General features: G+C 52.4%; 2 protein-coding genes across 2 annotated transcripts; both read left to right on the top strand.

The window, feature by feature from the left end:
- Positions 1–44,266: 44,266 nt before the first annotated feature.
- Positions 44,267–45,724, top strand: LOC146764002 (uncharacterized). The gene is made up of 2 exons (XM_085565662.1): positions 44,267–44,699; positions 44,886–45,724. The coding sequence occupies exons 1-2, from the start codon at positions 44,648–44,650 to the stop codon at positions 45,722–45,724; spliced, it is 891 nt and encodes a 296-aa protein (XP_085421788.1). The 5' UTR covers positions 44,267–44,647.
- Positions 45,725–55,433: 9,709 nt separating this feature from the next.
- LOC146764003 (olfactory receptor 14A16-like) lies at positions 55,434–56,927 on the top strand. The gene has a single exon (XM_085565595.1). The coding sequence runs from the start codon at positions 55,434–55,436 to the stop codon at positions 56,364–56,366; it is 933 nt and encodes a 310-aa protein (XP_085421721.1). The 3' UTR covers positions 56,367–56,927.
- Positions 56,928–70,574: the final 13,647 nt, after the last annotated feature.

A 70,574-nucleotide genomic window follows, 5' to 3' on the forward strand; every position in this document is an offset into this window, starting at 1 on the left:
TCCCACAGCCGTGCTCAGGATGGCCACCATGTGGGACGTGTCCCGAGGAGGCCGTGCCAGCTTCTGTGGAGGCCCCGTGCCCTTCCCGCCGCGGCTGCGTCGGCAGCTGCGGGGGCTCCTGCTGCTCTGAGCCCGCAGAGCAGGGCAGCGTTTGCTGATGGGCTGAGCCCTTCCTAAAGATCCTGTTGGGCTGTCTGACACACCTGGGGCAAGGCATTCCTTCCACCCTGGGCCACTCTGGGGGGCTGGGGGTGGCCCCAGGGCAGGTGGCAGTGCGTGCAAGGGCCCTTGGTGACATGGTGCAGCATGGTCACCAGGGAATGGAACGGGACAGGGGATCCAAGGGCCCTTGGTGACACAGTGCAGCATGGTCACCATGGAATGGAACGGGACAGGGATTCCAAGGGCCCTTGGTGACACGGTGCAGCATGGTCACCATGGAATGGAACGGGACAGGGATTCCAAGGGCCCTTGGTGACACGGTGCAGCATGGTCACCATGGAATGGAATGGGACAGGGATTCCAAGGGCCCTTTGTGACACGCAGTGGCATAGGTGTTGGTAGTGACAAGGCCACACCACAGTGCTCGGTGCACGCGACGGGACAGGACAGGACAGAGTGGTGCTGTGAGGAGCCCTCGCACAGCCACTCGTTCCTGGCTGACTCCGAGGCTTTCCCGAGGCGTTACTCCTGCAGGTGATGTCGTGGGCAGAGCAGAGCATTTGGTGACCCTTGGCCTTCCCAAGGCATCTCTTCTGCAGCTGCCCTCGAGGGCAGACTGTGGCATTTGCACCATCCTTGACAGGAGTCTCCTGTCCTTGTGGCTGGAGCCCCCAAGAGCAGAGTGCAGGACTTGCTGACTTGGACCTTTTCCGAGCCACCTTCTCCTACAAGTAGCCATGAATCCAGGTAGTGACGTAGAGCACAGACCTACAACTGTGCCCAGGGTGGCCTGGGGCAAGGAAAAGAAAGAAGGCCCTGGAGCTGCCCCAGCACAGCAGCCTGAAGAAGTGAAGCAGTTCCAGCCACGGCAGAAGGGTGAGTGGCAGAGCCAGGCCACTTGGACACAGACAGCTTGGCCCCATCCCATCCCATCCCATCCCATCCCATCCCATCCCATCCCATCCCATCCCATCCCATCCCATCCCATCCCATCCCATCCCATCCCGTGGGGACGTGCCCATAGACAGGACAGAAGAGGGCCTGGGCAGACACCCCGCAGTGCCCGTGCTACATGCCCTGGGGCATCCCGGGTCTGTCCCTGCCTGGGCAGCGCAGGGCTGGGCTGTGTTCTCCGGCCTCTCCCGCAGCCCCTCAGCTCGGGCTGCACTCGCTCTTTGCCAGGTGCAGCCGTGCAGCGAACACGAGAGCAGGAACGCACCCGTGGCCGCTTCCGCAGAACAGCGCAGGTACCTGCAGCCATCCCCACCTGGGCTGGGCCTGCTGGCACTGCTCAGCCCAGCAGCACGCCTGCAGCACTCCGTGGCTTCTTGCCCTTCTCCTACAGCTCGTTTGCAAATTCATCAAGAGAATTCGGCAGGAAGAGACCAGCGCCATGGGCCCTGGGCTCAGAGCCTACTCAGAGCTCCTCGGACATGAGACCAGTGCCACCCTGCTGGATTTGCTTGTGCAGAGGGGTGTTTCCAGAGCAGAGCAAGTAGGCAGCTGTGGCCAGGCTTCAATTCCCCCATGAGTCACACGGCTTCCCAAGCCAAAGTGCTGGCCCCTGTGAGCCTTTGAGGCCATCGCAGTGTGGTGGGAAGGGAAGCACTTCTCTGGGGACCCTGGGAACGCTGATCCCTCTGGCAGCTTTCCAAGTCTCCCTGTGCCTTCTCCAGGTGCCTGCCATGGTGAGGTACATCCACCAGTGGCTCATGGCCAGTGATTCTGCTGAGCACAGGCTGGACAACGCCCTGCTGTATCTCACAGAAGCGCAGCCAAATGACGCAGTAATGACACTCCTGCGTGTGGCCCCATCCTGTGACAGGTACGGGGCCCACCTGCCCAGAGGGCTCAGGGCTCACCCCAACCCATCAGCCTGCACAGCCTGTCCCAGGTGTCTGACCAACAGAGAGTCCCAGGGACCTCTGGCTGCTCCCTCTGCCAGCCCTGGCACGTCAGCCCTCGAGCCTGCTGCCATGCTCCCTCGCTGCCCCACAGGGGCCTGTCCCCACAGGGCTGGGCTGCCTGGCTGCTGCTGGAGAGGGGCAGAGGGCAAAGGCAGAGCCGTCCGTCAACCCAGGCCCCTAGAGATGCCCAGGCCACGGTGCTGTGTCTGAGATCCCCTGAGACAGATCTCTAACCCCACAGAGCTGCCATGGCCATGTGGAAGACCATCATGTGCACGCCCTGGACTGCAGAGCTGGCACAGCAGATACTCCTGGATGTGCTGGGGAGCTGGCCAGAGCACAGCATGTGCACCTCCGATGGGGACAAAATGGGTGTCTTTGTCCTGGCTGTGAGTTTCTGCCAGTGGCCTTTGCTGGCCCCAAGGTCACCTGTCCAGCAGCTCTCCATCCTCCTTCCCCCACTGCATCTCCCTGCCTCAGGCGCTGGGCTAAAACCTGGCCTCGGGGCAGCTCCAGGGCCACCAGGCCCGGTGCTCCCCCTGTGGCTCTCCGGGCCTCTCCCTCCCGTGCTCGGGCCCTGCCACACAAACACCTCGGCACTGAGCCCTGTCTCAGGGGGCTTTGTCCTTTGCAGGCAACTGTGGTGATATGCAAGATCCTCCAGGAGCGCTGTGTCCCAGATATAGTGATGGAGCATTTCCCACAGTTATTTGTGCATCTGCTCTTCCAAGTGTTCTTCAGAACCAAAGAGATGCCAGAGGAGGTCGATACCTTCTGGAAGGGATTCCAGGAAGAACACGGCCTTGCCACCAGCCCCAAATAGTGCTCCATCCCAGTCCTTCTGTCCCTGCCAAACGGCCAGGGCAGGAGCCAGTGTTCCCAGTGTGACCCGGGCTTTGCTCTGCACTCAGGTTTGCAGTGAGGACCCTGAAGTCCCTGCTGTGCCAAATGGACTATGAGGATGTGGTGTTGTCAATGGAACGCAAGCGTGGCTGGGACACGCTGCTCTGTGCTGACACCCACCATTATGCCGTGGGTCTGCTGGCCAGGTGAGACCCCCTTCTCCCCATTGCTCCCGGCATTTGTGCTCTGTGTCTGGGGTATCCCACTCAGTCCCCGTGGCTGTGGGCCAGAGGCACGAGGGATGGCCAAGCAGACTGGGAAAGGCTGGGAGAGGAGGGTGCCCAGTAGCAGCCACATCTCCAAGGGCCCAGGTCCCCCTGCAGGGTGGGGGGTAGAGACAAGAACTGTGTCAGTCTGTCCTGGGAGGGGCTTCCCCCCCGGCTCAGGGTCTTAGTGTCATAGGAGCGGGCCCCCAGCCGGGTAATCATTATCACTGACTCCATGTATTGCAGAAGTCTGATCAATAATTAACTTTATTAGGAAACCCATTGTTCTTATAGATAGTTATGATATAGGTAGATTTAATTGGTTTTCTAGTCTAAACACTATCACCATTAGTTAATTAAGAAAGAACCCTTTGGTAGACAAATCTCCATAATATATACCACATGTTCACAATACCAGGTGCAGCATGTTAAGATAAGAATGTTTTTTCTTTCTTTCCTCTGATCTTCTCAGACTTTCTCAGGCAATGCCTGGGAAAGTTGTCTGTTTCTCTCTGAGGCCAGAGAGCTGCTGCCACATCTTAGTGCCATTTTCCTCCTTGCAGAGAGATGCACAATGAATCCATCTGCTTGTGCAAAAGCATCTCATGATGTCTCCTTGAGTTGCTCAGCAAAGAGATGCCATACTGGAACTTCCCTGCCCTGGCATTCCTTGTGGAGGTGAGTCTGAAGGCCGGCACTGCCTCCCAGCTCTCTGCCCTCTCGTAGCCGCAGCTGCCTGGGATGGTGCCCACGCCCTGTGCTGCTGCCTGGTCCCCGCCCTGTGCGGTTCTGGGCTCCTGCCGGCCGGGTCCCCTGTCACTGCCCTGTGCCTTTCAGGTCCTGCATTGCCTGGACTTGAGAGCATGCAGTGACAGCATCATGGATCTCTTGTCGAGGCACTTGCTGAGTGAGTGCACAGAGATGCGCCGCCAGGTTCTGAGGGCCCTCCTCTTGCTCAGGGATAATCCCTCGCTGGTAAGGAGGGGCAGCAGCTGAAGCCGTGCAGGCAGCGTGGGGCTGGGGAACGCAGTCGCTGGAACTTGGCTGGGCTTCAGGCACTGGGGCAGCCGCTCCCAGCTCTCCTGCCTCCCACTTCAGCTGCCCGAGTGCTGCGGGACAGGCCTTTGGCCTCTGGGCCCTGTGGCAGCAGGGTGGCCTTTCACACACCTTTGCTCCGCACAGGCCAAAAGAATGTGGAGCCTGACCGAAAGCCTCGGGGAGCTCCTGCAGGAAAATGATAGTGATGTGGTCAGGATGGCCATTGTTCTAGTTAGTGATTTGTTCCTGGATAATGACGCCCCAATACCCAGCCCCATCGCCCTGCAGCTGGCTAAGGTGCTCCTGCCACTCTTTGACCACATAAGGCTCTGTGCCCTCAGCCACGGTCACTGGCTGCTGCCCAGACACTTGGTGCCCTGTGGAGATGCAGGCCTGCACCAACGTGGGCCAGAATCAGCTGATGCCAAGGTCTTGTTTCCTTCCTGTTCCACAGGATGACAGGCATGTGCAGTGGATCTCCATGTTTGTATTTCAAACCTTGCTGTCTGCTGTAGAAGAAGAAGAAGGAAAAAAGCCCCTGATGACACAAGTGTGTAAGAGCCTGCTGCCACTCTTCTTCCACTGCCATGAGGAGAATCAGTGTGTGGCAGAGGTGAGGACACCTGGGCTGCTGCTGTTCCCCTGGGAGGGGGCTCGGCTGCCTCCTGCCCTGGTGCCTGGTGGGCTGCATCCTCCTCCTGGCCCTGGCACAGGGATGCTGATCCTGGGCCCTGGGCTGCGGGGACATTTCCGTGTCTCTATTGCTCTCCAGTCTTCTCGGGAAACCCTGCTTTGTTTGGCCAAATTCCTGAATAGGAGAGACCTTGAAAAATCTGTAAAGAAGGAGAAATTGTGGAGGTTCATTAAGATCCTGGTAAGGAGGGCCGGGAAGCTGCAGCCCCAGCCTGGAGCAGCCCCTGAGCGCGGTGCTCGGTGTGCGGGCTGGCAGCTGTGCCCCTGCCCGCTGCTGCAGCCCGAGGCCGCGCGGGCTCTGCTCCAGGCTGTGCTGTCAGTGTCACATCACAGACATGTCAGTGTGACATCACAGAGATGACCGTGTGACATCACAGAGAGCTTCATGGTATCATTGAGATGTCAGTGTCACATCACAGAGAGCTGTGTGAAATCACAGAGATGTCTCTGTGACATCACAGGAGCTTGCATGACATCACAGAAATGTAAGTGTGACATCACAGACAGCTGTCTGTGTGACATCACAGACATATCATTGTGACGTCACAGAGATGTCAATGTGACATCACAGAGAGCTGTGTGACATCGCAGGGATGTCAGAGTGACATCACAGAGATGTCTAGGTGACATCAAGTGGAGCTTGTGTGACATCACAAAGATGACCTTGTGGCATGACAGAGAACAGTGTGACATGACAGAGAGTTGTGTGACATCAAAGAGATGTCCATGTGACATCACAAAAAATTGTGTGACATCACAGAAATGTCAGTGTGACATCACAGATGTGACCGCGTGACATGACAGAGAGCTGTGTGACATCAAAGGGATGCCAATGTGATATCACAGTATTTTGTGCGACATCACGGATATGCCAGTGTTACATCACAGAGATGTCCGTGTGACATCACAAAAAGTTGTGTGACACCACAGAGAGCTGTGTGACATTAAAGAGAGTTGTGTGACATCACAGAAATGTCAGTGTGACATCAAAGAGAGTTGTGTGACATCAGAGAGATGTCTGTGTGACATCACAAAATACTGTGTGACATCACAGAGATGACTGTGTGACATCACAGGAGGTTGTGTGACATCACTGAGATCTCAGTGTGACATCACAGAGATGACCGTGTGACATCACAGAGAGCTTTGTGACATCACAGTGAGTCAATGTGACATCACAGAGATGTCCATGTGACATCACAGATATCTGTGTGACATCACAAAGAGCTGTGTGACATCATAGAGATCTCCATGTGACATCACAGAAATGTCTCTGTGACATCACAGTAGGTTGTGTGACATCACAAAGGTGTCCATGTGACATCACAGAGAATGGTGTGACATCACAGAGATGTCATTATGACATCACAGAGTGTGAGAAATCACAGGGAAGTCAATGTGACATCACAGAGAACTGTGTGACATCACAGAGATGTCAGTGTGACATCACAGAGATGTCATCTTGACATCACAGAGATGTTCATGTGACATCACAGGAGGCTGTGTGACCACAGAGATGTCCATGTGACGTCACAGAGAGCTATGTGACATCACAGATATGTCAGTGTGACCTCACAGATATGTCTCTGTGACATCACAGGAAGTTGTGTGACATAACAGAGATGTCAGTGTGACCTCACAGAGAGCTTTGTGACATCACAGGGTTAGTGTGAAATCACAGAGAGCTGTGCCACGTCACAAAGGTTTCAGTGTGACATCATATAGATGTCAGTGTGACATCATAGGAGGTTGTATGACATCACTGAGATGACCGTGTGACATCACAAAAAGCTGTGTGACATCACAGAGAGCTATGTGACATTAAAGACAGTTGTGTGACATCACAGAAATGTCAGTGTGACATCAAAGAGAGTTGTGTGTCTGTGTGACCTCACAAAAAGATGTGTGACATCACAGAGTTGATTGTGTGACATCACAGGAGGTTGTGTGATATCACAGAGATCTCAGTGTGACGTCACAAAGAGCTGTGTGACGTCACAGACATATCAGTGTGACATCAAAGAGAGTTGTGTGACATCACAGAGATGTCCGTGTGACATCACAGAGAGCTGTCTGACATTAGAGAGATGTCAGTGTGACATCACAAAAATGTCTCTGTGACATCAGAGGAGGATGTGTGAGAGCACAGCGATGTCCATGTGACATCACATAGAGCTTTGTGGCGTCACAGAGTTGTCTGTGTACATCACAAGAGATATTGTGACATCAGAAAGATGAACCTGTGAAATCACAGAGAGCTGTGTGACATAACAGAGATGTCAGTGTGACATCACAGGAAGTTGTATGATATCACAGAAATGTTTGTGGGACATCACAGAGGGCTTTGTGACATCACATAGCTGTCACTGTGACATCACAAACAGCTATGTGACCTCACAGTTTCAGTGTGACATCACAGAGATGTCCATGTGATATCCCAGAGAGGCCGAAGGCCTTTCCCTAAGCACTGGGGCAGGTGAGGCAGGAGAGCTGGGAGCAGCTGCCTCAGCTCCTGAAGCCCTACCAGCCCAAGGGGCTGCTTTGCCCAGCACAGCTTCAGCCACTGCCCCATTCTTACCATCCAAGGATCCTTGGTGAGCACAGCGAGATCTCAGTCAGGCTCCACATTATTTTGGCCTGTTTGGAACAAAGGTGTGTGAAAGGCCACCCTGCTGCCACAGGGCCCAGAGGCCAAAGGCCTGTCCCGCGGCACTCGGGCAGCTGAAGTGGGAGGCAGGAGAGCTGGGAGCGGCTGCCCCAGTGCCTGAAGCCCAGCCAAGTTCCAGCGACTGCGTTCCCCAGCCCCACGCTGCCTGCACGGCTTCAGCTGCTGCCCCTCCTTACCAGCGAGGGATTATCCCTGAGCAAGAGGAGGGCCCTCAGAACCTGGCGGCGCATCTCTGTGCACTCACTCAGCAAGTGCCTCGACAAGAGATCCATGATGCTGTCACTGCATGCGCTCAAGTCCAGGCAATGCAGGACCTGAAAGGCACAGGGCAGTGACAGGGGACCCGGCCGGCAGGAGCCCAGAACCGCACAGGGCGGGGACCAGGCAGCAGCACAGGGCGTGGGCACCGTCCCAGGCAGCTGCGGCTACGAGAGGGCAGAGAGCTGGGAGGCAGCGCCGGCCTTCAGACTCACCTCCACAAGGAATGCCAGGGCAGGGAAGTTCCAGTATGGCATCTCTTTGCGGAGCAACTGAAGGAGACAGTCTGAGATGCTTTTACACAAATCGATGGATTCATTGTGCATCTCCCTGGAAGGCGGAAAATGGCACTAAGATGTGGCAGCAGCTCTCTGGCCTCAGAGAGAAACAGACAACTTTCCCAGGCATCGCCTGAAAAAGTCTGAGAAGATCAGAGGAAAGAATGAAAATCATTCTTATCTTAACATGCTGCACCTGGTTTTGTGAACATATGGAATATGTTACGGAGATTTGTCTACCAAAGGGTGCTTTCTTAATTAACTAATGGTGATAGTGTTTAGACTAGAAAAGCAATTAAATCTACCTATATCATAACTATCTATAAGAACAATGGGTTTCCTAATAAAGTTAATTATTAATCAGACTTCTGCAATACATGGAGTCAGTGATAATGATTACCCAGCTGGGGGCCTGCTCCTACGACACTAAGACCCTGAGCCAGGGTGGGGGGAAGCCCCTCCCAGGACAGACTGATGCAGTTCTTGTCTTTACCCCCCACCCTGCAGGGGGACTTGGGCCCTTTGAGATGTGGCTGCTACTGGGCACCCTCCTCTCCCAGCCTTTCCCAGTCTGCTTGGCCATCCCTCGTGCCTCTGGCCCACAGCCACAGGGACTGAGTGGGATACCCCAGACACAGAGCACAAATGCCGGGAGCAATGGGGAGAAGGGGGTCTCATCTAGCCTGCAGACCCACAGCATAATGGTGGGTGTCAGCACAGAGCAGCGTGTCCCAGCCACACTTGCGTTCCATGGCCACCACCACATCCTCATAGTCTATTCGGCACAGCAGGGACTTCAGGGTCCTCACTGCAAACCTGAGTGCAGAGCAAAGCCCGGGTCACACTGGGAGCACTGGCTCCTGCCCTGGCTGTGTGTCAGGGACAGAAGGACTGGGATGGAGCACTATCTGGGGCTGGTGGCAAGGCCGTGTCCTTCGTGGCATCCCTTCCAGAAGGTATCAACCGCCTCTGGCATCTCTTTGGTGCTGAAGAACACTTGGAAGAGCAGATGCAAAAATAACTGTGGGAAATGCTCCATTACTATATCTGGGACACAGGGCTCCTGGAGGATCTTCCATATCACCACAGTTGCCTGCAAAGGACAAAGCCCCCTGAGACAGCGCTCAGTGCCGAGGTGTTTGTGTGGCAGAGCCCGAGCATGGGACGGAGAGGCCCGGAGAGACGCAGGGGGAGCACCGGGCCTGGTGGCCCTGGAGCTGCCCCTAGGCCAGCTTTCAGCCCAGTGCCTGAGGCAGGGAGATGCTGTGGGGGAGGGAGGATGGAGAACTGCTGGAGAGGTGGCCTTGGGGCCAGCAAAGTCCACTGGCAGAAACTCACAGCCAGGACAATGACACCCGTTTTGTCCCCATCGGAGGTGCACGTGCTGTGCTCTGGCCAGCTCCCCAGCACATCCAGGAGTATCTGCTGTGCCAGCTCTGCAGTCCAGGGCGTGCACATGATGGTCTTCCACATGGCCATGGCAGCTCTGTGGGGTTAGAGCTCTGTCTCAGGGGATCTCAGACACACACCGTGGCCTGGGCATCTTTAGGGGCCTGGGTTGACCGACGGCTCTGTCTTTTCACACTGCCCCTCTCCAGCAGCATTCAGAGAGCCCAGCCTGTGGGGACAGGCCCCTGAGGGGCAGCGAGGGAGAATGGCAGCAGGCTCGGGGGCTGACGTGCCAGGGCTGGCAGAGGGAGCAGCCAGAGGGCCCTGGGACTCTCTGTGGGTCAGACACCTGGCACAGGCTGTACAGGGCGATGGGTTGGGGTGAGCCCTGAGCCCTGTGGGCAGGTGGGCCCCGTACCTGTCACAGGATGGGGCCACACGCAGGAGTGTCATTACTGCGTCATTTGGCTGCGCTTCTGTGAGGTACAGCAGGGCGTTGTCCAGCCTGTGCTCTGCAGAATCATTGGCCATGAGCCACTGGTGGATGTACCTCACCATGGCGGGCACCTGGAGAAGGCACAGGGAGACTTGGAAAGCTGCCAGAGGGAGCAGTGTTCCCAGTGTCCCCAGAGAAGTGTTTCCCTTCCCACCACACTGCGATGGCCTCAAAGGCTCACAGGGCCCAGCACTGTGGCTTGGGAAGCCGTGTGACTCATGGGGGAATTGAAGCCTGGCCACAGCTGCCTACTTGCTCTGCTCTGGAAACACCCCTCTGCACAAGCAAATCCAGCAGGGCGGCACTGGTCTCATGTCCGAGGAGCTCTGAGTATGCTCTGAGCCCAGGGCCCATGGCACTGGTCTCTTCCTGCCAAATTCTCTTGATGAATTTGCAAACGAGCTGTAGGAGAAGGGCAAGAAGCCACGGAGTGCTGCAGGTGTGTTGCTGGGCTGAGCAGTGCCAGCAGGCCCAGCCCAGGTGGGGATGGCTGCAGGTACCTGCGCTGTTCTGCGGAAGCGGCCACGGGTGCGTTCCTGCTCTCGTGTGCGCTGCACGGCTGCACCTGGCAAAGAGCGAGCGCAGCCCGAGCTGAGGGGCTGCGGGAGAGGCCGGAGAACACAGCCCAGCCCTGCGCTGCCCAGGCAGGGACAGCCCCAGGATGCCCCAGGGCATGGAGCACGGCCACTGCAGGGTGTCTGACCTGTAGTAGATAGGGACAGACGAACGGAAGATTTCGGGATGTGATGGAAAGAAAGACCCCTTCCCCCTCTCACCCTGCAACATGTTATCCATTACCCCAAAGAATGTAACCACACCTAACCCAGTAGTTTTCCACTCCTGACTAACCCTAGAGACCCTGCCAACCCCCCCTGACGTAGCAGAGTCCCCCAAGACTATTTAAACCCATGAGATAAGATAATAAACGCTTTTCGACCGTCCACCACATTGGTGTCCTGCGTGTGTCGTTAGCCCGAGTGGACCAGGGAAGACTGGCTGCCGTGCTGTTCCTTGCAACCAGGTCGCCGTTGCCTCCCATGAAGGCAACACTGCCCGGGCCGCTCTTCCGTCCTGTCCATGGACATGTCACCAGAGGATGGGATGTGACGGGATGGGATGGGATGGGATGGGATGGGATGGGATGGGATGGGATGGGATGGGATGGGATGGGATGGGATGGGATTGGGCCAAGCTGGCTGAAGGCACCGGCCTTGCAGCCTGGCTCTGCCACTCACCCTCCTGTGGTGGATGGAACAGCACCACCTCTTCAGTTTCCTGTGCTGGGGCAGCTGCAGGGTCGCCTTCTTCCTCCTCCATCCAGGTCAGCTTGGGCACTCTCAGGGCTCCCTGCCCCATGTCACTGACCGGATTTCTGGCTACCCTCAGGAGAGATGCCTTGGAAAACTCTGGGCTACCAAGTCCCACGCTCTGCCCTCAAGGGCACCTGCAGAATTGAAGTCTCGGAAGGCCGCAGGTTACTGAGTCCTGTGGTCTGGCCTCGAGGTCAGCTGCAGGAATAATGCCTCAGAAAAGCTCTGGGTAGGGCAGGAACGAGCGCGCTGTGCGGGGGCTCCTCACAGCACCGCTCTGTCCCGTCCTGTCCCTTCGCCTGCTCTGAGCACTGAGGCGTTCTCTTGCCACTTCCAGCTCCTATGCCAGCATGTGTCACAAAGGGCCCTTGGAAACCCAGCTCCATTCCATGCTGCACCGTGTCAGCAAGGGCCCTTGGACACCGGGCTCCATTCCATGCTGCATGTGTCACAAAGGGCCCTTGGAAATACTGCCCCTGCACTGGGGCTGCCCCCTGCCCACCCAAAGTGGTCCAGGTTGGAAGGAATCCCTGGCCTCAAGTGTCTGAGACAGCCCAGCAGGATCTTTAGGAAGGGCTCAGACCATCAGCAAACGCTGCCCTGCTCTGCGGGCTCAGGGCAGCAGAAGGAGCCCCCAGGGCTGCCGACGCAGCCGCGCTGGGAAGGGCACAGGGTCTTCCACAGAAGCTGCCATGGCCTCCTCGGGACACATCCCGGCTCGTGGCCATCCCAAACCCGCAAGTGTGACACGGACAAGGAACTGTGGGCCAGGGCAGGAATGCTGCTCTGAGCCCTGGGGCCCGGGGAGCGCTGGCACCAGCAGGTGAGGCAGTCCCTGCCCAAGCAGACCTGCCACCCCCGAAGCCCTGGCAGGGCTGGTGCCATCTCCTGCCCCAGAGACCTGTGCCCCCGGGGGCTTCTGTGCCAGAGGGAGCCAAAGCCCAGGGGCACTGGGGGCTGTGCTCCTGCCTGCAGGGGCTGTTGGCAGGAACACCTGGAGCAACTGCTGGCAACAATGAGTAGATGGCAAAATGGTTAACCCTGCCCCGGGATAGAGATCTAAGTGGCCATTAGAGTACAGCTCTCCCCTCTTGTTCCCTGCAGCAGAATCAGGACCATGAACAAAAGCAGTCACAGATATTCTTTCTGGGCCCTATAAGCAAAGCTGTGCCAAACCACAGATGCTGCCTTCAAATGGACCCAAATTCCAACCTAGACCTCTCACCTCCCAGACAACTCATTCTCCAACACACCTTCAACACCAACAGCCTGCAAACACCACACAGAAGCCCTCAACATCCCGCCAGGACCCCCAGCTGTCCCTGTCCCTGTCCCGGTCCCTGTCACTGTACCTGTCCCTGTCCCTGTCCCGGTCCCTGTCACTGTCCCTGTCCCTGTCCCTGTCCCTGTCCCTGTCCCTGTCCCTGTCCCTGTCCCTGTCCCTGTCTCTGTCCCTGTCCTTGTCCCTGTCCCACCCTCCCACAGATGCTCTGGTTCCCTGATATGCCATGGGATGGCACTCAGGAGGATCTGCTCCAAGGCCTTCCCCAGCAGCAAGCTCAGTCTGCCAGGCCTATGGATCCTGGATCATCCTTCCCACCGAGCCTTCCATTGGCACGGCTCTTCCATTGGCACATCTGCGCTCAGCTGGGACTACTCCGCTCACCCAGGGCTCCTGGTAAAGGATGGAGAGCAGCCTGGCAAGCTCTTTCTCCAGCTCCCTCTGTGCTCTTGGGGAAGGTAGAACCTTCCACAGGAAAGCAACTGCTGCCACAAGGAGTGGGTGGCATCAGGCACCTCTGGGGAAGCCCCTCAGGAATGCTGTATCCTGAGGGAACACTGTTGGCCTTGACCTGTTGGCACCTGCAAAAGCTTAAAATCAGCTGCCTCAGCTTCCAGGGCCTCTCTTGGCCAGCATCCTGACGTGGATGCAGGACGGCTGCCAGGCACTGCTGGGACCCAGAGGGACAGGACCGGCTGTCTCGTGTCCACGCAGCATCCCTGATACAGCCAGGGCCATCCCGAGAGCAGACAGACGCTCACGGGCCAGCAGAGAGGAGCAAGGAGCAAGGCTCCTCTCAGGGTACCTCAGCTGGGCTCGCTCCACAACACGCCCCCATTGGAAGGCCTGCTGATGCCCAGCTGCCAGAAATGCCTCCCTTGTGCTCTCCAAGATGCACAGGGAGAGCCAGTGAGCAGGACACCTTGGCAGGCAAACCTTCCAAGCCTTTTCTGAGGCCTGGCACACACCAAGATCAGCCAAGACTCTCCACCACACTGCCTGGCCCACCCAGCCCAGCTCTGTGCTGGCCCTGGGCCACAGCAGCTCCCAGCAAGCAGGAGGCAAATCTTGCCAAGAGTTGCAACACAGCAGACAGGGAAGATGTGAAAAGTGAGTGTGTAAAGGCCTTTTAATTCACAGGTCCCACAGAGAGCTTTGGGGCTCGTGGCTGGACAGAGATGGTTCTGCTCACCCCTCTGTCCAAAGCGGGGTAACACACGCTGCTGCAGGTGCTTGGGTTGGTCTCTGCAGGTCCAGGTGGATGCCAAACCTGCTCTTCACAGGCTTCTCCCTTGCCCTGCCCCTCTGCCAGGTTCTCTAAAAACCCTACAGCCCTGCCTTTGCCCTGTCTTTTGGGGGTAAGAAATGGATTCTGGAGCTTTGTGAAACCAAGCCCCATCTCGTTTGTTCCTGGCACCCGCAGCTGCACGCTCCCTGGACACCATGAACTCAACTTCTGGAGGATTTGTGGGTTCTGGGGGAATTTTGGGCAGTGTTCTCCATCTCTTTGCACTCCAAAAGCCAAGAGGGATGAATTTGTCACCACAAAACCACTCAATCCCACTAAAAACAACTGAATTTTTACCTATAAAGGCACAATCCCACCTCAAATTGCATGTTCTGACCTCAAAAAAACTCAATCCCACAGAAAGCTCACTTGATTCCACAGCTGCCAGGGTGAGATGGGGTTGGGAGGAGATTGGGAGAAGTGGGATCCCAGTTTGAAGTGGTGGGATGTATTTGATAGCAAAGAAAACTTTCAGAGTTACTGATTTATGTCCCCTTCATTTTCAGTCAGTTCTGTTTGTAGAGTGGCTCCTTCTCAGCTGATTAAATTCCTATAAAAATCATTTTTTTAAAATCAGCTGGCCCAAACAATCCAAAAACCAACATTCATATAAAACCACCCATCTGCAATTATATTTTTTAAAACTATTTAAATTTTTCTGGAGTGTTTAAGGGTGTTTTTAAAGTTTAATTGTTTGGTTAAATTGTATGAGACATTATAGTGGTGTTTGGTTTCGTGTTTAGTATATTTGTAGTATGAATTGTTTTACTCAGGTGTGTTCGATTGTATGTTTAGATTGGCCGGTGCTGCGAGACGCGCTGGGCTCTGCCTGGCAACTGATGAGTCAGAGCCGTCCCGGGCGCTGATTGGCTGAAAATCGCCAGGCGGGACCAGCGCCGAGTTCCTGCCTGGGAACTGAATCGTCATCAACGCCGCGCGCTCTGATTGGCCAGGATCTGCTTCGGGGCGGGGCCGGGAGGAACTGGGGACCCCCAGGAGCCCCCCGGGTTTGGGGGTTTCCATCCCCCCTCGGCCCCCGGGGCGGCCTTGGGGCCACCCCAACACCCCAAAATGGGGAGGGTCCCCGGAGCCGCTTGGAAGCCCCAAAAATGGGCTGGAAGCGGCAGGAGCCGCCCCAAGAAGGGATTGAAGGGTCCGGTCCGGGAATGGCTCCGATCCGGATTGGGGCGGGCTGGGATTGAGGGAGGGTCCGGTCAGCGGCTGCGGAGGGGCTGGGATTGGGGAGGGGTCCGGGATTGAGGGGATGGGTCCATTCCTGGACTGGGGCAGGATCGCTCCCTGCGGGTGGGCTCCATTATTGAGTCAGGGTCTCTCCCCTTCCCGATCCCAATCCCGTTCCCTGATCCTGTTCCCGATCCCAATCCCATTCCTATTTCTGTTCCCGTTCCCGGGCCAGTTCCCGATCTCATTCCCAACCCCATTACACTCCCATTCCCGATCCCGATCCCATTCCCGTTCCTGTTCTCGATCCCGATCCCACCGCTGTTTCCAGGGAATGGCTCCTATCCCAGCCCCGACCCCAAACCGGGGGGTCAAACACCCCAAATCCCAACACTGGGAGGGGAGAGGTCAAAAATCCCCAAACCCAAACTCTGGGATGTCAACCTCCCCCCTGCCCCAAACCCCAAATTTTAGGATCAAACCCCCCAAATCCCAGATCCTGGGGTGTCAAACCCTCCCCAATTCCCAAACGTTGGCATTAAACCCTCCTGACCTGAAATCCTGGGGTTCAAAACATTTGGGGTGTCCAACACCCCCAATTCCCAAAGTCTGGGGTCAAATACCCCCAAATCCCAAATCCTGATGTGTCAAACACCCCCAGCCCCCAAAGTTTGGGGTTAAAACCCTCAATCCCCGACTCCTGGGGATTGAAATATCTGGGTTGTTCAATCCTCCTCTTCTCCAAAGGTTGGGGTCAAACCCCTCAATTCCCAAACTTTGGGGTCAACCCCCCCCCAATCCCAAACCCTGGGGTGTCACATGCCCCTGATCTCCCCCACTTTGGGGTTAAATCCCCCCAAATCAGTTGGTCAATCCCCCCAGTTTCCAAATTTTTGGGTCTAACCCCCCAAACCCCAAATCCTGGAGGTTGAAACACCTGGGTTGTCCAACCACCCCGATCCCAACGTTTGGGAGTGAAACCCCCTGATCCCCAAATCTTGGGGAAAAAAACCAAAATCCCAAACCCTGGGGTGTCAAACTCCCCCAGTTCCCAAAGTTTGGGGTCAAAAACTCCCAAAGCCCGAGGTGTCAAACCCCCCTAAACCCCAAATTTTAGGATCAATCCTCCCAGTCCCCAAAGTTTGGGGTCATGACCCCCCCCCCCAAATCCACTTCAGCCCTGGGGGACACAGTGGGGTTTGTTTGGGGTTATTTGGGGTTTGTTTGGGGTTATTTGGGGTTTATTTGGGGTTATTTGGGGTTTGTTTGGGGTTATTTGGGGCAGCTCCAGGTGCAATGTCTGCAGAAAGACCCTGGGTACAACACTGGGAAAGAAAGGGGAATGGGTGGGAATTGGGGGATTCAGGATGGGGAAAGATCCTGGGTGGGAAAAGGGGATCTAGGGTGGACAGGGAAGGATTTGGGTTGGGAAAGGGGGATTTGGGATGGGGAAAGGGGAACAAGGCGGGGAACTGGGGTGGAAAAGGGAGATTTTGGCATTGGAAAAGGGATTTGGGGACAGACAAAGGATGTGGGGAGGAAAAAGGAGAATTTGTCATGGGAAAAGGAGGATTTAGGTTGGGAAAAGGAGGATTTAGGTTGGGAAAAGAAGGACTTGGGGTCAAAAAGACGTTAGGGATTAAAAGTGATTTTGAGGTTGAAAAAGGGAGGATTTGGGATAAAAAATGAGGATTTGGGCTGAGTTGAGCTGAGTTTACCTGGGAGAGTAGGGGCATGCAGGGTGTTTGGGGCAGGGTCAGGACCATTTTTGGGGCAGTTTTCTGGGATTTTGGAGTATTTTCTTGGGATTTGGTGGCAGGTCTATGAGATTTGGGTGCAATTTTATGGGATTTAGGGTGTTTAGGTGTGGTTTTGAGGGATTTTTGGGTGTTTCTATGGGATTTGGGAGCACTTTTATGGGATTTCAGGGGTTTCTATGGGATTTGGGGGTGCTTTGAGGGATTTCAGGGTATTTCTATGGGATTTTTAGGTGGTCTGGAGGGACTGCAGGGTGTTTCCATGGGATTTTGGGGCATCTTGAAGGCATTTGAGGTGTTTTGGGGCATGTTTAGGGTATTCTGGTGCAGCTTTGAAGAATTTCGGGGTGGTTTGGAGGGATTTCAGGGCATTCCTCTGAGATTACAGGGTGGTTTGGAGGGATTTGGGGTGTTTGGGGGCAGATTTTGATTATTTAGTGGCGGGTTTGAGGCAGTTTTTGAGGGGTATTTCAGGCCCATTTTTGGGGGGTTTGGGGTTATTTTGGTGGGGTTTGGGGTGTTCTGGGTCACTTTTTGGCGAAGGAGATCTCCATGGGTGGCTCTGGGTGATGCTGGAGCCCTGCAGGGCCTCGCGGGCGGCGCCCGCCTGCACCTCGGTGTCCAACTGCAGCGAGGCGATGTCGCGGCGCCCGGGCACCAGCGCAGCTCCTGGAACCCCGGGAACCTGGGATGGGAACGGGGCCAGGAGAGCCCGGAACACCCGGGAACCTTCCCCAGACACCCGGGAACTTTCCCCTGACACCCGGGAATGTTCCCCAGACACCCGGGAATGTTCCCCAGACACCCGGGGATGTTCCCCTGACACCCGGGAACCTTCCCCAGACACCCGGGAACCTCCCCCAGACACCCGGGAATATTCCCCCAGAAACCTGGGAATCTTAACCAAGAAACCCAGGAATGTTCCCCAAAAAACCTCTGAATGCTTCCCAAAAAACCTGGGAATGTTCTCCCCAAATTCAGAAATGCTCTGCAAAAAAAAAGTCCTGAAACATTCCCCCAGAATTTCAGAAATGTTCTCCAAAGAAATCCAGAAATGTTCCCCCCCCAAAAAAAATCCTGGAACATTCCCAAAAATAGGAATTTCTGTTCCCCAGAAAATCCAGAAATATTCCTCCCCAAAAAAATCCAAAACCAACACGATTCCTCATCCAGAAACATTCTCCAAAACTACAGAAGCGTTCCCAAAAATCCAGGAATTCCCCCCCCCACAAAATACAGAAACATTCCTTCAAAAATCCAGAAACATTCCCCCTCAAAAATATCCAGAAATCCCTCCCCAAAAAATCCATAAATACTCACCCAAAAAAACATAAATTTCCCCCTAAAAATCCAGACATTCACTACCAAAAATCCAGAAATTTCCTCCCTAACAATCCAGAATTTCCTCCCCCCCAATCCTGGTATTTTTCTCCAAAGATCCAGAAATTCCCCCTAAAATCCCAGACATTCACCCCCAAAATCCCGATATTTTTTTAAAAAATCCAGTCCCAAGCCCCCTCAGCCTCTCACCCCCCAAGCCCCAAAATCCCGCAGTGCCCCAAAGCCCGGCCGGAATGCCGGAATGCCGGGATTGCCCCAGATCTCCCTGGCTGAGGAGCAGGGGGAGCATCAGCTCCTGGGGCTGCTCAGGGAGCTGGGCAGGAGCAGGATGTGCTTCGGGGCTTTGCCACAGCTGGGGGAAATGGGAGACAAACCCCAAAAGCTGCCCCAGAGCTGCCCAAAGTCACTCTGGATACGCAACACAAAATCTGCCCAAAATCCCAAGAGAAAACACCAAAATCCCAACAAAATCCTGAAAAAAAAACCACAAAAAAATACCCCACCGAAATATTAATAATTAAAAAAACGTCACAAAAATCTCCCCAAAATCCCCCACAAAAATATCACCAAAATCCCATAAAATCCCCCAAAAAACTACCCAAAATCCAGCAAAAATCTCCCAAAAAATACCCCCAAAACCTCACCAAAATCCAATAAAAATCACTCAAAATCCTCACAAAAAATCCCACCAAAAATACCATTAAAATCACATAAAAATTCCACCATAGAATCCTCGAAAATGCCAGAAAATCCACACAAAATCCCAGGAAAATCTCCACAAAAATTCCACCCAAAAGCCCACAAAACTCACCCCAAAACTCCTCACAAAAATCACCCCAAGGCTCATAGAAATCCCTCAAAATCCCCATAAAAAATTGCCCTCAAAATCCTCAGAAATCCCACAGAAAAATCCCTCAAAAAGTCCCACTAAATTCCCACGAAAATCCCACAGAATCCACACAGAAAAAAACTGTACAAAAATGCCCCCAAAAATCCCACAATCACACAAAATCCACACAAAAAAAATTCCACCAAATCACCCAAAATATCCCACCAAAATTTCTCCAAAAAACCCCAAAATCCACACCAAATCCACTCAAAAAATTCGCACCAAAATCCCACCAAGCCCCTCTCAAATCCCCCAAAAAATGCCCCCAAGTCCTATCACATCCCACCCGAAGTGCGAGGAAATCCACCCAAAAAATCCCCACAGCAACTTCCCTCAAAATGCCAGCCAAACCTCCCAGGAGCAGCCCAGGAATCCCGCAGAGATCGCTGCGAGTGCCCGAATCGCCCGGGACAATCGCCGAGCCATCCCCGCCCGGCCCCGCGCTCCGGCCCCGCTCTCTGTGGGGCCGGGGCCTCTCCCCCCTTGGCTCTGCGCTGGTCCCGTTCGCGCTCCGCTCCCGCTCCCGCCCCACCAGCGCTCCCTGCCCTGGGCCGCGCTGGCCGAGCCCGGCCGGGCGCGCTGGATCCGCTGGGACGGCGCATCCCGGCCCCGGCCCCGGCCCCGCGGGGCTCCCGGGGCAGCTCCGGCCGGGATGCGGCACTGCCGCGGGGCTTTGGGCTTTCCCGGCGCTGCCCGGCGGCTCCCGGGGATCTGCGGCTTCCCGAGGGACTCGGGGAGCTTCCAGAGGGGACCTGGGCTGGCTCCGGGGGGATTTGGGATCAGTCCGGGGGGAGCTGGGGACGGCTCGGGGGGTTTGGGGTTGTTCCCGAGGATTTTGGGGGCATCTGGGAGAGGTTCCAGAGGGGATTTGGGGCTTTCTGAGGGGTCTGGGGGAATTCAGAGGGGATCTGGGGAGAATCTGGGGCTTTCTGAGGGATCTGGGGGAATTCTCAGGGATCTGGGAGAGTTCCAAGAGGGATTTTGGGGTTTTCCAAGGGATTTTCCGAGGTATTTGGGGAGGTTCCAGAAAGGATTTGGGGCAGTTCCAAAAGCAATTTGGGACGTTATTGAGGGATCTGGGGAAGTCCTAGAAGGAATTTGGGGAATTTCAGAGAAATTTTGGGGGAATTCAGAGGAATTGGGGAGGTTCCAACAGCGATTTGGAGTCCTTCCCAGGGGACTGGGGGTGGACTGGCTGGATTTATGTTTCTTCACAGGATTTTGGGTTTTTTCCCCAAAATGTCCTGTTTTCTCAAGGATCTGTGGACTTTTCCCTGGATTTGGGTATCACTATGGGGTAGAAGGGGAAGCTTTGGTAGATTCAGTGTGAATTCTGGGGGGTTCCTGGATGGATTTGGGTGTTTTCCATGGGATTTTGGGTGGGTTCTCAACTGCATTTTGGGATTTTTTTCCCCAGAATTTCAGGATTTTTCCCAGAATTTGGGTATTTTCCCCAGGATTCTGTTCTCATCATGGGTTTGTCCCAGAAGGGGAAGCTTTGGGTGGTTATAGTGTGGATTTTAGAGATAATTGAGGCTGGATTTGGGGTTCTTCCAAGAATTTTGGCTTTTTTTTCCCTGGAATTTCAGGATTGTTCCCAAAATTCCAGGACTCCTGCTCGGATTTCTCTCTCACGGTGGGTTTGTCATAGAAGGGGAAACTTTGGTGGATTTGGGTGAATTCAGGTGTTTCTGGTTTGATTTGGGGATACAGGTTCATTTGTGCAAGTGAAATATAATTATTATTACTAATAATAGCAGTTATATAAAAATATAACATGATCCTTTTTTTTGACATAATAAAAAATTGATAATGTGAAATAATGCTGACAATACTAATTTGTCAGCTTTGGCTGCCCACTGTGACACTGAATCCCCTACAGAAAAGGACTGGCCAAGACCCAAATGTCAGTGGTAAACTCTGCAAGACTGTGTACGACAAATACCAGAGGAATGCATGAAATTGGCTATTTTTATAGGGCTTGCTGATACTGTGGTGTGGAATGCTTTGTCTGTTACATGAGAAATACAGTGATTAAGAATGCTGGGTTTTTCATGTACCAGACAATCCACAAGCTGCAGGATTGGTTGAACTGGTGAAGGGTTTGTAAAAAGAGCAGTTAAAGAATGAGGAGCTGGGAACCTGTCCCCATGGAGAACCCATCTCCAGATGCGCTCCATGCCCTTAACAATGGCCCCTGGGGAAATGGAAACCCCCTGGCTGTGCACGGCTGCTCCCAATGTGCAAATACAGCCCTGGACAGTGAGACTGGGACTGCCTGGGAAATTGTTCTGGGTGTGATGGCCCTGGCAGGGCCAGCCCAGAGGCTGCAGGGCTGGACCTTCATCCACTGGAATTAGTCAGGATAAATCAGAAGCAAATGAGAGTTAGCAATACAGGAACAGGAATCCAGATTCCTCCAGGACACTTTGGTTTGGTAACTGCTCTCTGGAGCTTGGCCTTGCAAAGTGCTCATGCCATGGGAGGAGGAACTGATGCAGATTATCAAGGAGAAATTGAAGTAATTTGGTTAAAGAATAGTGAACAACATTGCATTATTCAAACCCATGTCAGGGTAGCACAATTATTGATATTGTCAGGGTTTAAAACAATTAGGAAAAAAGGAGATCCACCTCAAATCACTGCTGTTGGTGGAGATAAAGGGTTTGGATCCAGCAGTGCTAATAATGGAGCCAGAGTGTGGCTCCAGAGGCCAAAAGGCCTCCCGAGGCAGCTGAAGGAACAGCTCCTGGGAAGGACAGCAGTGTTTGAATCCTGAAACCTGGGCAGGAACGATGGGAATGTGTCCCTGCAGCCAAGTGCTCTGTGTGAGAACAGGTAGATATTACAGGGGATTGTTTTACACATCCTGCCAGACCAAATCCCCCTGTTTGCCCCAGTGAAAACTCGTGACCTGGACTCCATTCTAGGATGGAGCCAGGGCCAGGCTCTTGTACTGCCCAAGGTGTATCCCTTGAAGGCCTTTTAATAAATACCTGCTTTATTCCTTTAACACTGCCTAGCTCTGTTCTAGGCAGCCTCTCAAGGCATCACCACCAAACCAAGGGAACACAGACCAGGTCTGGCTGGCTGGGCCTCCTGGGGACCACCTGACCACCTTGGCATGTCCAGGGCTGCTTCTCACCTGCCCTGAAGCCCTGGGGCTCTGGGCTCTCCTTCCTATGGGAGAGAACTCTCCTTCTCCTCCATGGGCCATGGGCAAAACTGGGATTCCTCCTCCAAAACTCTGTACATCCAAGGATTGCTCCCAAGTGAAAACTGCCAGAACAGACAGGTCTGACTGCTCTTGGCCTCTTGTGAGCTGCTTGTCATCTGCTTTTGAAACACTGGGGCTTGGTGCTTTCCCTCCAGTGGAAATAACTGTCCTTCTTCTCAAGGTGACTGTTGTCAAAATTGAGATTCCTCCTCCCAAATTCTGTGTATGCAAGGATTCCTCCATGACAAAAGCTGCCATGAAGATCATGTCTGGCTGTCTCAGCCTCCCAGAAGCCACCTCTTTCTTCATCTGCCTTTGAAACACTTTGGCTCTGGGCTTTCCTTCCTACGGAAAAACCTGTACTTCTCCAGGTGTCCATATCTGAAACTGGGATCCCACCTCTAAAATTCCCTACATCCAAGGTTTGTTCCCAGGCAAAATCTGTCAGTACTGTCAAGTCTGGCTGGCCTTGGCCTCTGGTGGCTGCCCCTGCCACACTGGGGCTCGGTTCTTCCCTTCCCATGGAGATCACTGTGACACTGTGGGCACCTCATGGAACCAAGGGGATCATTGTGGCACCACTGGAGACCATGGAACCAAGGGGCCATGGTGACACCACGGGGCTTCATGGACCCAGAGACCATTATGACTCTGTGGGGCCTGATGGAACCATGGAGACCATTCCGACCCTTCAGGGCCTGGTGTCACCAAGGGGGCATTGTGACACCTCAGGGCCTCCTGGAAGCAAGGGTCCATTGGGACACTGTGGGGCCCCATGGAAGCAAGGGAACATGGACCAGGTCTGGCTGGCTTGGCCTCCCAGGGGCCACTTGACAGGTCTGGCTGATGTTGGGATGTCAAGGGCTGCTTCTCATCAGCTCCTGGAGAACTGCAGCTCCGTGCTCTCCTCTGTATGGAAAAGAACTGTCTGTCTTTTCAGATGCCCATTGCCAAAACTGATACTCTGCCTAAAAAATTTCCTATATTCAAGGGTATCTCTAAGAACAAAATCTGGCAGCTCTGGCTGGCCTTGTCCTTAGGTGGTCACTTCTCATTTGCCCCTAAAACAGTGGGACTCTGTTCCTTCATTCCTATGGAAAACAACTGGTCCTCATGTCCAGGAAGCATGGCCAAAATAAGAATTGGACATCAAGCCCAGCCGGAGTCAAATAGCCATCTGTAGACCCAGGGGGAGATATTGACTCTGCCAGTGCTGCCATCCTCCCTCCAGTGAGAGAAAAGGACACAGGGCAGGCACACAGAGGAGCAACATGAACACACTGAGGTCAGGGAAGAGGAAGTTGAGTCCCAGATGGGAGGGATGAGGAGATGCCTTGATCTTGGGGCTGAAATCCTCTGCTAAAGCTGTGGAGAAGGATGTCATTGATACATCAGACAATCTTTTTCCCTATAAGGCATTGAAAAGTATGAGGAGATGACTTGTTTCAGCAAAGGCCTCCATGCTAAAGTAGGGAAATGTTGAAGTAGCTGTGATCTCATGAGAAGTCTGAACATTGAAAGAGAGAAGAGTGATGAGACCCTGTGCCCTCAGGGAGAAAAGAAGGCGTCTGTTCCCAGAGATTAAGATGATTTCATAAATAGATGAAGAGATCCTTTGCTCTTAAACAGCTCATCTTCAAACTAATACCCCATTAGTTGGCATGGCCGCTAAACACAGCTGTGGGAAAAGCTGTGAAAACATGGGAGGGACTTCACAACTGAAGATTTTTCCAGGCAGTGGCTATTCATGGAAATGAAAAGCCATGAGATAACTGTTTTCTTGTGGAGAATTCTCCATAACATTAACAAGAGGTACTTCTCTCCTGATGTGAACTGAAGAAAGATTAGAATATTCTAGAGGTGGTAAACTGACTTGAAAATTTCAGGTTTTGTCTCTACATTGTCAGGTTGTATGGAGAGAGGATGTGATCTGAAAGTTTTGTTCATATTCTTATTACTCTTTCATTTAGTTACTGTTAATAAACTTTTCTTTACACTCTTTTAAAGTTTTGAGCCCACTTTTCCTTTCTCCTAATCCTATCTCACAGCAGGAAATGAGTAAGTATATTCTAGTGAGTGCACTGGTAATTAGCCAGCACTGAACCCACCACACTAATTGATGCGTTGACCGAGAAATATCAAATAGGCAAACAGAAACCACCATAGAAATCTTCCTGATGAACTGCCCCAGACAAGAGTGAAATCGAGGCACAGCCATGGTTTGTCAGGACTTGCTTGATCCTAATGAGTCCCGTGGTGCATTTGGAGCTGAGCCCTGGAACCTCAGGGCCTGAGAGGAGATTGCACAAACCTTTCCAGGAGGCAAAAGTCAGAAAAACACCCCAAAGCTTCTCGAGGTATTAATGGGACCCACTGAGGTCCATGCCCAACAACCGTTCCTGATGGACTCCTTGGAGGAGTGAACTGGAGGCCAGGATGGCACAAAAACCTCTCAGACACTCAAAATGGCAAAAAAACCTCTCAGTTTTGGAAGAAGAATTCAAAGACCCTCACAAAAGTTGAGTATCTCAGAGTATTAATGAACCCCACTGAGTGTCAGTACAAAGCTCTCACAGGACTCATTAAAGCAGATAATTGGGGCCATGATTGCACAAACTTCTCACAAAGTCTGTAACAAAAGTGAAACACCAAGTACCTTAAAAGAACTGAGTACCTTGAAGCATTAATGGGCCCCACTGAGTGTTGTTCCTGACAAAGCCTCTCCAGGGACTAATTACAGCAGATAATTGGAGTCCATGATTGCAGAAACCTCTCAGAGACTCCAAGGCAAAAGCAAAAGCCAAAGTCCTTTGAAAAAGCTGCAGTCCCTGTAAGCATGAAGGAGCCCCCAGGACCATTCCTGACCAAGGCTCCCCAGGGACTCCTTCCAGCAGATCCTTGACCCCACTGGGATGTGGGCTAGGGGGGGATGCTGAGGGCAGCACCAGGGGCTGACAGTGCCCAGCCTGGCTGGGGCTGTGCCAGGAGGCCCCAGGGCCTCAGGACAAGGTGTCTCCTCACAGCCCTTGGTGGCACAGACCCTGCTGTGCCCCAGGGCACCAAGACTTGGCTTCTCTTTGTCCCCACCTGGCATCAGTGCCTCCAGTTCTCTGCTCTGCCTGGGGCCTAGGGACACTTTGTCAGTCATGTCCCTCAGTGGGACCCATTAAAAGTCCAAGAAACTTTGGAGTTGGATTGTGACTTGGAGTTCTGGAGAGGTTTCTGCAGCTCCCTCTCAGGGCCTGATGTTCAGGGCCTGAGCACAAAGCCCCAGAGGGTCATTAAAGTCCTTGTGCTGTGTCTGTGCTACTGAGCTGGGCCAGGCTCCTGGCACAGAGGGTGATCCTGGTAACCAAGCAGAGCTTCAAAAGCACATTTCTCTTGCTGAGCAGCTCTTCTCCCAGCCCAGAAGGGCTGGGGCACTGCCTGCAGCCAGCGCGGGCACAGCACAGAGGCACAGAGAGCTTCAATCAGTCAGGGCTGGGAAGGGGCTGAGAAGTGCCTGGGGCAGAATCACTGCCAGCCCTTGGCACAGGAACCTCTGGCTGCAGGACAATGCAGCTGCAGCTCCTGGAGAGATCTCCTAAAGCTGGAACATGCCAATGCCCACAGCCCCTGTGAGTGCATTCTCTGCTCATCTCCTGTGCAGAGCAGCCAGGGGTGCCCAGGGCTGTCCTGCAGAGCAGGGTCCTGCAGCCCAGGGCGCTGTGCTGGGCCAGGGACTCTGCTGCCTGCCAGGGACAGCTCTCAGCCGGCCCTGGAGCTGCTCCCAGCGCTGGCCAGGAGCTGTGGGGGGAAGGAGCCACACTGAGCAGGGCAGGTGCTGCTGCTGAGAGGGGCTGGCTGGGGCAGGACTGCTCCAGCTCCAGACCAGCCTGGGCACAGCTCCGGAGGACACTTCCCAAAGGAGGTAAGCCTGAGTTTGCTGTAAAGGTCAGGAGCTTTCCTGAGAGTGTTTTCAATTTTCTGCTTGGAGAAAGATGATGAAGTTGTGATGATGATAAAAATATTTTTGCTTTTTAAATATTTTTCATATATTCATAGTTCTGTAAATTACTGTTACGTAGTTTTAAAATTATAATCCTTAACTAACTCTATTAAACTCTTAAATAACTCTTTTTAACTACTATTATATATTTAATGTATTTATGATCCTTAATTAACTCTAGTATGTTTCCTTACCTTCTCTTAGATTTTAGAACTATAACCTGTCTAAATACATTTTTAAAGTTCCATATAATATTTTTATCAGAGAAAGAACCCACAAGGTGAGTATTTTGGGTTTTGAATGTAAGCAGTGATAAGAAAAACTGGGACAAAGAAGGCCCTGGACTTATTCCAGTGGGTTGAGCCAGGGTTGTGTAACTGGGTACTGAATCTCCCATTGGATGTTCCTGTTAAATATCCTAAATAATCAACATTAACAAATTGTTGAAATCAGGGGCTGGGTGTTCCTCATCCCCACTGGGACACCTGGAAGCTTCCAATAAAGGTCTGGTTTTAACTTCACTGTTCTAACACTGTTGCAAGGGTTCTTTTTTTTCTCTTTGGATTATAGACAACAGGGGGATGAGAGAAGCAGAGCAGGAATTGTAATCCCAGATTCACAGAACATTGTGAGTTGAAAGGGATGCACAGCATCATCAAAGGAATGTTTGAACATTTACAGAGACTCCAGAACTGTGACTTTGGCTGGTCAGTGTCTCTGCTGGGAGCCTCCCAAAGGGCCTTCAGCCACTCCTCAGCCCTGGGCAGCAGCAGCATCACCTCTGCAGGGCCCAGCAGGGCTCTCCTGAGCTGCCCTTGCCCAGCTGCACACAGAGCCTGCCCCAGCCAGGGCCCTGCACACAGGCAGGTTTCTGTAGGGCCGGGCCGAGGGCACACAGGGTGGGATGGGCTCTGTGAGCGCTGGCAGGGACAAGGCACCTCTCAGGAGGGGATGTCCAGGCCCAGGGAGATGCTCAGGGAAGGAGAGGGGGCTGGACAGAGCAGTGCTGGGGGAACAAGCCCATCCAGCCCCTCACCTTCCCTCAGCCACAGGGAATCCTTTACCTCTCACATCTCTCAGTGGCAAACTCTGAGTGCAGCAATGCCCTGGGCCAGTTCTTCTGTGAAATCCCACAGATCCTCAAGCTCTCCTGCTCCAAATCCCACCTCAGGGAACTTGGGTTTCTTGTGGTTACTAGCAGTTTATCATTTTGTTGTTCTTTGTTCATTGTTTTCTCCTATGTACAGATCGTCAGGGCTGTGCTGAGGATCCCTTCTGAGCAGGGACGGCACAAAGCCTTTCCCACCTGCCTCCCTCACCTGGCTGAGGTCTCTCTCTTTGTCAGCACTGCAGAATTTGCTCACCTGAAGCCTGCCTCGATGTCCTCCCCATCCCTGGATCTGGCCCTGTCAGTTCTGCGCAACGAAATCCTGCTCAGCGTGGGCAACTGAGCCCTTGAAGGACTTAGTGTCAGGTCAAGGCTTGCTTTCCCTCCCAAAGCCTTCCCTTGGCAGCCTTGGGCAGGGGATTCATCCTCCCTCCCTCCTCCTTCCCACAGACCTGCTCGGAACCACTCTGTGGGCACTTTCCATTCTCTGTGTCTGTCCTCAAGTGCAGTGCCAACCTGGGTCAGTCCTGGCCCTGTCCTGAGCTCCCAGGAGCTCGCAGGCTGAGATGTCAATCCTCAGCCACACCAGGGCCCTACCCCTGCCAGCAGCACCCCCACAAGCAGCAGCAGCAGCAGCAGCGGCAGCAGCAGCAGCAGCAGCAGCAGCTGCAGTCGCCTCTCAGTTGTTGGCGCCCCTGCACTGCAGCACATCCCGCTGGCACCAACGTTCCCTTGTGGCCTTGGAGACAGTCCTGAATCCATCCATGAAGTCACAGAGCCATGGAACGCCAGAGTCCCAGGTTCCTGGAGTTCTAGAGTCATTGAATCTTGAGAACCACACACAGACGAGGAGGAGGAGGAGGAGGAGGAGGAGGAGGAGAAGGAGGAGGACGAGGAAAAGTGTGAGGAGGAGGACAAGGAGGAGGAGGACGAGGAGGAGGAGGAGGCTGAGGAAGACGACGAGGAGGAGGAGGAAGAGGACGAGGAGGACGAGGAAGAGGAGGAGGAGGAGGACGAGGAGGAGGAGGACGAGGATGAGGAGGACGAGGATGAGGAGGAGGAGTAGGTGGATGACGAGTAGGAGGAGGACAAGGAGGAGGAGGATGAGGACGAGGACGACGAGGACGAGGAGGACGATGAGGACGGGGAGGAGGAGGACAAAAAGGAGGAGGATAAGGAGGAGGAAAAGGAGGAGGAAGAAGAGGAGGAGGAAGAGGAAGAGGAGAAAGAAGAGGAGGAGGAGGAGGAGGACGAGGAAAAGGACGAGGAGGAGGATGAGGAGGAGGACGAGGAGGAGGACGAGGAGGAGGAGGACGAGGAGGAGGACGAGGAGGAGGAGGACGATGAGAAGGATGAGGAGGAGGAGGTCAAAGAGGAGGAGGAAGAGGAGGAGGAGGATGAGGACGAGGAGGAGGTGGAGGACGAAGAGGAGGAGGAGGACGAGGACAAGGAGGACGAGGATGAGGAGGAGGAGTAGGTAGAGGAGGAGGAAGAGGAGGACAAGGAGGAGGAGGATGAGGACGAGAAGGACAAGGACGAGGATAACGATGAGGACGAGGACGAGGAGGACGACGAGGACGAGGAGGACGAAGGGGACGAGGAGGACGATGAGGAGGACGAGGACGAGGACGAAGGAGGAGGACGAGGAGGACGAGGAGGAGGAGGAGGAGGAGGACGACGACGACAATGACCAAGAGGAGTTTGAAGATGAGGAGGAGGAATAGGAGGAGGAAGAGAGAGAACGAGGACAAGGAGGATGATGAGGAGAAGGAGAACGAGGAGGAAGAGGAGAATGAGGATGAGGAAGAGGAGGAGGAGGAGGACAATGACAAGGAGGGTGAGGATGGGGAGGAGAAAGAGGAGGAGCAGGAGGAGGAAGAGGAGGAGGAGGAGGACAAGGAATAGGAGGAGGCAGAGAAGCATGAAGAGGAGGAATAGGAGGAGGAAGAGAGAGGACAAGGACAAGAAGGATGATTAGAATGAGGAGGAGGAGGACAACGAGGAGGAGGACAACGAGGAGGAGGAGGAGGATAAGAAGGATGAGGACTAGGACAAGGAGGAGAAGGATGAAGATGAGGAAAAGGATGAAGATGCAGAAGACAGGGAGGACGAGGAGGTTGCGGAGGAGGAGGACGAGGAGGAGGAGGAGGAGGAGAACGAGGACAAGGACGAGGACGAGGACGAGGACGAGGACGAGGACGACGACCACAAAGACGACGACGAAGAGGAGGTGAAAGATGACGAGGAGGAATAGGAGGAGGAAGAGAGAGAACAAGGACAAGGAGGAAGAGGAGGAGGAGGAGGACGACAAGGACTAGGGCAAGCACAAGGAAGATGAGAAGGAGGAGGAGGACATAGAAGAGGAGGAGGAGGAGAAGAAGGATGAGGACGAGGACGAGGGGGAGAAGGATGAGGATGAGGAAAAAGATGATGATGCAGAGGACAAGTAGGAGGAGGAGGAGGAGGAGGAGGAAAAGGAAGATGAACAGGAGGAGGAGGAAGACAAGGTGGAGAATAAAGAGGAGGACAAGGATGAGGAGGACCAGGAGGAGAAGGAGGAGGAGTATGAGGATGAGCAGGATGGGGAGGACGAGGAGGAGGAAGAGGAGGAGGAGAATGAGGAGGAGGAGGAGGAGGAGGACGACGACGACGACGACGACGACGAAGAGGAGGTGGAATATGAGGAGGAGGAATAGGAGGAGGAAGAGAGAGAACGAGGACAAGGAGGATGATGAGGGGGAGGAGGAGAACGAGGAGGAAGAGGAGAATGAGGATGAGGAGGAGGAGAAGGAGGAGGACAATGAAAAAGAGGATGAGGATGTGGAGGAGAAAGAGGAGGAGCAGGAGGAGGAATAGGAGGAGGAGAAAGATGACAAGGACTAGGGCAAGCACAAGGAAGATGAGGAGGAGGAGGACAAGGAAGAGGAGGAAGCAGAGAAGCATGAAGAGGAGGAATCGGAGGAGGAAGAGAGAGGACAAGGACAAGGAGGATGATGAGGATGAGGAGGAGGAGGGCAACGAGGAGGAGGAGGAGAAGAAGGATGAGGACGAGGACGAGGAGGAGAAGGATGAGGATGAGGAAAAGGATGAAGATGCAGAGGACAAGGAGGACGAGGAGGAGGAGAACAAGGAGGAGAAGGAAGATGAACAGAAGGAGGAGGAGGACAAGGAGGAGAATAAAGAGGAGGAGGACAAGGATGAGGAGGACCAGGAGGAGAAGGACGAGGAGGATGCGGATGAGCAGGATTGGGAAGACAAGGAGGAGGAAGAGGAGGAAGATGAAGAGGAGGAGAAGGAGGAGAATGAGGATGTGCAGGACAATGAGGAGGATGAGGAGGATAAGGATGCGGTGCATAAGGAGGACTAGGATGAGGAGGAGGACAAGGAGGAGGAAAAGGAGGAGGATGAGGAGGACAAGGCGGATGAGGAGGACAAGGAGGACAAGGAGGAGGAGGACGAGGAAGACGAGGAGGAGGAGGATGAATAGGAGGATAAAGAGGATGAGAATGGGGATGTGGAGGAGCACGATGAGGAGGTGGAGGAGGAGGAGGAGGAGTAGGAGGAGGACGAGGATGAGAAGGACAAGGAGGATGAGGAGGACGATGAGGAGAAGGAGGAGGAGGACGAGGACGATGAGGAGGACGAGGAGGACGAGGAGGATGAGGAGGAGGAGGAGGACGTCCTCCTTGTCCTCTGCATCGTCATCCTTTTCCTCATCCTCATCCTTCTACTCCTCGTCATCGTCCTCGTCCTCCTCCTCGTCCTTCTCGTCCTCCTCCTCGTCCTCCTCATCCTCCTTGTCCTCTGCATCTTCATCCTTTTCCTCATCCTCATCCTTCTTCTCCTCCTCCTCGTCCTCCTCCTCGTCCTCTTCGACCTCGTCCTCCTCGTCTTCGTCCTCGTCCTCGTCCGCGTCCTCCTCGTACTCCTCGTCCTCGTCCTCATCCTCCTCCTCCTCCTCATCCTCCTCCTCCTCATCCTCCACCTACTCGTTCTCCTCGTCCTTGTCCTCCTCGTCCTCCTACTCGTCCTCCTCTTCCTCCCTCCTCCTCGTCCTCCTCGTCCTCGTCCTCATCCTCGTCTTCGTCCTCATCCTCGTCCTCCTTGTCCTCCTCGTCCTCGTCCTCATCCTCCTCCTCCTCATCCTCCTCCTCCTCGTCCTCCACCTACTCATTCTCCTCGTCCTTGTCCTCCTTGTCCTCCTCGTCCTCCTCCTCCTCCTCGTCCTCCTCTTCCTCCTCCTCCTCGTCCTCCTCCTCCTCGTCCTCCTCCTCCTCGTCCTCCTCCTCGTCCTCCTCCTGATCCTCGTCCGCGTCCTCCTCCTCCTCCTCGTCCTCCTCCTCCTCCTCCTCTTTCTCCTCTTCCTCCTCCTCCTCCTCGTCCTCGTCCTCCTCGTCCTCCTCCTCATCCTCGTCCTTGTCCTCCTCCCTCTCCTCCTCCTCCTCCTCCTTCTCCTCCTGTGAGTGTGGTTCTCAGGATTCAATGACTCCAGGATTCCAGGAACCTGGACCTCTGCGATTCCATGGCTCTGTGACCCCATGGATAGATTCAGGACTGTCTCCAAGGCCACAAGGGAACGTTGGTGCCAGCGGGAGGGGCTGCAGTGCAGGGGCACCAACAGCTGAGAGGCGACTGCAGCTGCAGCTGCTGCTGCTGCTGCTGCTGCTGCCGCTGCTGCTGCTGCTGCTGCTTGTGGGGGTGCTGCTGGCAGGGGCAGGGCCCTGGTGTGGCTGAGCATTGCCATCTCAGCCTGTGAGCTCCTGGGAGCTCAGGACAGAACCAGGACTGACCCAGGTTGGCACTGCACTTGAGGACAGACACAGAGAATGGAAAGTGCCCACAGAGTGGTTCCGAGCAGGTCTGTGGGAAGGAGGAGGGAGGGAGGATGAATCCCCTGCCCAAGGCTGCCAAGGGAAGGCTTTGGGAGGGAAAGCAAGCCTTAACCTGACACTAAGTCCTTCAAGGGCTCAGTTGCCCATGCTGAGCAGGATTTCATTGCACAGAACTGACAGGGCCAGATCCAGGGATGGGGAGGACATCGAGGAGGGCTCCAGGTGAGCAAATTCTGCAGTGCTGACAAAGAGAGAGACCTCAGCCAGGTGAGGGAGGCAGGTGGGAAAGGCTTTGTGCCGTCCCTGCTCAGAAGGGATCCTCAGCACAGCCCTGACGATCTGTACATAGGAGAAAACAATGAACAAAGAACAACAAAATGATAAACTGCTAGTAACCACAAGAAACCCAAGTTCCCTGAGGTGGGAATTAGAGCAGGAGAGCTTGAGGATCTGTGGGATTTCACAGAAGAACTGGCCCAGGGCATTGCCATGGCACAGGGTCATGGAAAATGTATTGGCTGTGTGCAGCAGAGCATTGAGAAAGCCACTGGCTCAGGCAGCTGCTGCCATGTGGGCACAAGCTCTGCTGCCCAGGAGGGTCCCATAGTGCAGGGGTTTGCAGATGGACACGTAGCGGTCATAGCACATGATGGTCAGCAGGAAATATTCTGTTGCAGCACAGAAAAGAAAAAAAAATCTTGTGCAGCACATCCTGTGTAGGAGATGTTCCTGGTGTCCCAGAGGGAATTGTGCATGGCTTTGGGGACAGTGGTGCAGATGGAGCCCAGGTCGCTGAGGGCCAGGTTGAGCAGGAAGAAGAACATGGGCGTGTGCAGGTGGTGGCCGCAGGCTACGGCGCTGATGATGAGGCCGTTGCCCAGGAGGGCAGCCAGGGAGATGCCCAGGAAGAGGCAGAAGTGCAGGAGCTGCAGCTGCCGCGTGTCTGCCAGTGCCAGCAGGAGGAAGTGGCTGATGGAGCTGCTGTTGGACATTTGCTGTGGCTGCACATGGGCACCTGTTCATGGAGAAAGGACAGGGACAAGTCAGGAGAGGCTGCTTGGAGGCAATCCTGGGCCATTCCCTGCAGCCTGTCCTGCTGGGACTCACCCACCCTTGTTCCTGCTCTGGGAAAACCTTCACCCAGGTCCCTGCCTGAGCTCCAGTTGTGCTGGCTGAGTGTGCCAGGAGCAGCAAGGGCTGTATGTGGGGGCTCTGGAGAAGCCATCCCTGCTCTGCTGCCCTGGGTTTGTTGCCATGGGGCAGAGGAACAAGGCTGGATATTCAGGATCTGTCAGGGGAATCACTCCTACTGCAGAAAGGCTTGGTACCATCTGCATTCACACTCCTAAGAGAAATTGATGGCAGGGGTTGGATTTAGGAATTGATTTCCTACCCACACACGATTCCTGTCTCTTTGAGGTCAGAAATCCCCAGCATTCCTGCTGCACTCAGAGTTTGCCACTGAGAGCTGTGAGAGGCAACGGATTCCCTGTGGCTGAAGGAAGGTGAGGGGCTGGATGGGCTTGTTCCCCCAGCACTGCTCTGTTCAGCCCCCTCTGCTTCCCTGAGCATCTCCCTGGGCCTGGACATCCCCTCCTGAGAGGTGCCTTGTCCCTGCCACAGAGTGTTCACAGAGCCCATCCCACCCTGTGTGCCCTCGGCCCGGCCCTACAGAAACCTGCCTGTGTGCAGGGCCCTGGCTGGGGCAGGCTCTGTGTGCAGCTGGGCAAGGGCAGCTCAGGAGAGCCCTGCTGGGCCCTGCAGAGGTGATGCTGCTGCTGCCCAGGGCTGAGGAGTGGCTGAAGGCCCTTTGGGAGGCTCCCAGCAGAGACACTGACCAGCCAAAGCCACAGATCTGGAGTCTCTGTACATGTTCAAACATTCCTTTGATGATCCTGTGTGTCCCTTTCAACTCAGAATGTTCTGTGATTCTGGGATTACAATTCCTGTTCTGCTTCTCTCATCCCCCTGTTGTCTATAATCCAAAGAGAAAAAAAAGAACCCTTGCAACAGTGTCAGAACAGTGAAGTTAAAACCAGACCTTTATTGGAAGCTTCCAGGTGTCCCAGTGGGGATGAGGCACACCCAGCCCCTGATTTCAACAATTTGTTAATGTTGATTATTTAGGATATTGAACAGGAACATCCAATGGGAGATTCAGTACCCAGTTACACAACCCTGGCTCAACCCACTGGAATAAGTCCAGGGCCTTCTTTGTCCCAGTTTTTCTTATCACTGCTCACATTCAAATCCCAAAATACTCACCTTGTGGGTTCTTTCTCTGATAAAAAGATTATATAGCACTTTAAAAATGTATTTAGACAGGTTATAGTTCTAAAATCCAAGAGAAGGTAAGGAAACATACTAGAGTTAATTAAGGATCATAAATACATTAAATATATAATAGTAGTTAAAAAGAGTTATTTAAGAGTTTAATAGAGTTAGTTAAGGATTATAATTTTAAAACTATGCAAAAATAATTTACAGAACTATGAATATATGAAAAATATTTAAAAAGCAAAAATATTTTTATCATCATCACAACTTCATCATCTTTCTCCAAGCAGAGAATTGAAAACACTCTCAGGAAAGCTCCTGACCTTTACAGCAATCCCAGGCTTACCTTCTTTGGGAAGTGTCCTCCGGAGCTGTGCCCAGGCTGGTCTGGAGCTGGGAGCAGCCCTGCCCCAGCCAGCCCCTCTCAGCAGCAGCACCTGCCCTGCTCAGGGTGGCTCCTTCCCCCCACAGCTCCTGGCCAGCGCTGGGAGCAGCTCCAGGGCCGGCTGAGAGCTGTCCCTGGCAGGCAGCAGAGTCCCTGGCCCAGCACAGCGCCCTGGGCTGCAGGACCCTGCTCTGCAGGACAGCCCTGGGCACCCCTGGCTGCTCTGCACAGGAGATGAGCAGAGAATGCACTCACAGGCTCTGTGGGCATTGGCATGTTCCAGCTTTAGGAGATCTCTCCAGGAGCTGCAGCTGCATTGTCCTGCAGCCAGAGGTTCCTGTGCCAAGGGCTGGCAGTGATTCTGCCCCAGGCACTTCTCAGCCCCTTCCCAGCCCTGACTGATTGAAGCTCTCTGTGCCTCTGTGCTGTGCCCGGGCTGGCTGCAGGCAGTGCCCCAGCCCTTCTGGGCTGGGAGAAGAGCTGCTCAGCAAGAGAAATGTGCTTTTGAAGCTCTGCTTGGTTACCAGGATCACCCTCTGTGCCAGGAGCCCAGCCCAGCTCAGCAGCACAGACACAGCACAAGGACTTTAATGACCCTCTGGGGCTTTGTGCTCAGGCCCTGAACATCAGGCCCTGAGAGGGAGCTGCAGAAACCTCTCCAGAACTCCAAGTCACAATCCAACTCCAAAGTTTCTTGGACTTTTAATGGGTCCCACTGAGGGACATGACTGAGAAAGTGTCCCCAGGCCCCAGGCAGAGCAGAGAACTGGAGGCACTGATGCCAGGTGGGGACAAAGAGAAGCCAAGTCTTGGTGCCCTGGGGCACAGCAGGGTCTGTGCCACCAAGGGCTGTGAGGAGACACCTTGTCCTGAGGCCCTGGGGCCTCCTGGCACAGCCCCAGCCAGGCTGGGCACTGTCAGCCCCTGGTCCTGCCCTCAGCACCCCCCCCAGCCCACATCCCAGTGGCCTCAAGGATCTGCTGGAAGGAGTCCCTGGGGAGCCTTGGTCAGGAATGGCCCTGGGGGCTCCTTCATGCTCCCAGGGACTGCAGGTTTTTCAAAGGACTTTGGGTTTGGCTTTTGCCTTGCAGTCTCCGAGAGCTTTCTGCAATCCTGGCCTCCAATTATCTGCTTTAATTATTCCCTGGAGAGGCTTTGTCAGGAATAACACTCAGTGGGGCTCATTAATGCTTCAAGGTACTTCAGTTCTTTTAAGGTACTTGGTGTTTCCCTTTTGATACAGACTCTATGCGAAAGATAGTACAGTCACAGCCTCCAATTATCTGCTTTAATGAGTCCCTGGAGAGCTTTCTACTGACACTCAGTGAGGTTCATTAATACTTTGAGATACTCAAGAAATTTAAAGTACTTTGGATTTTCCTTTCCACACTGAGAGATTTTTGTGCCATTTTGTGTCTCTGAGAAGATGTGCAATCCTGGCCTCCAATTCTCTCCTCCAAGGAGTCCATGAGGAGCCTGTGTTGGGGATGGACCTCAGTGGCACCCATTAATGCCTCGAGAAACTTTGGTTTTTCTTCTGAGTTTGACTCCTGGAAAGGTTTGTGCAATCTCTCCTCAAGCCCTGAGGTTCCAAGGCTCAGCTCCAAATGCACCACGGAGCTCATTAAGATCAAGCAAGTCCTGACAAACCATGGCTGTGCCTCGATTTCCCTCTTGTCTGGAGCAGTTCAACAGGAAGATGTCTATGGTGGTTTTCGTTCACCTATTTGAGATTTCTCGGCCAATGCATCAATTAGTGTGGTGGGTTCAGTGCTGACTAATTACCAGTGCACACACTAGAATATACTTACTCATTTCCTGCTGAGAGATAGGATTAGGAGAAAGGCATATTAGGCACAACTTAAGGAATGTAAAGAAAAGTTTGTTGAAAGTAACTAAAAGAAGGAATAATAAGGATCAGAACAAAATTTCAGAATACATCCACTCTCTATTCAACCTTTTCTTACTTAGTGATTATGTAAAGGGACAAAGCAAAAAAATTTCAGTCACTTTACCACCTCTTGAATAGCCTTTCTTTAGTTCACTTAGAGAGAGGAGTCTCTCTTGCTATGGAGATTTCTCCACAAGAAAACAGGTCTCTTGTGGCTCTCAATTTGCATGAATAGCAGCCACTCGGAAAAAGTGAAATCGTGACACCCCTCCCATTTATTCACAGCCATTCATACAGCTGTGTTTATGGGCCATCCAACTTATGGGATATTAGTTTCAAGATGAGCTGTTTAAGAGCAAAGATTGTCTTAATCTCTTTCTGAAATCATCTTCATCTCTGCAGAGATCTTCTTCTCTCCCTGAGGGCACAGGGTCTCATCACTCTTCTCTCCTTCTCTGTTCAAACTTCTCATGGGATCACAGCTACTGCAACATTTGCTCACTTTAGAATGGAGGCCTTTGCTGAACAAAACATCTCCCCATACTTTTCAATGCATTATAGGGAAAAAGAGAGTCTGATATATATCAATGACATCCTTCTCCATAGTTTTAACAGAGGATTCCAGCCCCAAGATCAAGGCATCTCCTCATCCCTCTCACCTGGGACTCACCTTCCTCTTCCCTGATCTCGGTGTGTCCATGCTGCTCCTCTGTGTGCCTGCCCTGTGTCCTTTTCTCTCACTGGAGGGAGGATGGCAGCACTGGCAGAGTCAATATCTGCCCGGGGTTGCAGATGGTTACACGACCCAGGCCAGGCTCGGTGGCCAATTCTAATTTTGGCCATGGTCCCTGGACATGAAGACCAGTTCTTTTCCATAGGAATGAAGGAACAGAGCGACATTGTTTTAGGGGCAGATGAGAGGTGACCACAATAGGACAAGGCCAGCCAGAGCCACCAGATTGTGTTCTGAGAGATACCCTTGAATACAGGAAATTTTTTAGGCAAAATTTAAGTTTTGGCAATGGGCATCTGAAAAGATGGACAGTTCTTTTCCATAAAGAGGAGAGCATGGAGCCCCAGTGCTCCAGGAGTTGGTGAGAGGTAGCCCTTGACATCCCAAGATCAGCCAGACCTGTCAGGTGGCCGCTGGCAGGCCAAGCCAGCCAGACCTGTTCCATGTTCCCTTACTTCCATGGGGCCCCACAGTGTCCCAATGGTCCCTTGCTTCCAGGAGGCCCTGAGGTGTCACAATGCCCCCTTGGTGACACCAGGCCCTGAAGGGTCAGAATGGTCTCCATGGTTCCATCAGGCCCCACAGAGTCATAATGGTCTCTGGGTCCATGAAGCCCTGCGGTGTCACCATGGCCCCTTGGTTCCAAGGGCTCCAGTGGTGCCACAATGATCCCCTTGGTTCCATGAGGTGCCCACAGTGTCACAGTGATCTCCATGGGAAGGAAAGAACCAAGCCCCAGTGTGGCAGGGGCAGCCACCAGAGGCCAAGGCCAGCCAGACTTGACAGTACTGGCAGATTTTGGCTGGGAGCAACCCTTGGATATAGGGAATTTCAGCCATGGAATCCCAATTTCATGCATGGACACCCAAAGTAGAAGGACATTTCTTTCCAAAGGATTGAATGGACGGAACACTGGTGTTTGGGAGCCAGATGAAAGGTGGCTACCAGAGGCCTAGACCAGCCATACCTCTCTGTCCTGGTAGCTTTTGTCTAAAAGCAACCCTTGGATATAGGGAATTTGGGATGTGGAATCCCATTTTTGATCATTACTGTATAAAAAAGAAGAACAGTTCTTTTCCATAGGAAGGAAAGCACAGAGCTCCAGTGTTTCAAAAGCAGGTGAGAAGCAGCCCCCAAGTGTCCAAGGGCAGCCAGACCTGTCTCTCCTGTCTGATTTCACTTGTCAGCAATCCTTGGATGTACGGAGTTTTGGAAGTGGAAGGTCAGTTTTGGCCATGGGTGCCTGGACAGGATGGATGATTTTTTCCTATAGGAAAGAAAAACTTGAAGTCCAAGTGTTCTGGAAGAAGATGAGAGGTGGCCACGGCCAAACCAGCCAGACCTGTCTCTCCTGACACCTTTCGTCTAGGGGCTATCCTTGGACATAGGGCATTTTGGAGGTGGAATCTCAGTTTTGTCTGTGGGTGCCTGGACAGGGAGAAGAGTTCTTTTCATTAGGAAGGAAAGCACAGAGTCCCAGTGTTTCAGAGGCAGATGAGTGCCAGCCCTCAGGAAGCCAAGGTCAGACAGATTTGTGATTCTTGGCATCATTTTTCTGGGAGCTATCATTGGATATAGGGAATACTGGAGGCAGATACCAAATTTTGGCCGTGGGTGCCTAGTTGAGATGGATGGCTTTTCCCATAAGAAAGAAAAGCACATGGTCCCAGTGTCTGAAAGGCAAATGAGAGGTGGCCCTTGGGTGGTCAAGGCAGCCAGACTTGTTTCTCCTGGCAGATTTCATCTGGGAACAATCTTTGCAATATAAGGAAATTTGCAGAAGGAATCCCAATTTTGGCCCTGGGTCCCTGGAGGAGAAGGAGAAGGACAGTTATCTCTCATAGGAAGGAAAGCCCAGAGCCACAGTGCTTCAGGGAAGACGAGAAGCAGCCCTAATCATGCCAAGGTGGTCAGGTGGTCCCCAGGAGGCCCAGCCAGCCAGACCTGTTCCATGTTCCCTTCGTTTTGTGGGACCCCACAGTGTCACAATGGTCTCCTTGGTTCCATGAGGCCCTGGAGTGTCACGATGTTCCCCTTGCTTCTGCAGTGTCACAATGGCCCCGTGCTTCCATGAGGCCTTGCAATGTCACAATGGCTTCATGGTTCCACAAAGCCCTGATGTGTCACAATGGCCCCTCGGCTCCGTGTGCCCTCGCTGTGTCACAACGGCTCCTCTGTGACACTGCGGCTGCACAAGGTCACCATGGACCCTTGGTTCCTTGGGGTCACCAAATTCCACGGTGGTTTCCATGATTCCATGAGGCCCCACAGTGTCACAATGGCCCCTTGGTCCCATGGGCCCAACAGTGCCACAATGTTCCCCTTGGTTCCATAACTTCCCACAGTGTCACAGTGGCCCCTTGGTTCCATGAGGATCTGCAGGGTCACACAGGTTTATGACATTTGTCCTTGCTGCCCCTCACATCCCCTGCCCCACAAACATCCCCGAGCCCCCCATGAGGGACAGGCCCTGCTGTGCCAGGCTGGGCTCAGGGCTTGGCCTTTCTGCTTCCCCCAGCCAGCCCAGGCCTTGCTCAGCATTGCAGTTCCCTGCTCTGAGCCTTTGGATCCCTGCAGTCCTGGCCTCAAGGATCTGCTCTCACCAGTCCCTGGGGAGCCTTTGGCAGTCTCTGCCCTCAGTAGGGCCCAGTGATGCTCCAAGGGACTTGGAATTTTGTTCCAGACTCCTTCAGCAGCTTCTTCAGCCTTCTCTCAGTGTCTCAGGGTCCTGGACTCAGTCCCAAAACCACGGTGAGATCATCAAAATACAGGAAGCTCTCAGGGGCGGTTTGTCTTCATTCAATTGTCTGCAAGTCTCCAGGGCTTGTGCAGCTGATTGGAGTAAGTTTGGAGTTCTTGTAGGGAGAAAGATTTCCAAGTGGACGTCATGACCTTTTATTCTTCAATTAAATTAGTGTTTTTTTTATTTCCCAGTTTGGAGAAGAGCGGATAGAAGCATTCCCCAGATGATCCTGACACTGAAATTCTCCTTAGGAGGTCTAGACATGTAGAAGAATGAGCCCCCTGAGGGCTGACCCTGTTTGGACAAGCTGCTCCTCACCCCCAGCCTCACCATGTCTGACATCGCCCATCTGGCACTGACATCCCTGTGCCCTGCAGCAGAACCTTGTCCCTGAGCTCTGCAGCTCCATGTCCCAGCCCCTTGCACCGTGTCCCACCTGCTATCCTCAGGGCTCTGCCTGCACATGGGCCCAGGAGAAGTTTTCCTGTTGGAAAGAAAGAATGGAAATCCTAAGCAGGTTTCCTAAACAACAAACCCCACTCAGGAACCACCTGCTCAGTACAGGCTGCCTGGAGTGGTGTCACCTTTCTACAAGGGAGCGTGTGACCAGAAATGATCTCTGAAAGCAGAATTCTCTGAGTCTCCCAGCTGTATTCTCTGTCCCTGTCCTTTCTCTGGATCCATGCTGCAGGTGGAAGCTGCTGGTGCCAGCCTCACCTTTAACTGCCCTCTGGAATGCAAGCAGATGTTCCCAGCTGTGTTAAGCAGGATTTTCTCTATGTTTCTATAAATCTTTTGTGTCCCCCATGGAACGAAGGGGCCATTTTGGAACTGAGGGAGTCACCTGGAAGCAAAGAGTGAATGGTGACCCTGGGGTCCCATGGAACCAAGGGGCCATGGTGACACAGCATGGCCACGTGGATCCAGTGGTCCATTGTGACACTGTGGATCCAAGGAGACCATGGAGACACCCCCAGAACCTCATGGAACCAAGGAGTCCATGGTGACCCAGCGGGGCTGCATGGAGCCAGTGGTCCATGGGGACACTGCCCATGCAAGGAGGCCATTTGGACACTGTGGAAGCTCATGGGGTGAGGTGGCCATTGTGACACTGAAGAACTTCATGACACCAAATATCCATGGGGACACAGCAGGACATCATGGAACCCAGAAACCACTGTTGGCAGTTTGGAAACTCATGGAACCAGGGGCTGTTGTGGCACTGCAGAACCAGCACAGCTGCTGCACCTTGTCCCCTGCCCTGCACAGCTCCTTGGGAGGCACGGCAGGAGCAGCACCCTGGGAACCTTGGGAATGCCCCTCTGGGATCCATGGCACACACTCCCAGGGCCTGGAATTCCAGTTCCCAGCCAGGAAAAGATGTTCCTGCCCTTGAAGGCAAAGCTCTTAAGGAAGAGTCAAAAGCCAAGTGGAGCAAGATCTTAGAGTGCCATTTTACTGCCAGCCTTCATAATTTCACCTCTGGTTGTCGTACTCCATGGATTGGGACTTAAATCAGGGCAGGGTCTTTGGTGGGAGCTGCCCTGGGTCAAAGGGGACACTGAGAGAGTAACAGAGCAGGCAAAGGAAGGCAGGAGAGAAAGGAGGTGTTTTGGTTTGGAAAGACAGGTGTCTTCTATGGAAAGCAGGAGCCTCCCCTGAAATTAAATAATGTAGAATTTTTCAGAATTCTCATAAATTTGAAATTAAAGGGGGCTCACAGATAAAAATATGGGAGCAGGAATAACTGTTTTTTATTAGGGAATAAAATAGAACTATAAAATTAACAATGCAGTAAACTGAATTAACACTGACAGTGACAAAATATAACCTTTTTGGACAGGGTATTGGCCACAATCCAATTGGAATTGTGTCTGCAGTCCTGCAGGAGTGTCAGGTGTGGTTCTGTTGGAGAAGTGATCCTATAGGAAAAGGGTGTCTTCCTCTGAAGAGGAAGAGGCAGCTGTTCCTCTGGGAAAATCCAGCCCAGAAAAAGCTGTGTTGGTGGGCCAGAATCTCAAGACTAAATGCAGGTAGGAATGCTTGGCTCCTCCCTCTGGGCGGGGCATCTCACAATGGGATGTTATAGTTCTTATCAGTCATGCAGTGACATTCAATGGTTCATTATCAGCAGATGTCTCCCCTGAGGGAGGATTGATTGTGGAAGAGATAAGGAAAAACTGCCCACTTAACACAGGACAACTGCCATACAGATCGCAAATAGAACACATCTTGCTTTTCAGTCTGGGACAGGAGGACACAAACAAAATCAGCTGAGAAGGTGGCACTCTGAAAAGCAAACCAGAACTGACAGAAACTAAATGGGACAGAAATCAGTAATTCTGAAAGTTTTATTTATTATAAAAATAAATCACACCCACCCAGCCCCACACAATCCTGACCCCACAACCTCAAATTTGGATCTCACTTCTCCTGATCACCTTCCAACCCCATCTCATCCTGGAGGCTGAGGAATTGAGCAATTTTGGCATGGGACTGAGGTGGGAACCAGCTGTTTTGAGGTGGGATTGAGTCACTTTGAGGTGACAGACCAATCCACCTTGGCTTTTGGAGTGCAAAGATATGGAGAATACTCCCAGATATCCCCCAAGAAGCCACAAATCCTCCAGAATATGTTCCCAAACAGTAAATTCCACCTCAAATACCTCTTAAATGGTGGAACTTCTGACATCTCTGGTCCATACTCTTTTTAGTCATTTTTCAGGTGTTTTTAAGTGATAAAGACAAATCAGAAGTAAATTAGGGCCAAACGAAAACCAGAGACCCCTTGAGCATCCCCTGGACACTGGACAAAACAAACTCAGCAGAAATCAAATTTAACCCTCCATAAAATGCCTTGAGGAAGATTTGCTCTTCCCACAAGTCATTTCTGATGGAAACACAAATCATAACATTAATAGACCAACAACAGAATAAATTCTCTGGCAATTCCAAATTTCATCAGTTTCAGCACAGCTCCAGCTCAGATGCTGGCAGGTTCCAAAAAAAACCCAAAAAAACCCCATGGAAATTTGGCCCAATACAGATTATTAAAAGGAACGGAAAGGTCTGTGTAGCTGTCACAAAGGTGACAGGGACCAAGAAAATAATGCTTCTCTCCCCAAAGCCCGTGAATTCAGGAGTTATTTGGGAATTTAGCTACTTGAGCTGGGCTTCTTGTAGGATTTAAGTAGCCTTGTGTTCCTCACTTTGGGGTGAATGATCCTTGTCAGTCTTGCTGGTATCATTTGGTCCCTTTCCTCCAGTGATTTTAACAGACTTTTCAAAGAAGGAAAACAAAATATTTTCTTTACACTGGCCACCCACAAGAGCAATTTTCTTCATAAGTTCTCCCAAAAGTCACTCAGAGGAAGCTGCATCCAAGTTTCCAAGAGTTCCTCCTGAAAGAGCCAGAAGGTCCTCAGAGGAGAGAACCATGCTGTTGTCAAAGGAACTCAGGGTCAGACAACAGAGCCCTGAACTCACTGTGCAAAATAATGTTGCAATTCTGGATAATAAAATTGTTAAGGAGATGCCTCTGCCCCAATTAAGGTGCTAACAAGACCAAATCCAAAGTGGATTTTATTGAACAGTAAATGTGAGGTAGAGACAGATGGAAAGAAAGAGACGAGAGAGCAAAGGAGTGACAGAGACAGAAATCTCCCCTGGGGCGGGGCAAGTGTGACATTGTCCCCTGTGTGCGTGGCCTTCCCAGGGTGGGGGTTTTACACCGGAGCCAGTTTGGGTAAGGGGGGTGGTGTTCATCCCCCACCCCGAGCAGGGATTGCCTCACTGTTTCAGGTTATAATGTCAGATGTAACCAAAAGTGTTTTCAGTCCCCATCTCCATAAACTGTTATCAACAGGTGGGGCAGTGTTCTTTATCTCTTCCATGGCTCAGCCCTGATAACGCCCTGCAGGGGCCATCTTCTGTTAATGGGCCATTGAGTGTCACTGCAGGACTGATAAAATTACACCATCCCATTGTGGGATTCTCCGCCCAGGGGGAGGAACCAAGCATTCCTGCCTGGATATAATCTCACCATTTGCAACACCAGACCACCTTGCCTACTGCATTCCCAGAGGACAAGAGCTCCATAAGCACCACTGGACCTTCAGAGGAAGACCAGACCCTTCTACAGGATCGCCGCTTTGACACAATCACGTTCATCACTCCAGCTGGACTGCAGCCACCATTTCATCAGACTGCTACCACCACCCTGAGCAACGGGGTGTCAGGTTATATCCTGACTCTGTGAGTTTAAAGCAGGGTTTCTGTATCATTGCCTTGATCTTAATTTTCTTACTAATTGTCATTCTGGCTTAGACTCTCTCCCTGGTTTGCCTTCAAACCAGTACAAAACTCACTGTGCTCATCCCTTGTTTTCCTCCCAAAACAGGATTTCCCATACCCAAATATTCACCAGATGGAGAAGAAGGTTGCAAGGAAGAGGAAGATGCCCTGGGACACTGAGGCAGGTGAGGAGGAAGTCAGTGCCCCTTTCCCCTTCTCTCCTGCTCCATCTCCCAGCCCAGCACGGCCCCCTGCTGCAGGACAGCCCCGCTGCCGGTGCCCTCCTGCTGGGGATACACTGGGGGGATCTCCTTGCCCTTTCCTGTGGCATGGAGGCAAATCCCATCCTCTCTCTATCCTTCCTCCCCCAGACAAGGAGCTGAGGATGGAGAGCAGGAAGGAGAAATCCCCACGGCAGAACCTCATGGAAGAGGCCATTTTGAGCAACTCCACAGTGCAGCAACCCAACGGGGAGGAAAATCCCTGGAGATCTCACAGGAGGAGGTACTGCAAACCCAGCCCTGGGTGCTCTGAGGAGGAAAGGTCCGCTCTGGGCCAGGAAGGTGGGCAGAGCTTCAGCCAGAGCTCAGAGCTGGTGGTCCCTGAGAAGCTTCATGATGGGGAGAAGCCCTACAAGTGCTTGGAGTGTGGGAAGAGCTTCAGGAAGAGCAACAGTCTGAAACTGCACATGATGATCCACACTGGGGAATGGCCCTACGAGTGTGGGGAGTGTGGGAAGGGCTTCAGCTGCAGCTCTGCCCTTATCAAGCACCAACGCATCCACACTGGGGAGAGGCCCTATGAGTGTCCCGAGTGTCAGAAGAGGTTTAAGACCAGCTCCAATCTCTTCAAACACCAGCGGATTCACACAGATGAAAGGCCCTTCCGCTGCCCTGACTGCGGGAAGGGCTTCAAGCGCAACTCCGACCTCATCACACACCAGCGCATCCACTCTGGCGAGAGGCCCTACATGTGCCCCACTTGTGGGAAGACGTTTAACAGCAGCTCAAATCTCCTCCTGCATGAGCGGATTCACACTGAGGAGAGGCGCTTCCTTTGCCCTGACTGTGGCAAGGGCTTCAAGCACAAGTGCAATCTTGTCAGCCACCAACGCATCCACACTGGAGAGAGGCCCTACTTGTGTCCCCAGTGTGGGAAGAGCTTCACCCAAAGCTCTCACTTGACCAAACACCAACGGAGCCACCGGTAAAGGAGGCCCTGAAAATTCCCCAGCTGCAGGAAGAGCTTCGTGCACTGCTCCAGTTTCATCCCCCATTGGAAGACCACATTGGGAAGAGCCCTGGTGATCCATGTTCCCTGTGATCCATGCTGGGAAGACACCTGTCGCTTTTCCTGCCCCTGCCAATGACCTGATGTGGGATTGAAGAACATGAGGGTCTGGCCATGGCCCTGTCACTACATTCACTCTCACCTCAGGTCATTGCCAGGGGCAGGAAAGGGACTGTCTCTGTCTTTCCCTGAGGAGACGGGTGTACTTTCCATGCAGGAGGAAACACGTGGCCAGGAAGATACAATTGATGGTGATGTGGTTTTCTCCGTAAATAGTTTTTCTTATCCCTTCTGTTTTCAATATTTTTTCTGTTTCTCTTTGTTCCTTATCTTGTTGCTGTTCCCAGTAAATTGTTCTTATCCCAGCTAGGGATCTTTCCCTTTTTTCCTTCAGTGGAAGGTGGGAGGGCAACGAGCACCAGCAGGGTTTTAGCGAGAGCAGGAAATTGGGGAATCCCATTCCTGAACCCCGGCCCCTGGAAATGGAGCATCCCAGCTGGTCCCAGCTCTGGTGGCCATGGCAGCAGCCTTGGGAGCGGGTCCCTGGCTGGGGCTGAGGGAACCTCTTCACTCTGGTGCCCAGGGACAGGAGTGGAGGGAGCGGCTGCAGCTGAGTCGGGGCAGGCTGAGGTTGGATGTCAGGAAAGGGTTTTTGCCCAGAGGCTGCTGGGGCACTGCCCAGTCTCCCCAGGGAAGGGTCACAGCTCCAGGGCTCTCTGAGCTCCAGCAGCATTTGGACAGCGCTGCCAGGCCCAGGCTGGCAGTGTTGGGGTGTCCTGTGCAGGGCCAGCAGTTGGACTCGAGGATCCTGATGGGTCCCTCCCAGCTCAGCCAATTCTGTGGTTCTGGATCCATGACCCTGGGGACGGGAGTGCCAATGGTTGCCATGGCAACGGGCTCCAGGCCTGAGCTGGTGTCCATGGCAACCACCCCTGGCATGGGGTCTCCATGGAGCTGCCCAGGGACTGACCATAGCAACAGGGGCTGGGGATGGTTGCCATGGGAACTGACCATAGCAACAGGGGCTGGGGATGGTTGCCATGGAAACTGACCATAGCAACAGGGTTTCCTGGTGATGGTTGCCTCCTTAGGATGAGATTTGTCACTGGACCTCAGAGGGGTTCCATGGGGACTTTCCAAGAGTCTCCAGGCTGTTTAAGAGATGGAATGTCACACACAGAGACAGGGGCTCCATGGAGCCCTCCCAAGGGTTTCTGGGGATGGCAAAGAGCCGTGTGGTCAGAGGCAGTCACAGCCATTCCATGGTGACATCCCAGGGCACCTTGGGCTGCAAAGGCACCGATCTGTCACAGGCACTCACAGGGGCTCCACAGTGACATCCCAGGAGTCCCCAGGCTGCCAAAGAGCCAGGATGTCACACACACTCCTGTCATGTGCAGAGTGGGAGCTTCAGGTAAAAGCTTTATTTCATTATTGGAGAAACTCCTGCTGAGTCATGAGATGGAGACACCCAGCAGCCACCATGGGTTCTAAAAGCCCTGCAGAGCCCCCAGACTTCTAAAATTCCTTTTAAGAGAGGAGACTGGGAGTGACTGGATCCAATCCCGGCCCCAGAATTTGTCAATGGTTTATGTATAAACGATTGGACAGGTAGAATTGAACAATCTGTCAATGCAATTTTTCATACAGGATTAATGATGGAATACCAGATATATTTATATAAATACAATCAGATCATGACTAGACAGTAAGCTCTTAACCAGAGTTATTTACTCCACAGTCCAGAATCTATAACAATTATAGGATATTCTGCTCTAGGAAGCAATTTTGAAGTCAGCAGGGCCTTGCTGGAATTGTTTGAGCCCATTGCAGGCAGAGCCTCCTGCTCCAGCAGGAACTGCCTTTCCTGTGCCAGGAGCAGGGCAGGTCCCGCTGCAGGAACAGCCCCAGGCCAGCCCCAGCACAGGGAAGGCCTCGGGCACAAGGGCAGAGTGCCGTGCTGGGAGCTGTGCCAGGGACAGCCCGAGGCACCAAAGGCACCTTGGCAGCAGCAGCTGCTTGCAGGGCATGGCCAGAAGCCTCCCTTGGCACCCGGCCTGGTGGCCAGCGCTGCAGAGCTGCTGCCTCAGGGCTCATTTCTGGCTGGGCTCTGAAAAGCCACTTCTGCTCCAGGAGCCTGTCTGGGAAGCCATTGGCCCAGCACCTTGGGGACAAGATATTGTCAACAAAACTCTTCATGCCAGCAGAGACAAGGCAGGGGCAGAGGAAAGGGGAGAGCCAGGCCCAGGGGACAGGGCTGCCATGGTGATGGCTGTGAGGTCACTGCCCTGCAGCAGCCTGGCTGCCCTCAGCAGACATTCTGGCCAGAAGAGTTGTGAGGGCACCCAGCTCATCTGGGAACCCACAAACAGGAATTCCATCCTTGGGGAGGGGAGGGGAGGAGATTTCACTGGGTTAGGTTGCACACACTCCCTGATATTTGAGCATTCCTGGGATGGGAAATCCACTTCTCTGGAAAAACAGTTGACGTTTTGTTCCACTCTCATTACTGTAAAATATTTCCTCCTTCTAACAAATTTAAATTCACTCTCATTCAGTTTAGAGATATTGACCATTGTTCTGTCACTGCTAGACTTGGGACAAAATAACTTTGATAACTATTTTTCCATTTTCACAGATCTTGGGGAGGACCCAAATATCTCCCAACATGGGGTTTGAAGGCTTCATCACATAACCAGCAGGTAGAGGCTGCAGGCTCTGGGCTCAGTTGTGTGCAGACTGAGGACAGAACAGAAGTAGCCCGGGAGGGATTGAAGGGTGGTTCCACAGATGCTGAAGTTTTATTTCATTGTATAAAACAGCCAGAGAAAGAAATAATGGCACCAAAGGTGTAGAGTGCCCCTGCCCAATGAGGTGGGGATTCTACCCAGACACAGCATCCGGTGAGAGCGTGACTTAAAGAAGATTCCACCCCTCCACCCTGTGGGGTGTGTCCCTGAAAGCCTGGGAAAAGACACTCCACCCTATCTGATCAAATGAGGAATGGCCCCGGAATGTTCTTCTTTTTCTGTAACCTTATTGGCTTAAATTGTGCTGCAATTTCCCCACTGTAGTTTTTTCCATTGATTGTCCTCCTCGATCCACCCCTTTGCAGTCTCCTGCTCTTAATATTGGACCTTGATCCTAAACTCCACCCCTACCCTGTAATATAAAAGTCTTGACCCTACCACCTTGTTTCTTGTGTTGGTCCCTGGGAAAATGAAGAATCCTCGATTTTCTAAACCAAGACCTGTCCTGTTGCCTTCCTTTCCCTGTTGGTCATTGGTGTCTGCCTGAGGTCTGAGACTCTGGGGCCTGGGGCAGTTGTTGTGCCCTTTGCAGTGGCAGAACACAACAGTGCTTTCCTCCCTATGGAAAAAAGAACTATCCTTATCTATGCAGAAATTGCGGGAATTGGGCTTCCAACTCCCAAATTCCCTATATCCAAGGGTTGCTTTCAGACAAAAGCTACCAGGAAAGAGAGGTCTGGCTGCCATTGGCCTCTGACGGCTGCCTTTCATTTGCCCCTCAAACACCGGTATTCCGTCTTTTCCTTCCTATGGAAAGAACCATCCTCCTTCAACAGTCCATGTCTGAAATTGGGATTTCACCTCTAAAATTCCCTATATCCAAGGGCTGCTCCCAGACAAAATCTGCCAGTACCATCAAGTCTGGCTGTCTTTGGCCTCTGGTGGCTGCCCCTGCCACACTGGGGCTCAGTTCTTTCCTTCCCATGGAGATCACTGTGACACTGTGGGCACCTCATGGAACCAAGGGGATCATTGTGGCACCACTGGAGCCCATGGAACCAAGGGGCCATGGTGACACCGTGGGGCTTCATGGACCCAGAGACCATTGTGACTCTGTGGGGCCTGATGGAACCATGGAGACCATTCCAACCCTTCAGGGCCTGGTGTCACCAAGGGGGCATTGTGACACCTCAGGGCCTCCTGGAAGCAAGGGACCATTGGAACACTGTGGGGCCCCATGGAAGTGAGGGAACATGGACCAGGTCTGGCTGGCCTGGCCTCCCAGGGGCCACCTGACAGGTCTGGCTGATCTTGGGATGCCAAGGGCTGCCTCTCATCAGCTCCTGGAGCACTGGGGCTCTGTGCTTTCCTTGCTTTGAAAAATAACTGTCCCTCTCTTAACATGAGCATTGTCAGAATTGGTAGTCTTCATAAAAAATTTTCTATATGCAAGGCTATCTTGCAGGAAAAAACCTGCCAGTTCTGGCTGGCAATGTCCTCTGGTGATCATCTCTCATTCACCCAGGGTAAAACTAGGGCTCTCTTCCTTTATTCCTATGGAAAAGAACAGGTCTTCATGTCCAGGAACCATGGCCAAAATTAGAATTTGCCTCCCAAATTCCATATATCCAAGGATTGCTCCCAGACAAAAGTAGCCAGGACAGACAGGTCAGGCTGGCCCTGTCCTCTGGTGATTTTCTTAGACTTTGAGCTGAAATTTTTCATTTGAAAACACCTTGGAGAGGGCCCAGACATCTCCCAAGGTGGAATTTTGAGGCCTCAGGCACATGGCCACTGCATATGGACAAAGGAGCTCTGTGCTCTGTGCTGCTGTGGTGGTTTTGCATCACAGAAGTGATGTCCTGAGAGAAGCTGCTAGCAGATTCCTCCGTGTCTGACAAAAACCAATCAGTAATTAGCTTTGAGAGCTGTCAGTCTGTTAAAGCACTAAGGAAGCTGCAGACGCCTCTGTGCAGACACAAGTTAGAGATGAGAAAGCCTGGCTGGGTCTCTCTCCCTTCTGGCCCCACAGAGGTGCCAAGGCCGGCCCAGCCCCGTCTCGGCCGTGGGGCCGGGCGGCTCCTGCCGTGGGGCCGGGCCCCTTCCCAGGGAGCCGCCAGGCGCCATCGGCTGCCGGGCAGGGCAGGGGAGGCCGCGGGGCCGAGGCCGGGCCGTGGCTGCGGGTGCTGACATCTGGCCCTGCCGAGCCCTGCCCCGCCGCCAGCCCGGGCCCGGCCAGGATCCGCCGGGCCCCAGGAGCAGCCCCGGGCCGGGCCGGCTCGGCCAAGGCTCTGCCGCCCTTGGGCTTCGCCCGCAGCCGGCGGGCAGGGCAGGAGAAGCCATCGGCCCCGGCCGTGCTGCTGCTGGGCTCTGGCCTGGCTGCTGAGATCCTGGCCCTGCCCCAGCACGGCCCAGCCTGACACAGCCCCAGCGCAGCCGCTGCAGAAACCTCCATGGCAAAACAGCTCCGGCCACAAGCACCGAGCCCAGCCGGGCTCACGGAACCATCTGCAGCCCCGGGAGATATTGACTCTGCCAGTGCTGCCATCCTCCCTCCAGTGAGAGAAAAGGACACAGGGCAGGCACACAGAGGAGCAACATGAACACACCGAGGGCAGGGAAGGGGAAGTTGAGTCCCAGATGGGAGGGATGAGGAGATGCCTTGATCTTGGGGCTGGAATCCTCTGGAAAAGCTGTAGAGAAGGATGTCATTGATACATCAGACTCTCTTTTTCCCTATAAGGCATTGAAAAGTATGGGGAGATGTCTTGTTTCTGCAAAGGCCTCCATGCTAAAGTGAGCAAATGTTGCAGTAGCTGTGATCCCATGAGAAGCTTGAACATTGGAAGAGAGCAGTGTGATGAGACCCTGTGCCCTCAGGGAGAGAAGAAGACCTCTGTTCCCAGACATGAAGATGATTTCAGAAACAGAAGAAGAAAATATTGGTCTTAAACAGCTCATCTTTAAGCTAATACCCCATAAGTTGACATGGCCCATAATCACAGCTGTGGGAAAAGCTGTGAAAAAATGGCAGGGATTTCACAATTTTCATTTTTCCAAGTGGCTGCTATTCGTGGAAATTGAGAGCCCCAAGAGAACTGTTTTCTTATGGAGGAGTCTCCATAGCAAGAAAGAGAGACTCCTCTCCTTAGGTGAAATGAAGAAAGACAATTCTAGAAGTGGTAAACTGACTCAAAATTTTAGGTTTTGTGTCCATATATTCTCAAAGAGAAAGAAAAAGTTGTATGAAGAGAGGAAGTGTTGTGAAAGTTTTGTTATGATTCTTACTACTCTTTCTTTTAGTTACTGTTAATAAACTTTTCTTTATACACTTTTAAAGTTTTCATCCCATTTTCTTTTCTCCTACTCCTATCTCACAGCAGTAAATGAATAAGTATATTCTAGTGAGTGCACTGGTAATTAGCCAACACTGAACTCACCGCACTAATTGATGCATTGGCTGAGAAATCACAAATTGGCAAGCCAAAACCACTACAGAAAACTTCTCATGAACTGCATGAGAGCAGAGGGAAATCAAGGCAAAGCCATGGTTTGTCAGGACTGGCTTGATCCTAATGAGCCCCGTGGTGCATTTGGAGCTGAGCCCTGGAACCTCAGGGCCTGAGAGGAGATTGCACAAACCTTTCCAGGAGTCAAAGTCAAAGGAAAACCCCAAAGTGGTTGGAGTCTAAAGCATTATTGGGAACCACAAAGGTCCATCTATACCACAGGCTCTTCATGGACTCCTTGGAGAAGAGAACTGGAGGCCAGGATGGCACAAAAACCTCTCAGAGACTGAAAATGGCACAAAGAACTCTCAATGTGGAAAGGAAAATCCAAAGTACCTTACAAAAGTTAAGAGTCTTAAAGTATTCATGAGCCCCACTGAGTGTCAGTACAAAGCTCTCAAGGGACTCATTAAAGCAGATAATTGGGGCCATGATTGCACAAACCTCTCACAGAGTCTGTAGCAAAAGGGAAACACCAAGTACCTTAAAAGAACTGAAGTACCTTGAAGCATTAATGGGCCCCACTGAGTGTTGTTCCTGACAAAGCCTCTCCAGGGACTAATTACAGCAGATAATTGGAGGCCATGATTGCAGAAACCTCTCAGAGACTCCAAGGCCAAAGCAAAAGCCAAAGTCCTTTGAAAAACCTGCAGTCCCTGGGAGCATGAAGGAGCCCCCAGGGCCATTCCTGACCAAGGCTCCCCAAGGACTCCTTCCAGCAGATCCTTGAGGCCACTGGGATGTGGGCTAGGGGAGGATGCTGAGGGCAGCACCAGGGGCTGACAGTGCCCAGCCTGGCTGGGGCTGTGCCAGGAGGCCCCAGGGCCTCAGGACAAGGTGTCTCCTCACAGCCCTTGGTGGCACAGACCCTGCTGTGCCCCAGGGCACCAAGACTTGGCTTCTCTTTGTCCCCTCCTGTCATCAGTGCCTCCAGTTCTCTGCTCTGCCTGGGGCCTGGGGACACTTTCTCAGTCGTGTCCCTCAGTGGGACCCATTAAAAGTCCAAGAAACTTTGGAGTTGGATTCTGACTTGGAGTTCTGCAGAGGTTTCTGCAGCTCCCCCTCAGGGCCTGATGTTCAGGGCCTGAGCACAAAGCCCCAGAGGGTCATTAAAGTCCTTGTGCTGTGTCTGTGCTGCTGAGCTGGGCCGGGCTCCTGGCACAGCGGGAGATCCTGGTAACCAAGCAGAGCTTCAAAAGCACATTTCTCTTGCTGAGCAGCTCTTCTCCCAGCCCAGCAGAGCTGGGGCACTGCCTGCAGCCAGCCCGGGCACAGCACAGAGGCACAGAGAGCTTCAATCAGTCAGGGCTGGGAAGGGGCTGAGAAGTGCCTGGGTCAGAATCACTGCCAGCCCTTGGCACAGGAACCTCTGGCTGCAGGACAATGCAGCTGCAGCTCCTGGAGAGATCTCCTAAAGCTGGAACATGCCAATGCCCACAGACCCCGTGAGTGCATTCTCTGCTCATCTCCTGTGCAGAGCAGCCAGGGGTGCCCAGGGCTGTCCTGCAGAGCAGGGTCCTGCAGCCCAGGGCGCTGTGCTGGGCCAGGGACTCTGCTGCCTGCCAGGGACAGCTCTCAGCCGGCCCTGGAGCTGCTCCCAGCGCTGGCCAGGAGCTGTGGGGGGAAGGAGCCACCCTGAGCAGGGCAGGTGCTGCTGCTGAGAGGGGCTGGCTGGGGCAGGGCTGCTCCCAGCTCCAGACCTGCCTGGGCACAGCTTCGGAGGACACTTCCCAAAGAAGGTAAGCCTGGGATTGCTGAAAAGGTCAGGAGCTTTCCTGAGGGTGTTTTCTATTTCCTGCTTGATGCAGGATGGGAATGTTGGGGTGGTGACAAAAAGATTTTTGCTTTTTATACATTTTTCATATACTGTAGCTCTTTAAGTTACTATTTTATAATTATAAAACTATAATCCTTACTTAGCTCCATTAAACTCTTAATTAGCTTTATCAAACTACTATTATGTACTTATGTAACTGTAATCTTTGCTGACACTAGTATGTTTCCTACCTTTCTCTTAGATTTTAGTACAATAAATTGACTGTCTAAATACATTCCTGAAATACTGCATAGTCTTATTATCAGGAAGAGGACCTACGAGAACAACATTTTGGTTTTTGACCAAAATGTGAGCAGTCACAACAAAAAGTAAAGGCATAGAAACCCTTGGACCTACTCCAATGGTTTGAGCCTGGGAAGGGTAACTGGGGCAACTGAATCTCCTATTGGATGTTCCTATTAAATACCCTAATTAATTAACCTTAATAAATTGTTGAAATCAAGGACTGGGTGTCCCCTGGGGACACTTGGAAGCTTCCAATAAAGGTCTGTTTTTTACTGTAGTCTTCTAACACCGTTGCAAGGGGTTTTATTTTTTTTTTTTTCCTCTTTTGATTATAGACAACAGGGGCATGAGAGAAGCAGAACAGGAATTGTAATCCCAGAATCATAGAACATTCTGAGTTGAAAGGGACACACAGGATCATCAAAGGAATGTTTGAACATGTCCAGAGACTCCAGAACTGTGACTTTGGCTGGTCAGTGTCTCTGCTGGGAGCCTCCCAAAGGGCCTTCAGCCACTCCTCAGCCCTGGGCAGCAGCAGCATCACCTCTGCAGGGCCCAGCAGGGCTCTCCTGAGCTGCCCTTGCCCAGCTGCACACAGAGCCTGCCCTAGCCAGGGCCCTGCACACAGGCAGGTTTCTGTAGGGCCGGGCCCAGGGCACACAGGGTGGGATGGGCTCTGTGAGCGCTGGCAGGGACAAGGCACCTCTCAGGAGGGGATGTCCAGGCCCAGGGAGATGCTCAGGGAAGCAGAGGGGGCTGAGCAGAGCAGTGTTGGGGGAACAAGCCCATCCAGCCCCTCACCTTCTCTCAGCCACAGGGAATCCTTTGCCTCTCACATCTCTCAGTGCCAAACTCTGAGTGCAGCAGGAATGCTGGGGATTTCTGACCTCAGAGAGCCTGCAATGGTGAGTGGGTAGGAAAACAATTCATAAAACCAACTCCTCCAATCCTTTTGATCTGGGAGTGCAGATGGTACCAAGCTTTTCTGCATTAGGAGTGATTCCCGTGACAAATCCTGAATATCCAGCCTTGTCCCTCTGCTACATGGCCACAAACCCAGGGCAGCAGGGCAGGGATGGCTCCTTGAGAGCCCCCACACACAGCCCTGGCTGCTCCTGGCGCACTCAGCCAGCACAACTGGAGCTCAGGCAGGGACCTGGGTGAAGGTTTTCCCAGAGCAGGAACAAGGGTGGGTGAGTCCTAGCAGGACAGGCTGCAGGGAATGGCCCAGATTTGGCTCCAAGCAGCCTCTCCTGACTTGTCCCTGTCCTTTCTCCATGAACAGGTGCCCATGTGCAGCCACAGCAAATGTCCAACAGCAGCTCCATCAGCCACTTCCTCCTGCTGGCACTGGCAGACATGCGGCAGCTGCAGCTCCTGCACTTCTGCCTCTTCCTGGGCATCTCCCTGGCTGCCCTCCTGGGCAACGGCCTCATCATCAGCGCCGTAGCCTGCGGCCACCACCTGCACACGCCCATGTTCTTCTTCCTGCTCAACCTGGCCCTCAGCGACCTGGGCTCCATCTGCACCACTGTCCCCAAAGCCATGCACAATTCCCTCTGGAACACCAGGAACATCTCCTACACAGGATGTGCTGCTCAGCTCTTTTTCCTTGTCTTCTTCACTGGATCAGAGTATTTCCTGCTGACCATCATGTGCTATGACCGCTACGTGTCCATCTGCAAACCCCTGCACTACGGGACCCTCCTGGGCAGCAGAGCTTGTGCCCACATGGCAGCAGCTGCCTGGGCCAGTGCCTTTCTCAATGCTCTGCTGCACACTGCCAATACATTTTCCCTGCCCTTGTGCCATGGCAATGCCCTGGGCCAGTTCTTCTGTGATATCCCCCAGATCCTCAAACTCTCCTGCTCCAAATCCTACCTCAGGGAACTTGGGATCATTACTGTTACTGTGTCTCTTGGATTTGGTTCTTTTGCATTCATTGTTTTCTCCTATGTGCAGATCTTCAGGGCTGTGATGAGGATCCCCAATGAGCAGGGACGGCACAAAGCTTTTTCCACCTGCCTCCCTCACCTGGCTGTGGTCTCTCTGTTCACCAGCACTATCATGTTTGCTCACCTGAAGCCCCCCTCGATGTCCTCCCCATCCCTGGATCTGTCAGTGTCAGTTCTGTACTCGGTGGTGCCTCCAACCCTGAACCCCCTCATCTACAGCCTGAGGAACCAGGAGCTCAAGGCTGCAGTGTGGACACTGATGACTGGATGCTTTCAGGAACATTAAACTGCTGGCCAATTTCTGAGTATCACTTGTAATAAAAATTATCTTTGGTACTTCTTGCTGTTTTCCTCTTGGACGTTCTTTTGCATTGTTTTACATTTTAATGTTGTCCACAAAGAAATGTCATTCCTTGTGCCATTTCTCATTTTGTTTCTCTCCACCTTCCCTGTGGCCACAGACTGTGTCAATGAGGGCCTGTGACTTTGAAGGAACTAAAGGATGTCCCAGCAGAGTTTTCTGCAGAGATGCCCTTCCATTGTCTTCTCTGGAGCTGCAACAGCAATGTCTGTGTGCAGTGCTGGCACAGCCACTATGCTCCTGCTGGCCACACCATTCCTGATCCAGGCCAGGAGCCATTGGCCTTCTTGGCCACCTGGGCACACTGCTGGCTCATGTCCAGCCTGCTGTCCATCAGTCCCTGCAGGTCCCTTTCTGCCTGGCTGCTGTCCAGCCACTCTGTCCCCAGCCTGTAGCACTGCAGGGGTTTTTGTGGCCAAAGTGCAGGACTTGGCACTTGGACTTGTTAAACCTCACCTTGTTGGATTTGGGCCCTGGATCCAGCCTGTTCAGGGCCCTGTGCAGAGCCCTCCTACCCTCCAGCAGATCCACACTCCCAGCCAACTTGGTGTCACCACGGTTCCATGAGGCCCCAGAGTGTCTCAGTGGTCTCCATGATTCCATGAGGCCTCCCAGTGTCACAATGTCCCTTTGGTTCCATGGGACCCCTTGGTGTCACAAAGTCCCTTGGATCCTTGGGCCCTGCAGTGTCACAATGTCATTGTGGTCCCCAAGGCCCTGCAGTGTCACAGGGGATCCTTGGTTCCATGAGGTCTGGCAGGGCAGCAATGCTCTCCTTGGTCCCACAGTGTCACAATGGCCCCTTGGTTCCAGAAGGCCCTGCAGAGTCACAGTGGCCTCTGTGGTCCCACCAGGACCCAGACTGTCACAATGCACTCCTTGCTTCCATTCAGCCCCACCGTGTCCTTATGGCCCCGTGGCTCTGTGGTGCCATGTCGTACACAGTGTCACCATGGTCCTCTTAGTGCCACCAGGCCCCGCAGTGTCACAATGGCCCCTTGCTTCCCCAGGGCCCTGCAGTGTCACAATCATCAGAGAATCAACCAGGCTGGAAAAGGCCTAGGAGAGCATCAAGTCCAACCTGGGACCCAACACCACCTTGTCACCCAGACCATGGCACTGAGTGCCACATCCAGTCTTTGCTTAAACACTTCTAGGGACAGTGACTCACCCACCTCGCTGGGCAGTTCATTCCAATGCCCAGTCACCCTTTGTGTGAAGAATATTTCCTGATGTCCAGCTGAAACATCCCCTGTGTCCTCTGACCTGTCACTGCTCCCTGGGAAAAGAGCCTGACCCGCACCTGGATCCATCCTCCTGTCAGGGAGTTGCAGAGAGTGATGATGTCTCCCCTGAGCCTCCTCTTCTCCAGGATAAACAATCCAAACTCTCTCAGCCACTCCTCACAGGATTTGTGCTCCAGATCCCTCATCAGCCTTGTTGAACTTCTCTGGACACACTCCAGCCCTCCATGTTCCTCCTAAATCAGGGGCCCAAACTGGACACACCACTCGAGGTGCTGCACAACCAGTGCTGAGCACAGGGGAAGAATCACTGCCCTGCTCCTGCTGGCCACATCATTACTGATCTATAGAAGTGCCAGGGGTTGAATGAGGGAAATGGTGAGGAGGGGGTGGGGACAAAATATTGATTGTCAGCCATGAAAAGTCTTGATTTTCATATCTGTTCAGACTGCATTAGAAGGTGCTGGGGATCAATATCAATTGGACATTGCTGATATCAATCTATAAACAGGAAAAGAAAACAGGACAAAATAGTCCTCTCTGCATTGTTTTTAATATAGTTTATTCACTTTGAAGACACTTCCAAAATCTGTCTATATAACCACAGAAGAAATGAAAATATAAGATATTCTCAGCAGTTTATCTTCTTTGTGTGTTTTGAACAAATGGTTTTGAAATTTTTTTAGTGAATTCCTGAACTGAAGAGCTCAAGAAAGAAGAGGAAAATTCATCAGGAACCTCCAAGTGGCTGAGGATGCATCCCCATCACAGCAGCAATGAGCAGAAATGGGCACAGCTCTGTGGCTGCCCCAGCTCTGGGATGGGCCCTGGGCCTGGAGCAGGAGCAGCTCTGGAGGGCCCCAGGGCCAGGGCTCTTGTGCTGGCCTGGGCAGATGGGATGGCAGCAGGGGCTGCAGAGCTCTCAGCACCTCAGGCAGAGGGGAGCAGGGCAGCCAGGGAGCTCCTTTGGCCTTGGCCAAGCCCCTTCCCCCATGGTGGGGCTGAGTCCTGGCTGAGCTGCAGCTGCTGCTGTGCCCTTGGCAGGGGCTGAGGCCGTGGGGCAGTGCCCAGAGCAGCCTGGGCTGAGCAGAGCTGTGGGGCCAGAGCCGGCTGGGCTGTGCTGGGGAGAGGCCCTTGGTGCTGCCCAGAGCTCAGGGCAGCTGGCAGAGCTGGCAGGGAGCTGGGCTGGGCTGGGAGAGCCTGGCACAGAAACCATCAGTGTCCATCTCAGCCTGGCTGAGCGGGCAGGGGCAGAAAGATCATCCAAGGTCCACAAGTTCTCTGTGTGGGAGCTGAGCCTGTGGCCCCCGGAGCCCTCCCAAGTGCTCGGGCTGCACCTCCAGCTCCAGAGGAGATGTGACAGATGGGAGCAGAGACAAATAATTCCTGCTGGATTCTTTATTGTGTTTGTTTATACAGATGACCTGGATCCATATGTAGACGAGGTGTTTTGTGTCAGATAACACTGGAGAGTGATAAGAGTAATATTTTTTTTGCTGAAAATTATATTTCATGCATAATGCACAATGAGAAAAAAAATACACATTTTATCAGAAGAGCATCTGAATTCTTCAGAGGATGAGAGACTCATTTATGTTCCAGCTGCCAAACCTGTTCAAATATTTTCCTCAAGTCTTCCCTGAGATGAGAGGTGACCACCAGAGGCCAAGGCCAGCCAGAGCTGTCTGTCCTGGCAGCTTTTTCCTGGGAGAACCCTTGCATATAGGAAATTTTTCAGGGGGAGTATACATTTTTGCCATGAGCACCTGGAAAGATGGATGGTTCTTTTCCATAGGAAGGAAAGCACAGAGCCCCAGTTCTCCAGGGGCTGATGAAAGGCAGCCATCAACATTCCAAGGTCAGCTGGACCTGTCAGGTGGCCCCTGTGTCCTGGTTTTACACTGGCACAATGCTAGCGTCCCCATGAAAATGCAACCCCACAAATGATTGCTGTGAAATGCAATCAGGAACAGAGCAGAGTAGAGCCAAGCTCAATAACAAAGGAGAAACTTTATTATCTACTACTACTATAAAATGAAAAAAGCAAGAAAAGAAAAATTAAATCCAAAATTAAAACCTTCCAAAACACTGCTTTTCACTCCCCCCAATTCCAACAAACCACAGTGAGACACAACTTGGACCCCCAATCAGTTTCCCACCCTTCAGAGGATCAATACTCAGTCCATCAAGGGAAGAGGAGTCTCTCCTGTGCCATAGACCCCCAAGAAACACAGCTGCCATCTTTTGTGTTTCCATGTCACACATGGCACCACCCAGAGAGAATCTGCCAGTGTGACACTCTCCTTTCCATGTCCCAGTGCTCTCACCACCATGCATGGACAGACTGCTCCATGGACAGACTGCTCTTAGGATTTTTCTTTTCAAGGATGCTTTGCCAAGAGGGAAAAAAAAAAAAAACAACCAACAGTTCTGTTTTTCATTTTTGGGACCGCAGTCCCGCCCCATTTCCCCCTGGGGCCGAGGGTCCAAGAACAGAGATCTTCTCTTCTTCTCTGAAGACAGGGGGCATCACCACAACCCTCCTCAGCTCTTCTCTATTCACTCCACTCTTGTCTTTTTCTCAGCTGCTGAAGCAGGTTGTTATGGTTTGACACTGGCACAATGCTAGTGCCCCCATGAAAATGTGATTTCTTCCTTGAATGCTGTGAAGTGGAATTTAGAACAGAGTAAAGCAGGTTTAAGCTTAATAACAGAAAAAAAAACTTTATTAAGCTACTACTACAAAAGGAAAAAAAAAGGAAAAAAAAGGAAAAAAAAAAGGAAAAAAAACACACAAAGATCAAATGAAAACCTTGCATAGCATTTCTCTTTCTGCTACTTAACTCTAACAAACTACAGTGAGACACAATCTGGACCCCAATCAGGTTTCCACCCTCCAGACAATCGATATTCAGCTTTTTGAGGGTGACAGGAGTCTCTCCTGTGCCACAGACCCCCCCTAAGAAAACACAGCTTTACATCCTGTGTTTCCATGTCACACATGGCACCGCCCGGAGAAAAGTTTGCTATGGTGAACCTTTTCCTTTCCATGCACAGTGTTTTTACCACTAATGCATGGATGGACAGACTGCTTTTAGGATTTTTTTCTTTTTAAGGATGCCCTGCCAAGAGGGGAGAAAACAACAGTTTAGTTTTTTATTTTTTGGGACCACAATTCCCCCTATTTTTTCATTTTTCCCCTGGGGCCAGGGGTCTAAGAACAGAGATCCTCTTCTCTTCTCTTTCCTTTGAGGACAGGGGCACCACTACAAACCCCCTAACTTTTTCTCTGTTCACTCCACTTCTGTCTTTTCTCAGCTGAAGCAGGTCTCTTGACTTTGTTCTGGCATCCTCCTAAAATACAGTCTTTCTTGGAGGAGAAGATTGGTTTAGTTTGTGGCTAACATGGAAAAAGTCCAGGTAAAGCCACTCCTTGTCCCCCTCCCACCTAGAATTCCTCCTTCTAACATCCCAGGGTCTAAGGTGTCTCTCTTTTTCTCTTTCAAACTGAGGAGGGGAAAGGAAAATTTACAAAGCTTTCATTTCTCAAGGAAGGGTTAAAAGTCTGAACTCTCCAGGATGGTTCGATGCCCAGACTCCGGCAACTATCACAGCAGCTGGACACCTTGCTTCCCCGTGGTGTATTGCTGACAAAAACTGCTGCTGTCTCTCTCTCTCTCAAGAGAGAAACTCTGGGGGAAGAACGGAGACATCTTAGATTTTTTCCACCCTTCCATTTGCAGAGGCTAGCTTGGTTCCAGTCCTTCCACCTTTGGGCCTACCTCAGTCAGGCCATGGGCCTTCCCCTCCCCCACCCAGCCACGGCCGGGCAGGGGAGGTCTGCACTCTCTGCTGACCGGAACCAAAAAAAGAGTGAGTTCTCCAGGAATTTTGCTTTTAACCCCTCTGTGTTCTCAGAGGCGTGTCCACCTTCAATTGGTCAATATCCAAACTGACCTCTTCCTTCCAGAAAAAATTCTTTTCCCGTGTCAAACCATGACACAGGTCTCTTGCTTTACCATGCATCCTCCTAAAATACAGTCTCTCTCCTGGAGGAGAAAATTGGTTCAGTCTATGGCTAACAAGGGAAAGTCTAGCCAAAAACCACTCCATCATCTCCTCCCACCTAGAATTTCTCCTTCTTACATCTCAGGCCCCAGACTGTCTCTTTTCTTCTCTTTCAAATTGAGGAGGAATAATGTTTCACAAAGCTTTCATCATCCAAGAAGGGATTAAATGTCCAAATTCCCCGTCCAGCTGGCCGGGCTCTCTGCCCAGACCTCCAGCTCCCCCGCTGGGCACCTCCCACTCCCCTTCCCGCTCTTGCTGTCTCTTTCTCTCTCTCTCCACAGAGACTCTGGAGGGGGAACGCAGACATCCCAGATTTCTCCACCCTTCCATCTGCAGGGGGCCAGCCCGGTTCCATCCCCTCCACCCTTCGGACTTACCTCAGTCAGGCTGTGGGGCTTCCCCTCCCCACCCAGCCACGGGCTGGGCAGGAGAGAGGCTGCACTGCGCCCTGACCAGAACCAGAGAGAGCGAGTTCTCCTAGGAATTCTGCTTTTAACCCCTCTGTGTTCTCAGAGGCGTGTCCAGCCTCAATTGGTCACCCCAAGTGCCAATATCCAACCCCAATCACTGACTGGCTTGACCCTCTTCCTTCTGTGTTAAACCACGACACACTCCCAGGGTCTGGAATTCCAGTTCCTGTCCAGGAAAAAATGTTCCTGCCTTTGAATTTCCTTCCTATTCTATCAACAAATTATCATAAAATCAATAAATTATAATTAAAATTAAATAGAAAAAAAAATTGAAACATCAGTATTTCAACTCTTACTTACAATAATCCAATAATGATTTAACCCAAAACAACAATGGCTATTAATGTAACATTACCAATAAATATAAATAAATAAATTATATACCAAGAAATACCTTTTGAAAGTTTAAACTCATTATCTAATAGACTTAAGATAAAAAATATCCAAAAAACTAAGATACAATCTAACACACCTTAGTAAAACATTTTAAATTACAAATTTACTAAACACAAAAAAAACACACCACTATAATTTATCATACATTTTAAGCAAATAATTTAACTTTAATAACATCCTTAAGTATGCAAAAAAAGTTACATTATTTTTAAAAAACTTAATTGTAGATGGGTGGTTTTGTTTGGATATTAGGTTTTAGATTGTTTGAGTTAGATGATTTTAAAAAGGGATTTTTATATGAATTTAATCAGCTGAGAAGGAGCCACTCTGCAAACACAATTGACTGAAAATGAATAGGACAGAAATCAGTAACTCTGAAAGTTTTATTTGCTATCAAATACATTTCAGCCACCCAGCCCCACACAATCCCCATCCCACCACTCCAAACTGAGATCCCACTTCTCCCAATCTCCTCCCAACCCCATCTCACCCTGGCAGCTGTGGAATTGAATGAGCTTTGTGTAGGATTGAGTTTTTTTCAGGTGGAAACAAGCAATTTGAGGTGGGATTGTGCCTTTATAGGTTAAAATTCAGTTGTTTTCAGTGGGGTTGAGTGGTTTTGTGGTGACAGATCCATCCCTCTTGGCTTTTGGAGTGCAAAGAGATGGAGAACACTGCCCAAGATCACCCCAGAACCCACAAATTCTCCAGAAGTTGAGTTCAGAGTGTTCAGGGAGGGTGCAGCTGCCGGCAGCAGGAACAAAGGAGACAGGTCTTGGTTCCAGAATCCATTTCTTACCCCCGAAAGGCAGGGCAAAGGCAGGGCCGTGGGGTTTGTATAGGGTATCCCAGGGGTAGAGTAAGGGTTTGGGTCTAGGGAGGAGTTGTTAACAACACAAGAAGGGTGAGATCAAATTCCTACCTCTTAGCAACAGGGGCACTCCACACAGAATCCATCCCCAAATCCTAAATTCCCCCTCAAACTCCTGTGAAATGGTGGGACTTCAGATATTTTTGATCAATTTCTTTAATTTAACCCTGCTTTGGCTGTGTTTAAAGAATAAAGATGAATCAGAGGAAAATTAGGGCCAAACCAACAGGAGAAGCAGCCAGGTTTGTTCCCAACATGGATCACAGGGAATGTGGGTCACCAGACCTGTGCCCAATGTGGGTCCTGCAGTGGGGGATGGAGCTGGAGCAGAGCACGAAGCTCTTCCTGCAGTTGGGGTACTCGCAGGGTTGCCCTTACCGGTGCCTCCGTTGGTGTTTGGTCAAGTCAGAGCTCTGGGTGAAGCTCTTCCCACACTGGGGACACTTGTAGGGCCTCTCCCCGGTGTGGATGCGCCGGTGCCTGACAAGGTGAGAGTTGCGCTTGAAGCCCTTCCCGCAGTCGGGGCAGCGGAAGGGCCTCTCATCCGTGTGAATGCGCTGGTGTTTGAAGAGATCAAAGCTGGTGTGAAACCTCTTCTGACACTCGGGACACTCATAGGGCCTCTCCCCAGTGTGGATGCGCTGGTGCCTGATGAGTTCTGAGCTCCAACCGAAGCCCTTCCCACACTCTCCACACTTGTAGGCCCATTCTCCGGTGTGGATCATCAGGTGTCATTTCAGATTGTTGCTCTGCCTGAAGCTCTTCCCACACTCCAAACACTTGTAGGACTTCTCCCCATCAGGAAGCTTCTCAGGGACCACCAGCTCCGAGCTCTGGCTGAAGCTCTGCCCACCTTCCTGGCCCAGAGTGGGTCTTTCCTCCTCAGAGCATCCTGGGCTGGGCTTGCAGCCCCTCCTCCTGTGAGATCTCCAGGGATTTTCCTCCCTGTTGGATTCCTGTTCTGTGGAGTTGCTCAAAATGGCTTCTTCCATGAGGTTCTGCTGCAGGGATTTGTCCTTCCTGGTTTCCATCCGCAGCTCCTGCTCTGGGGGAGGAAGGACAAGGAGAGGATGGGATTTGCCTCCGTGCAACAGGGAAGGACAAGGAGATCCCCCCAGTGCGTCCCCGGCAGGAGGGCACCGGCAGCGGGGCTGTCCTGCAGCAGGGGGCCAGGCTGAGCTGGGAGATGGAGCAGGAGAGAGGGGGAAAGGGGCACTGACTTCCTCCTCACCTGCCTTGGTGTCCCAGGGCATCTTCCTCTTCCTCATAGCCTTCTCCATCTGGCAAAGGGTTGGGTATGGGAAAATCCTGTTTTGGGAAGAAAACAAGGGATAAGCACAGTGAGTTTTGTACTGGTTTGAAGGCAAACCAGGGAGAGTCTAAGACAGAATGACAATTGAATAAGAAAATTAAAATCAAGGCAATAATAGAGAAACACTGGTTTAATCTGACAAAGTCAGGATATAACCTGACACCCTGATAATCAGGGTGGTGGTAGCAGTCTGATGAAATTGTGGCTGCAGTCCAGCTCGAGTGATGAACGTGATTCTGTTAAAGCAGTGATCCTGTAGAAGGGTCTGGTCTTCCTCTGAAGGTCCAGTGGTGGTTATGGAGCTCTTGTCCTCTGGGAATCCAGTAGGCAAGGTGGTTGTGGTGTTGCAAATGGTGAGATTATATCCAGGCAGGAATGCTTGGTTCCTCCCCCTGGGCGGAGCATCCCACAATGGGATGATGTAATTTTATCAGTGCTGCAGTGACACTCAATGGCCCATTAACAGAAGATGGCCCCTGCAGGGCGTTATCAGGGCTGAGCCATGGAAGAGATAAAGAACACTGCCCCACCTGTTGATAACAGTTTATGGAGATGGGGACTGAAAACACTTTTGGTTACATCTGACATTGTAACCTGAAACAGTGAGGCAATCCCTGCTCGGGGTGGGGGGTGAACACCACCCCCCTTACCCAAACTGGCTCAGGTGTAAAACCCCCACCCTGGGAAGGCCACGCACACAGGGGACAATGTCACACTTGCCCTGCCCCAGGGGAGATCTCTGTCCCTGTCACTCCCTTGCTCTCTCCCCTTTTCTTTTTCCATGTCTCTCTCTACCTCACATTTACTGTTCAATAAAATCCACTTTGGATTTGGTCTTGTTAGCACCTTAATTGGGGCAGGGGCATCTCTCTAACAATTTTATTAACCAAACTGTGGAGTTGCGGTTTTATATGTTTTATTACATCTTTATTCTGTCATGGTTTGTTCCAGTGTACCCCCATACTGTATTGGTTTCTCCCTGAGTTTTCCCGCCTTTCCCCAAGTGTCAGTTTCCCTAGAAAATGCCAAGCCAGTTCCTTGCCCCCTTCCAAGTGCCTTGTCTGTCACTCGGTGCCCCTTCCTCTACCTCTGGAAACTTCCATCCAGGGCACCGAGTGATTGGATGAGGTCCTGGGACCCCTACCCTGCCCATCCCTCACTGGATCCCCAGATGTCAATCCCCACAAGAGTCACTCCTGTCTGTTCCCCACTGGCTGATCGGCCCCCCCGCCCTCTCCCTATGTAACATGTTGCCAGCACCCCCGAGTTGCACTTGTTGGCTGGCCCCCTCCGGTGCTGTTGGACCCAAGGACCTCAATAAACATCGGATTTTTGCCCCCAACGAGTGTCTCTCCTCATTTCCTCGCCGTTGGAATCAGCAGCGACCTCAGGACCCACAAAGCACTCTCCAAAGCCCAGCCGGGTACAGCAGAGGGTGCTTCCACTCACCCTACTCACCCTGCAGGAGAGCTAGCTGAGGCTGAGGACAGTGGTCTGGGGCGGGGACGTGGCACCAAAGGAAATCTCGGTCCATGTAGGACCAAGGCCCCTGTGCTGAGGCTGCCTCCAGGCTGCTCCAGCCCCTCAGGATGCCCAGGAACAGGGGTTGCCCACAGCCCAGTGCACCCTGGCTGGCCTGGGTGTTAGCGTTCTGGAACACACATAATCACGGGATATGATTATATGCAGGTGATTTACTAAGAGCGCTGGGAGTCAGGGGTACAGACCCAAATCTGACTCCAACATGGCTTTCGAGCTGAAAGTATTTTATATTCTATCGTTACATAACTCACATATTTATTATTAAAATTATATTGTTCTATTATATACATTGACATGAGTTTCTTGTGATCTTTCTTAGGTCCCTGACCACAGTTTCTCATGATTATTCTAATGATTAAAGAGTAATTATATTTAATTACTAAACAATCATCACATCTAACTATTCTATAATTTATCATGTACTAGATACACAGGTGCAGTTCTAGCGAGTACAAGATCTTCTGGTGCTTAGGGTATTTATTTTTCCAGGGCCTACTAAGCTTATTTTTCCTGTTAAACCTAAAACCCTAAGATTTAAAAACCCTTTTACTATCACTGGGGCTACCCAAGGAATAGCCATGGATGAGGCTCTGCAGGACAACACAGGTTCAGCCCTGCTCCAACATGGGATCCCATGGGACAGGGCACACTGGGATTTGCCCCTGCAGCTACCCAGTGTGTCCAGAGAGACTGCAAGGAGACAGTGACCTCTGTCAGCGGGACCCTCTGAGTGGGACAACCACTCCTGGGGTTGCTGTGCCAGCTCCTCCATGAACCTCCAGCCCTGGGAACCTGGAGCAAGTGGAAGCCGCAACTTGGCCAATACTGCCTGTGCCTGAAGCAAATGGAAAGAGAATTGGGGTGGGAAAAATCACGGCTGTATATTTACAGAAGAACAGCGATGAAAACACAGAACACATTTAGATTTGTAAGAATATTTGTAATAACAACAGTTTATAGAAGGTATATACCTAAGAACATATCTAACAACAATATCTGAAATGTATTTACAGAAGAAAAAACAACGCCCTAAAACCTATATCCTAAAGGCAGCAAAAAACTCTAAAAACTATGTACAAAAGGTGCCATCTCTGTCCGGGATCTCCATCAGTCCGGGAAGAAAAGCAGGTGCCATGGTCACTGCAGTCAGGCACAGAGGGCTCTTCCGTGTGTCCCCAGGCTGGCACAGGGGGACTCTGCTGCCAGAGCTGAGGCTGGCTGGGTCTGGGGGCTGGGCCCCAGGCACTGCCATGGGGCTTGTGTGGCCCAGAGCAAGCACAGGACAGGCTGGGCAAGGCCACCAGAATCCAATGCACTGGGTACCACGGGCCTGAGCAGAGACCACCCAGCCCAGCCCCGCCCCAGCACGGCTGCAGGGAACCCACTCTGCCTGTGGGGACCACATGCCTGTCCTGCTGCTGGCATCGCTCTTCATCCCAGGACCATGGCCTCCTCTTCATCTTTTTAATCAACATCCATGTCCTCGGTGTACTCTTCCATGTCCACATCCATTTCCTCTTCCACATCCACCTCCATCTCTTCCTCTCCAGTCTGTCCTCCATCCACCTCCATCTCCTCCTCCTTATCAATTGGTGTGTCCACCTCCATCTCTTCCTCTCCTGTCTTTTCTCCCTCCACTTCCATCTCCTCCTCTCTATCAGCCTGTGTGTCCACCTCCATCTTGTCCTCTCTGCCTGCCACAGCCTGCAGAGGTAGCAAAACCTCAGAGTGGGGTCCCTGTCCCACCCCATCCCCCCAGAACTCCAGCCCACTCAGGCAGCTGGGGGGATCCACCTCCATGGAATGGCACCGTACCTTCCTCAGGACAAATGTCAGCATCCTGCAGGGATGGATGAAACAATCCAGGCCTTAGGCAGCTTTGGAGACTGATGCTCTGAGGTATTGGGGCAGGAACAAGAAGGGTGACAGGAGCAGCAGGAGCAGCGTGCAGCGTGTGCTGAGCCCAGGGCCAGCGGTTGTGTTGTGCTGCTTGCTGGCTGCTGGCAGTTCCAGATGGGACATGGATTGTGACATGACCATTGAGCTAGAGAGCCTTTGGTTCCATGCTTAGCAACATTCCCCCAGAGCATGGTGCTCAGAGGCCTGTTCCCAAGCCTGGGGCATCCACAGCCTGGGCCAGTGCCTCAGCAGCCTCAGTGGCAAAGAGCAGCTTCCTCAGCTCCAACTTCAATCAGCCTCCTGCAGCTGAAAGCCGTCCCCCCTTGTGCTGTTGCCACAGGCCCTGTGCAACACTCTGTCCCAGTCTTTCTTGTGGCACCCTTGCAGTGCTGCAGAGCTGCAGTGAGGCCTCCCCAGGGTCTCCTCTTTGCAGGCTGAGCATCCCCAGCCCCACGTGGACCGCAGGCAGTGTGATCAGGGGGAGTCCAGGCTAGAGTCAAATGGCATCAGGAACGGAGAGATGGAAGCTTTAGGCCCAGCTTTGCCTCTCAATGTACAAAATTAATAAGAGTGGAGGGCAAGATGGTGGGACACTGGTTCTGCTCTAATTGGTGAATATAGTCTCTGTTTTTTTCTTTTTTTCTGTCATGCTGATGCAGGTTTGGCTGTTTGAAAGGAAGCTTGGCACAATATCCATTGTCTTCTCCATTTGTGAAACACCGAGCAGAGTCTGGGCAAGCTGATGTTGCAGAGCAAAACCTGCCAATGTACTGGTGATCCTGAGCCTGGAGGATTCCATTAAACCCAGCCAAAAGTAATTTCTGGAAAGTCAAGCCTGGTGTACATTTTCTTGAGTTTGGCTATGCCAACTTCACCTGAGTCTTATAATAAAGCAAACAAAATCTCAAACCAAAACCGACAAAGCCCAGAAGCAAACAAACCCACGCAAACCAATCAAACAAACAGATTTAAAAAATCCAAATAAAACCAAAGGGAATGAGGAGTTAATATTACTTTTGAGTTCATCACAGCAGGCAAATGGCTGCTTTCCACAGGATCACCATAAAAAGCCACAGATAACAGCTGCTCCAAAATACACCCAACGGGAGAACCATCAAAGTGATACATAGCAACTCTGGGGGCAGCTGCCCTTGAAGGTGAGGGATGAGCACACAGTGGTACAGCTCCAGCCTTCCCCAGCCTCCAGGCTGCTCTTTGCTCCTGATGTAAGAGCCTTGCAGGACTGTGGCCCCTCTCAGTGCATTCTAAATCATTCCCAGAGCTCTCACTTGAGCCACTGGCATGTCCAGAGCAAGATCCAGGCACAATCCTACTGCCTGCTGAGCCTCCCTGGGAGATCCTGAGCATCTTCCGGCCCAGAGCCACAAAAGAACTCAGGCTCTCCCTGAACTGGGTTTTCAGGGGAGCTTTCCATGTCCCTGCGAGATGTGTTCATCGTTCATCAGGCTGTGCCCAGCCTGGATCAGGGCAGGTTGGATGCCACATGGGATCCATCCTTTGCCCTGCCATGTGATCCTCCATGCAGTGGGGATAAAAAGCCAAGCACTGGGGAACCCCAGGTGCTGCAGCAGTGATATTTTTGGGAGAAACACGGAGCTGTGCATGGCCAGCTTCAAGTCTGCACTGCTGTGAGCACCAGGCCTGCCATGCTGAGCCCAGGGCCACAAGCAGTGCTCACCCTGGCTGGGACATTGAGTCCCAACATGGGATCCCATGGGACAGGGCACGCTGTGGTTTGCCCCTGCAGCTACCCAGTGTGTCCAGAGAGACTGCAAGGAGACAGTGACCTCTGTCAGCGGAACCCTCTGTGTGGGACAACCACTCCTGGGGTGGCTGTGCCAGCTCCCCCATGAACCTCCAGCCATGGGAACCTGGAGCAAGTGGAAACCGCAACTTGGCCAATACTGCCTGTGCCAGAAGCAAATGGAAAGAGAACTGGGGTGGGAAAAATCACGGTTGTTTATTTACAGAAGAACAGCGATGAAAATACAGAACACATTTAGATTTGTAAGAATATTTGTATTAACAACAGTTTATAGAAAGTATATACCTAAGAACATATCTAACAACAGTATTTGAAATGTATTTACAGAAGCAAAAACAAAGCCCTAAACCCTATATCCTAAAGGCAACAACAAACTCGAAAAGCTATGTACAAAAGGGTGCCATCTCTGTCCGGGATCTCCATCACTCCAGGAAGAAAAGCAGGTGCCATGGTCACTGCAGTCAGGCACAGAGGGCTCTTCCGTGTGTCCCCAGGCTGGCACAGCGGGACTCTGCTGCCAGAGCTGAGGCTGGCTGGGTCTG

The sequence above is a fragment of the Lonchura striata genome, chromosome 36 (assembly GCF_050655825.1).
Source record: "Lonchura striata isolate lonStrDom1 chromosome 36, ASM5065582v1, whole genome shotgun sequence".
NCBI lineage: Eukaryota > Metazoa > Chordata > Aves > Passeriformes > Estrildidae > Lonchura > Lonchura striata.

Excerpts from the sequence above, each read along its gene's own strand:
- LOC146764003 (XM_085565595.1), top strand. The coding sequence starts at position 55,434 with ATGTCCAACAGCAGCTCCATCAGCCACTTCCTCCTGCTGGCACTGGCA.
- LOC146764002 (XM_085565662.1), top strand. The coding sequence starts at position 44,648 with ATGGAGAAGAAGGTTGCAAGGAAGAGGAAGATGCCCTGGGACACTGAG. Across the intron at positions 44,700-44,885 it reads GCCCTGGGACACTGAGGCAG|ACAAGGAGCTGAGGATGGAG; the intron begins GTGAGGAGGAAG and ends TTCCTCCCCCAG.